General features: G+C 34.5%; 1 protein-coding gene across 1 annotated transcript; it reads left to right on the forward strand.

The window, feature by feature from the left end:
- The first annotated feature begins 1623 nt into the window (after positions 1 to 1623).
- On the forward strand, positions 1624 to 54156 carry LOC124368294 (protein sax-3-like). Its single transcript, XM_046825568.1, has 18 exons — positions 1624 to 1781; positions 9282 to 9412; positions 9687 to 9959; positions 13263 to 13468; positions 14443 to 14734; positions 18527 to 18777; positions 28538 to 28870; positions 30734 to 30959; positions 40574 to 40689; positions 43605 to 43795; positions 45284 to 45450; positions 49294 to 49550; positions 51180 to 51273; positions 53349 to 53443; positions 53489 to 53583; positions 53674 to 53798; positions 53909 to 54003; positions 54049 to 54156. Exons 1-18 carry the CDS (start codon positions 1765 to 1767, stop codon positions 54154 to 54156), a joined length of 3072 nt encoding a protein of 1023 aa, XP_046681524.1. The 5' UTR covers positions 1624 to 1764.
- The last annotated feature ends 2700 nt before the right edge of the window (positions 54157 to 56856 follow it).

Consider the following 56856-nt stretch of genomic DNA (forward strand, 5'->3'; position numbering starts at 1 on the left):
TCTATCCGGGCAGCCTAATCCTCTATGTGATAACACTTGAAACTTGGAATACTTGAAGCCCAAAGAAGAATACCATTGATTTTTGGGTAAAAACACAAAGGTCTGTCTGTCCGGGTACCCGTCTATGTGATAACACTTGAAACTTGATTAAATCATCCTCTCAGCTCAAAGAAGAATCCTATGGATTTGGGGTCAAAACATCTATCCGAGCAGCCTAATCCTCTATGTGATAACACTTGAAACTTGATATAAGAAGAATCAAAGAAGAATCCTATTAATTTTGAGTTAAAAAATCAAAGGTCTGTCTGTCCGTCTGATTGATGACCCATTTGATTTGGTCATATGTTCTATCTAGTCCTTCGATGTTTCTTTATATAGGTTTATTTCAGTAGACTTCGTACAAAAATATGAGTTAAAATGAGGAATTGGACGATGAAATGAAAAATGACATTTAAGAGAAAAATGCCTTTAGTGAAAGATGGAGTTACACAAGTACTACACTGCCTGATTCTGACCAAAGCTTTGATGTATTTCATTGTAGTAATATATTAAACATATGTATACATGTAATGGTCTCTTTCATAAACAAGAAAACACGTTGTAATGGAGAATTTTTATGTCTTCTGCCGCTCTTCACAGTACTCTGTTTAGAGCACCTGACGGATTATGCATTCAGATGAAAAACAGCGTAGCGCGTTTGGCCCGAGAAATCCAAAGCACTGGGAAGTAAAGAACATTTTCCTGTAAAATGTCCCCGATCATTTCTCATGTCGCACACAACGCCCTCTAGGGGTTTGTGCCGGGATTGTTTGAGGCGGTTACAAATTGTCGTCGTAAGCTTCATGCAACCAGTCTTTCTTCAGAGAGAGCCGCGCACCATTACTTTGACGTGGCTGTTTGTTTTTGTGGTTTGTAGATTGAAACGACAGATACAGAAATTTCAATCTCATAGAGTTTCTTTCATATCCTTCGATGTAAAATCTAGATTTTACACATCAAGGTCATCTCATTCCTTTATTTTATGTAATGATATCTTTTTTTAGAAGTTTCAAAATACATCTACATAATTGTGATTTCTTTGAACATAATTGGGGGAGTGCTGTCTGTGGTTATTATAACACTATACCTTTTGTTGGTCAGAACAAATACGAGCTCTATTTCACTTAACGATGAAATATATCTATAATAATCTCGTCAACCTTTAATATACTGTTAACTAGGCTATCAATCAAATGGAATCAAAAGGTACAATTTTTAAATGCTCAATTATCCGGCTACTCCAAGTTTGGTGGTTTTGAATTTACATATGCTTTTAACTAACTAAATCCTCATGTCGCAGACTCACACATGACAGACAACAAATACGTAAATGTAATTTGTTATCACTTAACAATTTTCAATGAAACTTATTATTAGTGTTGATATACTGATTTCGTGATCGTCTTCGTAAGTCTCTACCAATACATTGTCCGCCTCAAGGTTCCTAGCAAATCCACCAATATCAATCCCTTCGAACTGAATCAATGAACTAGACTGAGAACGTAGAAGCCATGTAGAGTTTACGTGGTCTACTAGGGAAGAATTGTCAGACAAAAAAATTATAACTGGTAATCCCCTGTTGTTTCAGTGTTGAGAGAAGAGTTCCGGACGGAGCCTAGCAGTGTGAGATTAGCTCAGGGGGAGACTGCTCTGCTGGAGTGTGGACCACCCAGGGGCCATCCTGAGCCCACGGTCTTCTGGAAGAAGAACGGCCAGGTGCTGGAGATGGACAATCCCAAGAGGTAAAATAATTCGATTTAAAATGGTTTTTGAAAGAACTGAAATCCTTTTTTATCCTCCCATATCTCTCAAGATTTCAAGATTGTGGTTCTTAAACATTCTAAAAACGGCCAAGTGCTGGAGAAGGACAATCCGTAGAGGTAAAATAATTCGATTTAAAATGGCTTTTGAAAGGACTGAAATCCTCTTTTATTCTCCCACACTTCTCAAGATTTCAAGATTGTCGCCCTTTCACATTTAAAAAAATAGTGAAACATCACCTAATAATTATTGCAGTGCAACATAAATTCCATATGATTTTGAATTCTCAATGTACTATATTTAAACAATATTTGCTCTTATGAGTTTTCCATATGTCATAAGGTTTTAAGATACGGCAGTTTAATTGATAACAGTTGTATCAGTGAACAAGATAATTGCAGTAGTTTTAACTGATATAGATCAAAACTGATACATAAATAACAATACATGCCTTGGATAATGTTGTTAGTCAAGTTATTTATATTTATAGTGTACAGTATTTGTTCAAAAACAAAATTGTGGTTTATTTCATGAGACAGACGAAAGGCACCAAACACTTACGTCTCACTAAGATTAGTATGTACCAAGACTAGTAAGCAGAATTCACTATTGATGCGCTATTTCCAAAGTTAGTCCCTAAAATCGGAGTTTTATAGCCCTATTTATTCGAGTAATATTGAATAAAATATGTATATTAGTTAGTTCGTAGTTCATTTCAATAATACGTAGTTGTTTTTACGTGGTAGAACACAAACACAAACCACAATGACAAACTTCGACATTTATGATATCAGTAAGAGTTTGAGGTTAGGTAACAGGTTTTCTAGCCGTCTCCTGTTCGCATCAGCGTTGACAGCATGGTGGATGGATCCACAAATTGAGTTGGCTCTATCACGACGAAGGACGCATCACGCACTTCTCCCCGCAGTGGACATTGATGAATCGTGGCTGCCCCAAATTGAATCCAAATGGTGAAGACGGATCGCCAGATCAGGGGTGGTGAGAGCTTTAGCCACCTGTGCGTAGGGAGGGGTGAATTGGAGGTAGAAACACAACCAGAGTCTTTGAGAATCCAGAAGATTTTGTTAGTAGGCGAGAATCGTGTTCCGATTGCTAATTTTGTTCTATCGCAGTTTCTTTTTTTGTTATTTTAAACTATTTATTTTTTCAATGCTACGCAATTTTATACTGTACACATTTGCGTCGTGATTGTACATTAAAATGAATTCCTCTGCCTCTAAAACCGGCTGAAATTAAAAAAATGTATTAATTGTCATAGTGCAATAGTAGTAAATTTACAGTCGAGTATAGGGTCGTAATCGAGAACTGTTAGTACGTCGAAGAAGGCAAACCTTAATTTCTCACACAAAAAGGACTTATGTCTAACCCAGAACGATATCAAGAGTAAGAAGCAAAAATATGATCAACACCGTTGACTTTATCTTTTTTGGAATAAAAACTAACGTATTACGTCAGATCCCTTCGACACTCAACTAACTATTGAGCAGATCTTAGTAACCTATGTTTGTAACCAAGTTCAAGCTCAAGTTCAAAACTCTTTAGTCAAGTCAACATTTCAGTACATAAATCTTACAGATTCCAATGCCCCTCACAGGGCAATAACAAAAATAATGAATGAAGAATTAATAATAAATTAATTATGTCGTTATTAATTCCTTCCAGGGTGCCAAGGAATAAATAATAAAAATGAAATATGTGGATTGTGGTCCTTACACTACTACAATGTTGTTGTGGGGTTTGTATTCATTCCACATTTGCCACTACTGCTGAAAGTTTCAAATGGCAACCCGACTATTGTAACCGATCAAATGAAAAAGCACAAACTAAATCCATTGCCATTTACGAGAAAACTCTAACGATCTCTATAGTGTTGGATTCCATAAAATTAAAAACACGGTAAACATTGTGCCGTGCTTTCAGTACGTCCTTGTACAGGTGTCTGAATGTAGTTATAGAACAAAGTTTTATTTGTAATTTTAGACTACACACAGTTGTAGTAACCTTGTAATGGATCGGCTTATAAAAATGAAACTTCACGCAGAAGTTGAAGTCTTATTGAGCGTTAATGCCATTAGCAATTCTGTACCTTTTGAGAAGAACTGCAATTTCAATGGTCGGCCCATGAGAAAATAACGAAATATACTAAATATAAGCACAGATCAAGCTGTATATTATTAAAAATATATTTATCTGAAAATAATGATATGTATTTATTACAATTTTAACTACTCCTCGCAAATATCAATTGTTACAGCTTTAGAAATTATTGAATATGGAATATTAAATACATTTTACTTTTATATATAGATTTTATCGAAAAAATTTTTAAGAGTAAAAATATTTAAACAATAAACTTTTAGCCTATGTTAAATTATGTTGCTCATGTCCTGTGACTTGCGTTTTCCAATCTTCAGAACCACTCTCTTACCTACTTATCTCCGTAAACACTTTTATAGGACACAACTTATGATACATAACTATTAATCCTCATCCATCCTAAACTGATTTTAGAATTAGTATTTTTATAAAGAGATACTTTCTGTCTAGTATCTCATACTCGAACATATATTGTTTCCGTCATATTGATGTTAACAATGGCACAAATTAGTTGGTTTTAAGCTCTCACCTACCTTTGCAAGGTTCTTTTCTGGCTTGTTATACTGCAAGAACCTATCTTGTCACTTACATCGAGATACCCCATGGATGTCTAGAAGCAATTCATCATCATCTGAAAATTTAGAGATATTGGGGTTAAAGGGATAACATACATAGTTTACTGTAAATGAGGATGTTTGGAGTGGGTGGGTTCCCCTAGTATTAAAGAGTTTAGTAAGCCTAACCATGGCCAAGAGGGTTTACTTTATACTATCCAGTTGCTGTACTGGGTATAGCAAAAACTGATGTATCACTTAAATTTGGGCAACCTCTATGGATGTCCAGGAAAGGCACATTACTAGCAAATGTCGAGATATTGGGGTGCAAAGGTAAATCGATAGGTATAGTCTACTGCGGGGAATGACTGTTGGAGTAGGTGGGGATGCCTGTTAGAGGCTGTTCCTAGCTTAGTCATAAAAGCGTGCCACATCTGCCCGCTTTGACTGGAGAGACTGCTACAGAACTGGCCTCCTCTTCTTCTAAATAGACATGATTGAGATTAATGCTTAAAATCTTTTTTCATGGACCTCGACAGGAGGCTGCTCCTACCACCAACCTTAACCTTATCCATCTAGAATATCACGTCAGTCCGGAAGCAGCGCAAAGATTTTGTTAAGGCCTAAGTACAATTTCTCAATTTCTTGTCTTAAGAGAACAAAAAAGCCATATGACGAGAATAGCCCTCATTGACCGATAGAGGATTGAACAGAACAGAAAAATCACCCTGTTTCCAATGCCCCATCCTTATCGATTCTGAATATTCTATCACTGCAAATTTCATACATAAGACCTTGTAGGTTTGTGCATTAGAGGTTTCCTCAGCTTCTCATCCTAAGGAGCAAACTCTATAAAATTATATTGAATCTCATGTTTATAAATTAAACAATGAAACAATTCATGCATTGTTACGGCATTCTTCAGCATATTTTAATGGATACTATATTACTGGATGCCTTGTAATAATTTCAATCAGTTTACATGTAACATAAGTGAAGGCACAAAGAATAAACCTGATAACCTATGTTATGGCAAACCCCTTCGAAAGTATTTTTTCCTTAACCTAAGTAACTGAGGTAGATAATTTGATTGCATAATCAATGGTTGTACTAGACACAGCCAACAGGTATTGCTGTTAAATTAGTTCCGTTAACTAGTTTCTCTAATATGATCCTTAGCTTGTCTATTAATAGTTAAAACAAGTTATATGTCTACAGTCTTATATGGAAAACATACATAACACAAAAGATCTATCCGGTTAAGTGCATGCTTAGAAGAATTAACTGACCCTCTCAGTAAATATTGTATGAGATAAATCTTGTCTGAAAGAGCATTCTAAATTAATGTACAAATACAACTTCTCTGTGTGGAAAAACAAATTACAGTTATGGAATGGCTTCGTTATGTTTATTTGAAGCCGTTTATTTTTGGCCGATTATAAAATTACGTGTTTGTTCATACTGAGGGACTGGAAATACAAGCCGGGACGAGATATTAAGTCGTATTCACACATACTAAAATGGAAATGAAGCTTGGCTTTAAAGTCTGTTTGAATAATCCCCTAATGAAAATGGATGGTAGGGGATTACCAAAACTTTTGGAGTGTTTATAAATTATTAATGTGTTTGCTGAAAGATTAATGGAGGACCATTTTACTTTACATTTTCATCGCTTTAAAATTGTTTGCATTCAGAAAAGTTCACAGGTCATGGGAACACTTTAGGAAGTGTAATTCGTGGTTATATTTTTATTTTAGATTAAATGCAGACATAGTCTTCACTTTTCTCGTGAAATTTTGTAATTCAATGTAAATTTTTCGTTGCAATAGTTATAGTCTGTTTTTCCTGGCGTTTTCATAATTTTAATTCATTAGTTTTTTATAGGACGTTTTCTTTCCTTTTGATGGTAAGGTTGTTTTTGCTGTCTTTATAATGTTTATGATACTCTGTAGTGTACACATAAATAGAGCTAAAGTAACGCCGGTAAACCTACATAAACATGAAATAATTTTTCATTCACAGACTCCAACACCTTGTCAATCCAGACTTGATGGCCTATTATTGTATGATCTATGGTGTTTTTTTTCTCGCAGAGCTGTTTTGTTTCTTGCGATTCATATATCGACAGTAATTTATCCTTGCGTTTTATTCTTGTATTGGTTTTTTTCAATTATTTGTTCTGAGCGGATCGGTATAAACAAATATTAAAATGTTTTTTCATTAAAAATGAAAATATTTAATTTCATCTGTCTGGTTGTAATAAAATAATCAGAAGAAAGTGGTGGCAATTTATTTTTAATTTAGCACGTACATTTGTGGTGCATCGATATTCAAAAATATTGTTCTTGTGCTGGTTTGGTTAAATGAGGAAGAAAAAGAAAAATAACAACTACAAAAGTTAAGTTTTTTATATCAAAAATAATTTTAATAGACGGTTAGAGAATTCTAGATTTTTTTACTCTTATGCTGCAAATTGTGTTAAAAATTACTTAAATGGTATCTGACCAATAGATAAATATTTATAAAATTTAATACAGACATGCATAGTAATGAAAATTTATAAAATTGTATTTTAACTGTTTGGGTTCTCCACTACAAAATGTAAAATGTTGAGAGATGTTAAACAAAAATGCCTTCTAGTTTGTTCTTAACCATTTTGCACAATAAAACACCATCATATTTAAAAATAAAAATTGTTCCTAGCAAAGAATTCCGAGTTAAATTTTAAATTTGCTAAACTAATTATTCTCTATCGAACATTATTTGTTATATTTGAAAGCTACAAATACACTGTTTACGGCAGACGCTTTACAGTGCAGTACTTGTTGTGTACGTGTTACGGGGAATCGGAATAAAAGACTGAATTAGTTTACATCATCGACTGTGCTCGGTTAAGGTTGGAGGGCAACTGAGAAAGAGACAAGGGCAGGACACTGGAAGTGGTAGTGGTGGTATGATCTGGTGGCGTGATGAGAACAGCCAATGGCATTTATTCAAACTGCTCACCCCATATGACGTCACAGCATCATACGATCATACAGTTGGTCTTTGGCTGTGGCTTTAACTTGCCAGTAACAATTTATAATATGTATAATAATTATTATTATAATTATTATTATAATTATTATTATAATTATTATTATAATTATTATTGTAATTCAATACATTACAGTACTCTTGCCACTAGTCAAGATAGCTCTAGTCAGTGATATGTGTTTATTTTGTATATGGAAAAATATTTTGCACAACTCTGAAAATTAAGTGCTATATACAATTTCAGTACACAGTTTACAATTACATACCTCTCTGTCAGCTCGCGGATCAGAAATAGCAAACACTGCAGATCGATCCGTCAGCACATTACATCGCAAACGACTGATTCGGGCTTTATGTTTCGTTTCAAAACCACTAGAAATAAACCTGCCATAATTCCTCAAAAAATAACTTTAATTTATTATATAAAACGAGCTACTTTGAAAGTTTAGTACAGACATTCTTGTAGGCAGTGATTAGTTTATAAAGTATATTTGTATCCTAATAATTTTGTTACTATGCTCGGACTTAAGACATTTAAGATTTGAGTCCATTGGCTTATGTTGTCTAGGGGTCCGACACATCTGTATCCAATGTACTCGGACGCTTCGCTCACCTTGAGCTTCATACCGCATTATTCTCAGTTGAAATACATTTGAAGATTCATAATTTTCACAGCGATTCCAGCATGAATGCCGCACAAGATTTACGTTTAACAAGACTCTAACGGAGGTTGTTGCATTTGGCTTGTAGAATTCAACATTTATATTAAGTGTAAAGATAGCGTGCTTCCCCCAAAAAAGAAAATGTCAATAGAATTACAGTGTGCTAAAAAAATTCTGCTACTTTCTGAAATACCCAAATACATGTTAATAACTGGTAAGAGTAGTTCCGCTAATAATCTAAAGACGTGCGCTTGTGTCTTGGTAGACACATATACAAAAAAAAGACAGATAGAGAGAAAATGTGGTGCACTGGCGAAGAAAATAATCTGGAAGGAATGCCTTTTGTGCAACAACCTGTGGTGTGATGGATATGAAGCCTAAATGTGTTTCAGAAGACCTGCACGTCTTGTAATTTTTGTGATTATCCTTGTCGGTAAAACTTGTTGATTGACGATAAAATGACATTCAACGATACAATATTATTCGAAAATGAACGCAGTTTATATGTATACAACTCTTAAAATTACCACTCATAATCATAAAAGCTTCGCGATAAAATATATATTAGTACTTACATACTGTACGTGGTTTTGATATTAACAACATTTTGTACTAAAATATCAACAAGTGTTTTTAATACACACATGAGAGATTCATGTTTAAACTATTGCCATCCATAAAATGTACCGTCAGAAGTTATGTAACCATATCTATCGGTATTGCATGTCTTTTTTGATTATTTACCATGCTATCAGTTAAGGCTGTGAAGCCCTCTTGTCACATACAGTTTGGAAAAAATAAAGGAAATTTAGGTCCAAACAACCTCCAAAATTTAGGTTGCAGGGTATCTTCTAAAGACAGACGAGAGGTATGTTAATTATTTCGAGGACTAGTTGTGCTTCTTTCTGTAGCTTGTAATTAGTTATGATAGTAGCGATTGGTTTCATTATTTACTTAACATTAGTTGTGGTTATTTTAATTCTTATGAACATTTCTCATAATTTGACAAAACTCAAAAGCTTTGAAACATTTGGATAGCGTCCTCCATTATTGACAGATTACTACAAATGTTTTAATATGTCACCACAAGAGAACAATTGTCCTGTTGCAGAATCCAGATAGTGGACGGTGGCAATCTAGCCATCCAGGACGTGCAGGAGCAGGATGAGGGGAGATACCAGTGCGTGGCCAAGAACACCGTGGGTCTTCGGGAGTCGGCGGCCGCTCAACTTAAAGTAGATGGTGAGATGGGCCTCATAAACATTTTATTTACTTGAATTGCAATAATTTAAGAGGTATTTACTAAGAAAGGCCACCGTTTACCCGTCTGAACAAAATAAAAGTATTCTTATTTGCGGGGTTATAACATTCGTTTAAAATCTCACCTTGTAAAGTCACACTTCCAAATTTGTCACTAAACGTTCTGGCTTTATTCTCCTCTTACATCGGTGGAACTCCCTTCTAGCCTTAATGAGGATTTGTGAATAACACTATATTTATGTGTGTTTTTTTCTAGTGAAACCATTCCTGGTGCAAGGGCCAGAGGATGTGATCGTCCAGGTAGGAGGCAGTGTCACCTTCAGCTGTGTAGTGGGTGGAGACCCACCCCCAGACGTGATGTGGAGGAGAACACCCGGGGGTGGCAACATGCCTCTAGGTCGCGTCACAGTGCTGCAAGATCGTAGTCTGCGACTGGAATCTGTCACCGTGGAGGACGAGGGAGAGTACACATGTGACGTAGATAACGCCGTCGGTAGCCTCATAGCGTCCGCTGTGCTCACAGTACATTGTAAGTACTTATTGCATAAATCACGTTATTGATGTGTGATCTTCAGTGATAGCCATCCTGCAAAAATCTTAAAACCATAAAAACCTTGACAGAGCTTATCCACTAATGAAGTTTTGATATAAACCCTAGTTTGCAGTTTTGGTGTTGGAATTCTTTTTCTTGCTAGTTACTTTAAAATGATCACATTAAAATTAATGCAATCCTCAAACAAGTATAATATCATACTATAAGATAGTGAAACCATATAATACACCAACACGACCAACACTAGGAACTCAACATTAACCCAGTGCTATCTGGCGTTCTGTATAAATAATTAGACCTACAAGTTTTAAAAAGAATGAAAGACAATATTCATGTTTTTCTCCGAGAGTATTAAGGTAAAAAAAAACAATTGTATTGCCGACTCACCAAATGTACCAAGGCTCACTAGACTGAGAAGAAACAGTGTGAATAAAAAGTTATTAGATTTATGGCCCCATGCGATTTTTAATGCAGGCTCTGTTTTAAAATAATAAACAGAATAAAAAGAGCTTACGGCATCCCGGTCATCTGAGCTGGCTTTGATTAGAATCCAAGTTCAATAAAAAATAATCAAAGTAAGAGACAGTGGGACAGCATGGTTAAAAACTAATGTCTACAGCTATGCAAAAAGAAGAAGACACTAGACAGCTGATATTTGATAAAGACTAGCCAAAATTGTTTGTTGTGCTGTTGTTGTTTATTCTAACCTATTCTGGCAACTGGCTGTTTGTTTTGTTTTAATTTTGTCTTTTAGTAACAATAAATGTATATATTATACTTTTTCGAACCCTTTCCCTTTAATCTTTGAAAATGTTGAGTAAGGAAGTTCTGGAGTTAAAATTTAAAAGGTAAAGTTACAGTAATTTGTTAGGTTAGTTCCAACTTTCGTTATAACATTGTGTTTTCTGCTTTTTAGCAACAACAGGTAGTACTAGTTTACAAGATGCACTTCACATATTTTGTTGATTTTTGATTAGAATGTTTCCTAGTGTCTTAGTTATTAATATCAAATAAAAAAAAGTGGGGAAAGGCCTAAAAACTAAAAATGTTTAATAAACAGTATAATAAGCGGCTACCGCCAGAATCTAAATCATGAATATCAAATCATTGATATTAATGAGTATGGAATCCTTGATATTCATGACTATCTGAAAATACGGTATCAATTTACAATAACGTGACCATGGAAAGGTATGTTCATTTTTTTTTCCTGAAAACAATAGTGAAGAAAAAATTCGTCGGAAACGAAAATCAAAGGAGTTGCGATTTTTTGAAATCCTCTGAAAACTCTGTTTTTGACAGTACATCTGGCAATTTTACTGAAATCTAGTACGTTAATCCTGTCAACGATGCCTGCCCGCTGCGCAGTGCTGCGCACACTGCTTGCTCTTTTAGAAAAAAAATTAACTCGAGCTTGCAAAAGTCGAATCCCAGATCACGTGATGCCCCTGATCCTTAACCCTCCAAGTGTTGTTCGACAAAATTTTGTCGGTTATTTTCCATCCTTAACGCAATAATGCCCGAAAGGCATCAATATAATACAATAATATACTTTCCCCCCAGTTTATATGCACCTGTGATAATAATACTTGGCTATAAATGCCCAACCCATGAAAAAAAGTCCATTTTTCATGGTCACGGTATTGTAAATAAATACCGAAAATACTGTTAACAAAATGTCAACCTAATTAGGCCTACTTAATAGGGATTTCACATAACAACATAGTTCTGCTGGTTTTAAATTTAAAAATTAATACATTAACAATAGAGAAAACAATATTTATGTTGTTTAGGATTGCAGTATTATAAGTGGCCACCACAACTTGATATTCATTAGTGTCGAATCCTTGATATTCATTAGTGTCGAATCCTTGATATTCATGACTGTCTAAAAATACTGAAAACAAAATGTCTCATTTATGAAATCTTACAAACAAAGCAATGCGACATTTACTTACTTTTTAATATTTTCAAGGATAAATTAATTTTGTATTTATTACTTTAGCCAGTTTGAAATGGTATTTTTGTAAATACTAATCGCATTAAAACTACATTCATTAATTAAAAAGTCAAAAAAGTAATTAATCAGTTTATTTGAATCCAACTAAAATAGCACATGATTTTAAATATATTCATAATACCAAATTCAGAAGGTCCAAAACGTCTTCGCATGTGCGTTTTTTGCAACGTCGTGTTTGTTCTGACTTTTCTTGCAGCAAAACATTATTTGATTTCCACCTTTAATTCTAGTTTTCTTCTCTCTACAAACTGGATAATTCCAATTTAAAGGAGCAAGGTCACTATCATTTAACCATTTAAAATGTTGTTAAATGTTCAAAAATTCATTTTGAGATAATAATAAGCTTTAGAAAATGTAATAACATTCCTAATTTGTTTTGTTTTATTGTTATGGTTTCTTTATTATTTAATTGACACTTGTCTCATTTCCTGTCATGATTATTTGTTACATGGTTCCCTTATTACTTATGAGATTGTCATTATATTATATTAAATGAATTCTTTCAATCTCAAACATAAATTTGTAAGTAGGATTTTATATATGTTGATATCGGTTGACAAATCTGTTATTCAATGCATATTTTATCTATTAAGTATTAATACTAAATGATATAAAAACCTGTCCATTTATCAACTTTACTCAGTTGAATCTAAGTCAGATTGATTATGTGTGATCACCCACACCACCATTCATTCACTTCAATTTCTCGTGTATTCGTTTTCTCTGTGTTAGTGCTTAATTTTATCTTAACATTGAGATATGTAAACTATAGCAGTATGGTTTATAAAACAACTAATTACAATACATATTGGACACATCCTATTTAATTGAAGCTTAGATCTACCATCAGGCACATCAAAATACTCCAAATACTACCAAATTCTCAGTAAATTGACCTTTGACTATGGACTGACACTTTAATAATTCACAGTAGACATTTTGAAGTTTTCCTTAGTATAAGAGGATTAGAAGTCCCTAAGCTATCATGTTTTGATTTTGATCCCAAAGATTTTGTACATCTTATAAAATCTAATTATTTCTATCATTTTGATACTCGCATGTTTGAAACACTTATCAATTGTTACATACAGTACTTGCTTTCAATACAGGTATATCTAAGTTATAGCTCAGTTGTAAATTTGTACATCCATAAAGTACACATAGCCAAGCAGGCAGTTTTTACGCTTAAAACTGGTGAGCACACTTCCGAATATATGAAGAGCCAATAATTTATAATATTTAATTTGTCTTTATAACAGCTCCACCAGTGATCCTCAGTCACCCTGTGGACCAAGAGGTGGAGGAGGGTGGGGAGGTGGTGTTTGTCTGTGGGGTGGAGGGCAAGCCGGAACCCACAGTATTCTGGAGTCTGGAGGGCAACCACAGTCTAGTGTTCCCGGGGGAGAGTTTGGGTAAACTGCGGGCTTCACTCAATCCCACCGGACATACAGTGTTGTCAATACAAGTGAGTAGAGTGCGATTCGTGTAATTCTGAATTAGTTACTATGAAAACTGTACTGCAGTCGGGGTAAATTAGGTTATACAAGAATATTGAATAACAATGCCACATGTACTGTAATTAGTAATATTCATAAAAAATGAAAAAAAGATGCCTAATAGAGACCTCATTGATTTATATCTGCTGGGTCACCTCACTGCATATCTTTTTTGGCCAACTGGAAGTAAAATTAATTGGAATGCTACAACAAATAATATTTTTGCAGGAGAGATTTTGTGGCTTCCAGGTCTTTAACAGAGTTTTTGTTCTGCAGAAAAGAGCCCTTCGGATCGTTTGGGGACTGTCCAGAAGGGAGAATTGTATGGAGCTTTTACATATGGTGGCCTGACTCTGCCTTCACTTTTAATTGTTCACACTCTGATTTGAATGTATTCAAAAACAAAATGTATTTTTTTACTCTTGATTATATTTATAATACAAAATAAGTTTTGTGAATAAAAGTTGAAGTAAATGTTGAAAGTAAATGTTTAAAAAAAAGTGCCTTTACTTTTATGGTTAAAAACTATTTAATTAGATTTATGATTAAGTATCAGACTGTAACACATTAACCTTTTTAAAAAACTGATTGAGACATCTGGTTGGGAAGGCCTACAATACTCTTAAAATAGGCTCTTTAGCTTTGAATGGTAGTCATATCACATCTTAACGAAAGTATAACACAATTATTGATTTATATATGAGTCTTTGTACTGCATTGACTTGTGAACACTACAAACCTAATTGATACTACTTGTAAATGTAAGCAAAATTAACTTACAATAAAATTTGTTATGTACTCAGAAATATATTAAGCTAGAAAACACACATTCGAACATTGTTTTAAAATTTTTTATTAAGGAGATTTCTTTAATATAAAATACAATTATGTATTTTAAAAATTATTGTGTATGTTTTTTCATTCTATTTACCCAACTTTACAGGGAGTGCGTAAGAACGATAGCGGGCTAACTGTCGTGTGTGCGGGGGTCAATGTAGCGGGTTCGGACAGTTGGCGAGCTCGTCTCACTGTAACATCACCTGAGGACTTACCACCACCAGTCATAGAGCTTGGACCTGCCAATCAGACCTTGCCATTACACACATTGGCAACACTGCACTGCTTGGCTAGTGGTAACCCTGCACCAGTCGTCACCTGGTACAAGGATGGTGTGCCTGTACTCCGTAGTGCTCCCAGAGTCAACATTTCTGAGACAGGGACGCTGCAGATAAATGGTGAGTCTCGCGTCATACCAAGACCTATTGTCATGGGTTAAATTTGTAAAAGCTATTAGTATTAAGTCTATGCATTATATATTTTAACGTTTTACTGTGTTGTTAGCAACACCCCTACTGTTGTTTAGTTGTTGTTTAGATAATTTTATTTTGTAAATGATACATTTTTATTTTATTATTGATTGAGTGCTATCTACTGAAAGTGAATAAACAGAAAGTGAATAAACATCTGGAGGGAAAGAACGATGTGGTGTAAAATAGCTCATATATATTTTCTTTTTCTGTTATTAACAACTGACCATACCCAGCAGGGATCACTTCTGGCTGGATTATACCTTCCAGTTAAACCCACCACTGAGCAAAGCAAAATCCGATGTGTCACTTAAATCTGGGCAACCCTGTGGATGTCTAGGAGCGGCACATCACTAACCCCAAATGTCGAGATTCTGGGGTGCAAGGGCAATTCAATAGGTCTAGTCTACTGCGGGAGATGACTGTTGGAGTTTGGTCGGGTTTTTTCCCCTAACTATCAGAGGTTCTTGCTAACCTCAACAAAGGTGTGCCACCCCCTGCCTGTTTTGACTGGAGAGGCTGATTCAGAACTGGCCTCCCCTTCTTCCGGGGGAAAATGACTTTGAGATTAGTGCCCTATTTCTTCCTTATGGATCTCAATAGGAGGCGGCCCCTACCCCCTAACCTTTCCCATCCTGAATATCCTGTCACTCTGGAAGCAGCAGAAAGGTTCTTACAGGACTAAGTGCAATTTATAAGCTTCTTGTCTTAAGAGAACAAAAAAACAAAACAAAAATCAAACAACTGACCATTTTGGATTTTCAAATAAAAGAATTTTTGTGTTCTCTTTGATTGTTATAAAATTAAGATTTTGTTTTGTCACAAATAAAGTATTGACTATTGATCGTAAAACACAGCACTGAATCATTAAAATCAAATATTATTTGCTTTTATAGTATGCAACATGATCTTTTTACAATTAAATGGCATATAAAATGTTTGTTTCACTCAAACATTAATTGTACAGGATAAAGACTAAAAAGTTTGCACTAGGTGTAAAGATGGAGTGAAAATTCATGCCAGCTAAAGGCTTAAATGGTTGCTACTTAAATATTACAAAAATTATCAAAATAAACTTTTTCCTTTATAAATGTATATCTTAGAAAATAATTTGTTCAAGCAAGTTTTAAAATTTATGCATGTCTATTTTGTTTTGTCATAGATTTTTTTTATGGATTGTCATTCATATATGTGAGCTGTAGCCAAACTGTTCTCGATATATCTTGTCAACAGACTTAAATTGGTAAAATAGTTTTTATAACTAAATTCAGTAAAATAAGAAATTGGATCTAGTTTCCTAAAATAATGTGTTCATTAACTTGACAACAGGTTTAATAAAAAGTGTTAAAGAAAAGGTTTACTAGATGTTATTTTCTACAGTAATGCATTTTATAAATTTTGCAACAGTTTCAATAAAACATTTTAAGAAATGAAGTAAGTTTGTGGTTAAAAATAAAATTACAAGTTACATTTCCTTTTATTTTACATTTTTATTTGTTAATATGGTTAGATATGTAAATAAAACACACTTGGTTGCCTCAACATCAATAACCTTTTTCACTCAAATATTTGTGAGCATGCTCTGGCAACATAGTACTTCATTACCTGTTTGACAATAATATGGTTTTATTATACGAGGCAAATCCAGAAAATAAGTGTACTGAGGCTCTTATGGCCGGGAAGATTTTTTCAATATGTTGGCTACACTGCCACTCTTAGTATTCATAAAGTACTCTTACTTGTCAATTTAGTTATCAAGCTGTGCCAGAGTTGTTTAAACTGTAATATTCGGAAAGGCAAAAAGGTAAAGAATACAAGGTGAATAAAAAGTCAGGACACCCCTTTATTTTTGTCTAAACTTTATAATAGAAATAGATATTTTTAGGTAGTGGTGTAATGCGGAAAAAAAGTTTTATTTAATGATTTTCAACATTTTTTTGTCCCCAAAATGCGGGATTTTAGAGGCAACTCAAAAATTTCAAATTTAAACTCCTCTCAAATGACCCCTCTCATTTTGAAGAGCATAAACAAACTTGTAGAATGGTGAAAACCAGAGATCACTATCTCTCTCCCATCCAAAATAAACTCTTCTTATACAAACTTAGAAAAAATAGAGGGGGGTCCTGAATTTTTATTCACACTGTATATACCAGGTGTCCCATGAAGAGGTTGAAATGTTTGATTTTATATTACTTGCCCATTTATGCACCGAACATTTTCAAACTGTACACAATTCATTAAATAGGGTTTAAAAATATTCTGTGAAAATTTCAGCTTTCTAGCAATTTTTGAAACAAAATGGTGGCATTTTGAAAAACTATCCATTAAAAACAGTATTTTTGGTTTTGTAAAATTATTTATTGTCATATTCCAGAAAAATAAAGCACTTCTATCAGAAAATTAGAACTTAGCCTATGAAAAAACCTGCAACTATAGTCTACAATTATTTGAACTGTAAACCATCCACAGCGACACACTGATAACAACGCTTAACAAATGAATTGTAAACTCTTACAAAGAATATCTGCAATATCTGGAGAGGTTCCTCAACAATTTATTGTTTTAATTCCTCATCATTATTGAAGCTACGAGTATAAACTTGTTCCTTTAAGCAACCCCATAGAAAGAAATTACATACAGTTAAGTCTGGGGATCGGTGTGGCCAATCAAATCAGGTAATTCAAAAAATGAATTTTTATTGGGAGGAAAATGGTCAAATTATCAATATGTCACCATTTTGTTTCTACAATATTGTTAGGGAGCTTTAATTTTCACAGAATATTTTTAAAAACCACTTTATTAATTGTGTAGAATTTGAAAATTTTTGTTGAATAAATGGGCAAGTAATATAAAATCAAACTTTTAAACCTCTTCATGGGATACTCTGTATATTCATTCATTTATTTATTTTCATCTATGAAGTTGCAAGAAAGTTTTATTACAGCATTGTGTAAGCAGCTAACGACACTGACGTAGTTTATTATTGTTCCGATTCTTAAATGCCTATTTTCTGTTAGTAATTTGTGTTAGCATTTTATTCCTTTTTAATCATTTTAATTCATTTCCAATTTAAAGTACATAAATTCGAGTACTAGAACTATTTTACTTTCAGGATAATAAATAAGTTGTATCTTGAAATTGCATTCCATACTCTTTTAATAAATGTAGGCAATCCTGAATAGGTTTATGGGCTATTAAGAAGTTTTGAAATAAATGAAGCCCAAGAAATGTTCAAAAATGTTAAAGTGTGTTTTTTAAATTATTTATATTTTTGTTAAAACCTCATATAATTAAAATTTCATGATTATTATTTACAATAACAGTATCTGTGTTTTGTCACACAAAAATAAAAATAACCCAATATGAATACTAAAAAAATATTCACATACTTTTTTTTTAGAAAATATTTATGTAGTCTGTAGCTTATTTACAATAAAAAATATAAACTTTTACTTTTAGTTTTTTTAACATGGTAGTTTGTGCTAAAAATAATACACAAGGAGAGTCTAGGCAAAGCAAAACATGTGTAGTAAATGGTCCAAATAACTTCATACCTATATTTCATATAAAGTCACGAATTTTCACTAAAAATTAAATGCAAGTACAAGTGCATTATAACAGGGGTCCAGAATATTTGAGGGGTAGATTTATAGTTGATTGAAATCTGGGAATGAGAATTCTTCATACTGCACAAAATCAAGTCAAGGTCTGTCTGTACAGACACTGTAGCGAGCGATGAGGGTACCTACACGTGCGTGGCATCGTCACGTAGCGGCAAGGCCACATGGAGTGCAGTGCTGCGGCTGGAGTCTCGCACAAATCCTAATGTCCACTTCTTCCGCAGTCCTGAGCCAACCACACTGCCTGGTCCTCCCAGCCGTCCCGTCGTCGTCAACTCTTCCCACAACACCATCACCATCTCCTGGACTCGGAACAACAAGATAGGCTCCTCTTCACTTCTAGGCTACCAGGTACAGTACCTACCTGCTTGTCATACCTGAAAATGATGAGTGTGGAATTTTGTTCCTCGAAATTCAGAGTTGGATTCCATATCTGTTTGAGGACTATACTTCCTGTTCATGTTTAAACTTTAAACATTGTCCAATCTATATGAATTACTTACGTGTAATATTAGAATAAATCAAGTTATAGCAGTAATGATGTTGGTCTACAATCTTAGTATTTTGAGTAGAGTGGATAGTTTAAATGTGCTATAGTTTGATTTAAAGAAAAAAATTCCTTTTATTTCAACAGTTCGGATTTTCTTAGCAAAAACAGACATTTCGTACTATAATAATTAAGGCTATCTATATACACTGTGTTTAATTTAGTTTATTTCAAATTTAGTAGTAGACTCTAACAGCTTTGGATAATGGATGAATGCAGCAAGAAATTTAATGTAGTTCCTCAAGTTAGTCACAGAAATGTAATGAATTGATTGTGTGAACGAGTGTTTTCTTTCGTACACTTGTTTTGTTCAGTGTCTCAAGTAAGAAGAGTTATTAAAACAATTTACTATTGGGAGATAAGCTGGCATTTAAAAGGCACATTTGTCATAAAAGTAATTAAATCCCTTTTGTGGTGGAGTTAAATTAATGACCTGAGTTATAATCTAAACCAGAAGACAAATGAGACTCTTCAAGTGATGTTTTGCCGGAGATTAAACAGGCAGAAACAGTGGGAGAGTAAGTCTGACAGGATTTGTCAGTTGTCTCTTGTAAAATTTTATTTAAAATGTGTGTCTCAGTGGAAAATGTGCCCACTGTGTTTTTTTTTCTCAGAATAGTTCCCAAGCTACCGGACAATTCAGATTTTTCCGGTTTTTTTAACAAGTCCGAAAATTATTTTTACTGTTACTGAATATGAGTAATAATAACAATCCTACATATCAGGTATAATTTATTTATCAAGTTATCACATCAAAATATAAAGAAATACACTGAAGAAAGACCACCAGTAAATTTAAATTAACATCATTAATTTAACTTTGCTTTAATTTTGTAATATTTATTTAATTTAAAGGTCAATTTTAATCTAAATTTTATGTCCCTCTCCTACTTTTTTCCACAGTTTTTCTGTTATTAATACCAAACTATTTTTGACCATTGGTAGTTATGATTACTGTTAACATTTACATAGTCAACATTCACTACCAAATCTTAAACGCACCACTTTGAAACTTTCCTATTCATGTTTTTGTTTTTGACTACCTACGTACATATTGCTGCAGTTTTTGTTTGTCTTTCTCCATTGTTGAGATCAAAGTTTAGTCATCTTTAAAATCATCTTTTTATGTATTATTACTTTTGAGGTACAATTGTTCATACATCTAAATCTAAATTTGAAAAACCTCTGTCATTTTAAATGCTGAATTGGATTCTTTTAAATGAAATCTGCCAAGCAGTGTGTCAAAAGTAGTCAAAAGGGCAATTCAAGCAGGTCTAACCCAATAGTCAGAATAAGCATCCGAACCTAATGAACCATTTAGAATCATCTACCTATCTCAGATACAAAGTACACATCACACCAAGCTTTCGTTTAGTTTAGTTAAGGGGGTAGGGACCCTGCTGTATGTTAATGTCAGCCTTTTTTTTTGGTACACATTACTTGTTTACTATTATTCATAGATCTTTGAAACAAAATTCAAATGAAAACACATAAGTATCTTAAAGTATATTATAGACACATTAGTTTTTAATTTAAGCTTCTTAAAATAATTTTAATATTTGGCTTATGTTTTATTTTTACCATGTGTTTATAAACATTTAAAACATTTTTTTTCTTTCAAACTTTTAGATAATTTATTATGTTGGCTACATTATCCTTTACTTATGTCAAACATTTAAGAGGTTTAGCTTCAAAATTGGCTGAGCAACATGTAACTAAAGTTAAAAATTAATAGTTTTCAGTAAATCGTGTTTGAAGTAAACTCATAGAGTACAAGGTACAAAACATGGTGTTCGCTGACATAAAACAGTATGGGTTGTTGTACTGATTTTCCTGTTCTTCCCTTTTGCTTTTCAGCTGTCTCTGTTTCATTCTGTCTACTTTTGTGATTTCAAGTACTGCTTTATCCGCTTTGCACATTCTTTCATGGTCATTCTTTCAGCTCTTCAATCGTGCTGGAGCTTAATGCACATTGTAAATACTTAAAAACTGAAGCTATATTTCTTTCATGTAATTTTAGAACCCCCCTACCCCTCATTTTAGGTTATTGATTTCTTCCGCTCTGTAGAATATGTGGTGAACAGGAGGAAACTGCTGAACACCAGCTCTTTGATTGTCCTGCAATAACAAGGGAGGGGTATGCCATCTTTGGTAGTTTGGACAAGGGTGGTGAATTTCCCCAGGAGAAAATGATAGGTTGTTTTAGGCGGTTTGTGGAACTGCTGAAACTGTAGACTGGTACGCCTCATGGTGTGCTTCTGGGGTGTACAAAAGGCCCTTGAGTCTTAAGTGCTTGGCAATAGGCCGCCCAATAAAAGGAGAAGAAGGCCCAATAATTCTGTCTTTTTAAGTATCTCTTCTGAAACAGGTGTATACAACGCCTACCTATTTTCAGGCACTCAGTTGTTGAAATATGTTAAATTTAACCATTTTAGGACCGAGTACCAGTTCCTTACAAATATCTTTTGTTAATACTTCAGATTTTTTTTCAATTGATATCCCTCTAATTGCTGATAATTTTTCCTAACTCTTTAGGTATGGTTTAAATGGTTTTTTAACTTTTTTAAAAGCTACTATTATTGTTATTATTTAATAATAAATTCCTTGCAAAACTTAACATAACACAATTGTAGTGATTTTATTTTTAATAGTATAGAAAAATTTTTCAATATGAGTATTTTGGCTATGGTACACTTATACAAGAATACACTGATCCTGTCAACTTCTACTTAAGCCTCCAAACTTTTAATGTGGTCCCTCCTGCCAGCATTAGCATAGATCAGTGACCCTCATGCAAGTGTACACTAGACCGCCAAAATTCTTAATGCCAGGCACAGGAATTGAACCTGCGACTCCAAGACCAAATCCCACCTCTGAGAGTAGTGCCTTAGACCATACAGCCATCTGAAAAAAATGTAATTTTGATTTCAAGAATAATTTTCTAAGAGATTTTAATTGTGTTAGATAAATGTAGTATACAAGGCGACAAATACACATAATAATCCTCTCTGAAATTAAAATGATCTGAGGATCAGTTTACATTTTCCGTGAGAAGTAAACAGCAGTTAAGAAGGTATGACTTAACAACTTGTCTACAACTCAAAAAGTTGTATCCCTTGTGGGACAGCAGAAAATGAAACTCATTCTCATTTTCAGTTACCCAGTTTTTGAAATAATTATAAAATTAACAATTGTAGGATCAAGTGTTGTTAGTTCATCACCATAATTGGTATTCCTTTTTATAGCATTGAAAAATTGCACACATGCATACACTTTACAAGCAGTCCAGTAAAATGTTAGTTCTTAAAATGGTCACTGTACCAGAATGTTTACAATAAATTGTTCTTTTATTAACAATGGTGTTACTTTATATTTTTCTGTGAAGGAAAATAAAAAATAATAAAACATTGTACAGTTGAAATGTACCACTTATGATAGTGCCTTTTGTTGGTTTTCATACTACCAATAGTATAAAATAATGCAAAAATTGGTTAAGTAGAGCAATAAGTTGGTTTCTGTACATCACCAATTTATTATTTCATTAATAAAGGTGATTTCGAAAAGTCTGATGCATATAGAATATCATATGGAATGATATTTTTCTGTTTACTATTCATAAAATGTTACATATCGAATTTTGATTCATTGTATGTGAGTAGAACATTTCTGCAGTAGTAAAATAGGTCTTGATTAGTATTCCTGCCAATAATACTAAGCTGCCACTTAGGTTTACTAAATTAAGACAAAATAAAATATTGCCAAATTATTTTAGATTTTTTTTATTATATAAATTTGATACTACGATTAATGAATGCGATCCTTTCCTTGCCCAGCATATAGGAAAGTATGGTAACAAAGGTCAAATACACACTTCATACATATCTTCTCAAACTTGCATTGAGTTTATTGAAATAATTATGGGAAACTGTGTGCTTAAAACCATAGTTAAAGAAGTGAAAGAAGCGAGATACTTCTCTCTGATTGTGGATTCCACTCCTTATAGTTCTCACTGTGACCAATTAGCTATTACTTTGTGATATGTATTCGTGACTGAACATAAGCCTGTATAGAGCGGCTTATCAAACTTATACCTGGAATATCACATGCAGCTGCAGGCATGGAAACAGTTGTAGTTGGATGTTTTGAAAGCTTTGATATAGATATCAAGAAGTGAAGGGGTCAAAGCCATGACAGTTCTTTTAATTCATTGGGGCCTTACTCAGGTCTTCTGACCAGAATAAAGCAGCACATTCCACTAGCTGAATATGTACCATGTGCTTCACATCCATTAAAACTTGTTGGCTCTGTTGCCATGGAGTACTGCACAGCTACCGTAGTACTATTTGGTTTTGTCCAGGAACTGTACTACTATTTTTCTGCATCAACTTACAGGTGGAGTATTTTTAAACTGTTTGGCAAAAACTCAGACGCCAGTGGTAAAGTCACTGACAGAAACTAAATGGTTAGCAAGAGCGAACGCTGTCTTAACTTTGGTAAAATGTTGTAAAGACCCCAGTGTAAAACCTACCTGTAGACTGGACGCACAAATCCTTGAGGCTAAGTTGCAGAATTTTGAAACCATTCTTCTTCTAGTTGTATGAAGTGGTGTTTTGGAGAGAGTAGACAAATAATCCAATAAACTTCAGAGGGAAAATCTCAATCTTGAGCTAGGAATAAAAAAGTTTAAAATTTTGAGAGGATTCTTCAGTGCCAAGAGGGATGAGTTTGATGTATACAAGAAAACCTCACTAAGACTAGCAGATTTGATGTTCTTAGCTGCTCAATAGTAAGAAAATTAAAAATATTTAAAGATAAAATGATTGGGATCAAAGGAGAACTGGATGAAAGAACAAGTTGGAAAAATAATGTATATTTTCAAATTATGGACTCAGTAATATCAAACCTAGCTAGAAGGAAGGTTAATATGGTGCAAACATTAATAGCATTTCACATCAAACTGTTTTTTTAGGGACTCCACTTGCCAACAAACAGACTAAATTGACAGACACCTCTCCATCACAACAAACAACCACCTCAAATTTCTCAATCAAAACAATTCAGTCCGACTGCTTCACCAAAACGCCCAATCAGCGAGAAACAAACTGGAGGAACTGCAACTCATTTGTGAGGACGAAAAAAACAGATATCCTAGTTGTGACCGGAAAAACAGTTTCAACGACAGGAACATTGCCCTCTGCAAAATTCCAAATTTCACTTTGGCCAACGCATTTTGTAGAACAACTCTCCAAAAAAAGGGGGTGTCGCCATTTTTATGAAGGAAAATTTTAAGTTCAACCTTTTTTCCAGTCAAGGAAACAATTAAAAAAGATTTTGAAGCAGTTGGAGTCAAAAATTTACACCAAAAAGTCAAAATTACTCGTCGTTGGCGTTTATAGGTCTCCCAACGGGAACGAAGATGTTTTCATGTCAAATTTGAAGCTTTGCTGACGGAATTGACTACCCAGCAACTGAACTTCGTTTCTGATGGGTGATTTTAACATCGATGCGATGAACCAAACTCATCCGTCGACTAAACGCTTTGTCGATATGCTACAATGTTTTGGCTTGGAGTTGCTGGTCAAAACTCCAACGAGAGTGACGCCGGCAACACAATCTGCTATCGACAATGTCATTTCAAATCTCCCAAATGTCGAAGTGTCCGTGATCAACACAGCAATCGCGGATCATTATGGCCAAGAGGCTATAATTACAGGACAAACAAATCGAGAGGGAGCCCAAAATTAATAAAAACAATAAGAGACATAGGGCCTAGCAACATTGCTCTCCTAAACGCCTCTCTTTTTAAAGAACAATGGCACTTTCTAAATTCAAGCCAAACAGTAGAACAGCAGTTCCAGGCATTCAATAATTGCCTAAAATTTTCATCTAAATCTATGCTGTCCTACAAAAAACAATTAAAAATATGCCAAAAAAAAGACAAGAAATACTTGGATCACGAAAGGAATATTGGTTTCAAGAGATAAACTAAAATTCATTTCCGAAATTTATAGATCAGATTCAAAATGAAAAATTTCAAAATTTATTACCGAAACTACAAAAGAATTTACCGAAAAGTGATCCAAGCCGCGAAATCATATGATGTCTCAAAAAAAATTCTTTCTTCTAAAAATTGTTTCTAAAACTGTTTGGGACATTATTAACAATAAAAATAAAGCTCACAAACAGATCCAAATTAAAATTGGAGATACCTTGGTGCAGGATGAAGCTGGGATCGCCCATGAGTTTTAATAGATTTTTTTGCGTCTGTTGCTTGTGGGCGAGGTCCTCTACCGTCAGAGCCCCAGGTTAATCACGCGCGAAGACGTTTATAGTCCAGTAGAATCAATGATACTGGCACCTGTACTTGAGGAAGAATTGGAAAAAATTATTCAGCAGCTCCCGGCCAAAAAATCAAACCGATCTAAATTTATTGTTCATGTGGATCTTGAAAAAATGTGCCAAGCATATTGTGAGCCCTCTGACTCAATTGGTAAATCTGTCTTTTCAAAACAGGAGTTTTCCCCTCCCTCCTGAAAAATGCTAAAGTACACCCCATTTTCAAAAAAGATGACCCATGCTCCCTTAACAATTATCGGCCTGTCTCTATAAGTGGTAGAGAGGACTTTTAAGTCCTAACTTCGCCTCTGTAAATAAAGGCATTTTCATTTCATTTCATTTCTATTTTTGCCAACTGTGAGCAAGATTTTTGAAAAACTATTTTTGACAAAGAATGCTTTGTTTTCTTAGCAAACACAACCAGCTCTCTGAAGACCAATTTTTGGCTTCAGAACGGGAAAATCGACGGTAGACGCTTGTGGTGAGTCTGGTCGAAATGGTTGTAGAGGGGTTAGAGTGTCGGAACCCACCATAAGTGTGTTTCTCGACTTATCCAAAGCATTCGACTGTGTTGACCATAATACCACTTCTTGACAAAACTTGAATCTCGTGGCATTCGAGGTGTGCCCCTGCTGTGGATTAAATCATTTCTAAGCCATAGAACACAGACTGTCCAAATTACAAATCACCTTTCAAGTCCATTGAATTTGAGATATGGAGTTCCCCAAGGCTCCATCCTCAGTCCAATTCCTTTTTCTGGTCTATGTCAATGACATCGAGTCATCACTTCTGTACGGGAATCTCGTGCAGTATTGCTGATGACACGAATCTCTGTTTTAACGATAAATCAAAAAGAAGTTTTGGAAACAAAAAGCTTTTGTTGACCTTAACAATTGCGTCCAACACTTTCATAGCCTCAATCTCACAACAAATTCCACAAAATCTAATTTTCTGAATTTCGCCCTGCGACCAATGGACGTTGGGTGTGGGCCTTCCGTCATGCTGGGAGACTCCACATTAGAAGAAGTTTACTCCTCCAAATTCCTTGGTATATACCTTGATCGAGGTTTGACATGGAATGTTCACATTGATTCAGTTTGTTCAAAATTAGCATCTGGCGTTTATGTTTTAAGATCTTTAGCCAAATACTGCCCAAGTCAGGTTCTGATGGCGGCGTATTACGGCCTGATTTACCCACATCTTTCCTACGGAGTGATTTTGTGGGGAGCTTGTTCAAACAATCAAATTTTGAGAGTTTTCAGGCTTCAAAAGAAAAGCGATTAGAACAATCGCCAACATGAACTTCAGAGAGTCGTGTAGACCAGCTTTCAAAAAATTGCAGCTGTTGACCCTGCCATGTCTCTACATCTTGGAGGCAGTTTTATTCTGTAAGTCAAAATGTGCCCTGACTAGGGGCCGTGACGTGCATGAAATATGAAACGAGAGGCAGAGACAACTACCGTACTGGGCGATACAGAACGGTGGTTTATGAACACCTGCCCTTGCAGGCAGGTGTCCGTTTCATCAACAGTTTGCCAGATTCCATGAAAAACGTACAAACGCCCAAGGCGTTTAAAAAACTCGTCTGAAGCGCTTTTTAGCGTCTAAAGCATTCTATAGCGTCGGACGAGTTTTTGAATTATAGTTGGGAGACCTCCAATCTAGAAGACTAACACTGGCGTTGGCAGTGGAGAGAATTGGCGGAGTAAGTGGTATGGATGAATGTAACGATTGTATGTCCTGAATGTGGGTATTGTGAACGAATGTAAAAATTATAGATTTATTCGGTATGACCTTTTGCCACATAATTGTAATATTATCAACGGCAATAAAAGACTTGACTTTGACTTTGATATGAGGTCATAGCTTCCAGATTCCAAGTGTTTCCTCTTCTACTCACCTACCCACAGGTGTCAACAGAAATGAAAGGAGTGGCTTCAAAACTATGTAAGATCTTTTTTGAAGACAGCAATGTAAATTTCTTAAACGAATGTGTTCACTTTCAGATGTTTTTCGAATTGTAAAGATTCAAAGACATCATTGTATACTTACATAAAAGAAATTACATCTATTGACTACTTTTCCAAATCTCGAAATTGTGATTAAAATATTTTCAATGCTACAGTGACAAACTGTACTGTAAAAAGAGAATTTTCAGTGCTGAACTGGGTAAAAATGCTAAAAGTGCAACTCTTCAGATTAAAAATTAAATTCGTTGGTACTTATGTGTACAGAAAACTATTTGAATTTAAAAACAGACTTTCCTAAAATTGTACAAAACTTTACTGAGAAAAAGTCATAAAAGAAATCTTTCATGTGACTTTATATAAGATTTTGATTGGAACTGTTAAGAATTCATAATCCATTTTTAGATCTGAAAAAGGTTATTTGTTTTACTTTTCTGAACTTCATCCAAGAATTGCAAGTGCAGGTTTCTTATTTTTATGTAACTTTAAGTTAAAGAATAGATTTTGTGAAATATACATTTAAATCCAATTTGTAATCAGTAATTTTACTCATTTCCTTTTGGATTTTAACCCTGAAATAATAATCTCTTATTAAGTTAATCTATTATTATATCTCTAGTATAAATTTGGTTTAGATTGTATTAAAAGTGTTAATAAAATATTTATAATAAATTACATGTACGCCGTAAGGCTTTTTCTTTTAAGTTTTACATACCAAAACCCAGATATTTTTAAACAATTAATTAGGCCTATTGTTGATTTTTAATTGTTTATGAGAAACAAAAAAATTTGTACACATAATGTAGCTATGGTAGGAGGGTTGATTTAATTTGAATATTGGATTTTGCTTCAGTTCACCTTCCTTTTTAGGGGCTTTCTACACATAACTGTTGTATGAAATAACTTTTGTAATACACAGTTCATTATTAAATAGTCCTTGGTTTAAAGATACAAAATATATACCAGATTATCTTGAAAGCAAAGTTTCATTAATCATGGTATAAGATAGACTAGTCAAACTGTGAAGAAGAGGCTATATACCTATATAAATAGGTATTGATTTGAACTGACTAATAATCTTATATAAATCACTTGTTTTTCTTCTTAAGAGACAAAAACTGGACGCCATTTCAACACATCTGTGTCTTAATTCTAAAATACCTATCAGTTTTGTTTATAATTACGTTGAGGAATTCGATCTATACTTTACTGATCTAGTAACAATTTTGGGTTGTCCCTCTCAGTGTATTGTGTTGTACAGGTAGAGCTGTTTAGTAGAGACCCAGCTGTGCCAAGGGGGGGAGGTAGCGGATGGGCTGTAGTTGCTAGGAGGGTTCCAGGACCTACTTATACGCAGCACCACCTGGGTCCCGCCTTGGTCTACACATTCCTGGTGCGAGCAGAGAATTCCCACGGGCTGTCGTCACCCAGTCCCTTGTCGCCCCCCACCCTACTGAGTCCCCAAGCCCCCGTGGGGTCGTCCACACACTCTCACCAGCTCAAGGAGGCACAGGCCAGCCTGTCAGCAGGACATGTGGTGGAGCTAACCACCATCCAGCCCACCAGTGCCACCTCCATCAAGCTAGGCTGGGAAGTAAGTGGTACTATTATATCACATTTATACAGATTTTTATAACTTTACAGAATATATATTTTAAAATACATTCACTTTTTTGTTGAGAAGATACTCTACAGGACAAAATTAGATTAACTTTTTTGGTACTAGCAGAGTGCTTAATCACAAAGGTCATGATTATGTCGGACAATAGATTGTGCCAGTAATTCTAATTAGTTTCTTTTTATATTGCTGTTGAAATCACCCCTAACATACGAGTAATGATGAAGTTTATAGCACAACCTTGTTCAACCCCTACACGAGAACTTCCGGTCAACACAGCATCTTCACTGTGCATATTCAGATGATGTGAAAACCTCAAAAATTTGTGAAAGATGTTTTTTTTTTTATTTGCACTAAATAGTAGCCATCAATATGCTTTATTATAAGCAGGGTGAACAGATGGATATTCCTAACAGGAGGACTTTTGGGGGTGAAAAAGGATGACACTGAAGTAAAAAGGAGGACATTAAAGTAAAAAGGAGGACAGTAATAAATAATCTTACAAACTTTGCAAAAACATACATTATACATGCATTTATACATTATCGAAAAAACCCACGTTATAAATTAATACTGTATTTAAGCATTATTATGTTTTATAATGCAAATAAAAAAACATTTAACACATTGGAGTCTGGCTCGCTATTTGCTGTTTTTATAACCCGGTCTGCATAAATTAATTGGTTTTCAGATTTTTTTTTTAGAAAACTGTTAAATATTATGTATAAGATATTATATTTTCTTGAAAGTTCTATCTTTCCTTTTTAAAATGATATGTTAAACTGTATTCCTATAAAATCTAATTAATTTTTAAAAAAATTTCAAAACTTACATTTTTTGATGAAAAATAAAAACTCCCGCATGTCTGGTGTTACTTGAAAACTAACTTTTGAATAAATAAAACAAGTAATTTCAATTTTTTTAAAGGCATTTACTATATACATATTTACAAATAATTATTTTAATTGCCAAAAAAAATTTCAAATGCTAAAAAAATTATTGTTGTCGTAGACAGACTGATGACGCGCCAGGTCACGTCAGTGGATAAACAAAAGCCTCAAGCGGGTATGACGTAGTAGCGCCTAGCGGAATTGTTCTGAACTAACCATTAACGCTGGCTTTCTAATGCAGCAGACGGCACTCGAATATCACTCGAGCAACTCCGTATATCAATCGGCAAAACTGTGCTCGAGTCACGCTCGAGCGCCGGCCGGGGGTTTAAACAATGGCGCTCGGGTCTGGCTCGAGCGTAGACTCGAATGTGTTAAATAAAAAAAATATAAATTTTTTAAATAATTTGAATCAATTAATTATATTGATTTATTACATTATTAGGAAGCTGTACTAACAGACATGTATCAGACATTATCACTATAACAGAAAAATATATAACATTATAACAAAATTAACCTATAATTCATAAAACATAATCGAGAGGTAGTAGCGCCAGTGCAGCTGAGCAGATAGAAACAACAGTGAGTCAGTGACACTATAGACAACACTGAACATACAACTGGATCTAACAGCAGTTCACATGCCATGGCATAATGTGTGCACTGCAATAACTTTTCACGGTCTATCTTCTGGACTTTGGAAATCTGAAGAATTTGGTATGTGATGCTACCATTTTTCAAACATTTAAGAGTTCCCCAAAAAGCTGGATATGTTACATAATTTTCAAAAGCCGGGAGGATAGGAGAACAAGCATTAAAAAGGAGGATGTGTCCTCCTAAAGCCAGACGTCTGTTCATCCTATTTATAAGAGCTCATAATATCAAATTTTTGTATACATCTTCTTTGGCTATTGTTTTACATGTGACGGCAAAATTGTTTGAACAGATAGTGAATGCAGACTTTGTAGAAGGCTTCTATATATACTCGCGTTCATTGGACACCAACACCAAGTCTACCAACATACTGACAGTACTCCATGCCGGAGAGGCTTCTGGATTCCTGGTCACCGGACTTCTGCCCTTCACCCGGTATCTCTTCTTCCTCATCCCTTTCTTCAAGTCAGTTGATGGCCGGCCTTCCAACTCCAGGACTGCTCGAACCATGGAAGACGGTAAGGGTCTGGTGATAGATTACTGTAGCATGTTAACATTCATTGATAAAAAGATTACAATTATTAAAATGTTATTATTATGTAAGAAAAAGCTTATTACTCACTGGACAAAAGAGACAGCTGATATTGTTTTACAATAAATACTTCTCATTAATCATTTTAAGTTAACAATTTGTATCAAACAAACCGTTTAAAATTGATTAAGTTATGATTTAAAGCACAACGTTGTCTATATCTATCGCTCAATTTGCAAGGTACTTCAGGGGTTTAAAAAGAAGTACCATTTTTGTTTATTAAAATTTCTTTGCTTTAAAGATATACTTTAGTTTAATGTATCGGTTGAAAATAGAGATATCAGGATTTAAGAAAAGGGCTGCATTACACAGAAACTTAAACCTTGTAAGATTTTATTTTAACATCCCCTTAATCCATCACCCCCTTCTCCCACCCTTTCCATTTTAAGATCCCCCGTAGGGACAATTGTAATAAAAATCCACTCTGCAACGACCACACCTCCAAACTTTCTAACACTTGTACATAGTTTTAGTACTTGTTATGAGTGACATGTGGATAGGGAGGGAGTTCAATACACAGCAGAGTTAAGTTGAGGTGAAACTCATATTTTACAAGGAGGGACTGAATTATTGACATTTTATACTATTTGTTAAAAATGCAGTAAATTCAGAAAATGTGGACAAAAAGTCTAAGAATAAGCAAAACAACTGTATTATCTACAGAAAACAAACCAGCTTCTTCAACCATTGTATGTACTTAACGTGACAATAAGTGCAAGAATCTATATCTCTAATTACTAAGTAGTGGGGACAAATGTTTACTAACAAACATACTTACCTCTCAAAATATTACAGGTAGTAGTATGCCACACCACATGTTGCATTAAAAACTTCACTCAAGTTACACGCAGAATTTCAGATATATAAAAAGGTTTTTACCAACTTATCCAGTTGATATATTTAAAAATAAAAAAAATATATAGGAGAGAATTGGCCAGCCAAATAGATAGAAGATAAATTTTGCCAGTTCATAAGTGATAGGCATTGCTGAAGCAATGTCAAATCCTAATGTAAAATCATCAAACTCCTTGTTGTCTATGTAAAAATAAAGTTTCATGCATAATTTCAAATCTGCAGCTCATCCCACTCTCGATATATCTTCCGGAATGCTGATCTTCACTGACACTCAGCCACATTCCATGAAGGCACATGCACTAACTCGATCTTGTCTATATAGTAATGAAGCTTCTTGCTAAATATAAGTTTTTTAGCTCATTTTGTTCTCGAGAAATTCTGTAGAAGACAGACTCATAGAATGATAATTTTTCCAGTCCACGAGTGGTAGCAAAATTACCAAAATCTTAAGTGTCTTACTCAATCCTTACTCAAGATATCCTGCATAATTGTTATCCTTCACTAATACCAAGAACAAATCCAGGAAACAATTTTGGGGGGTCAAGATAACTAATATTTTCCCAAACTGGACAGAAAGTTAAGCCTCATTACGTTCCTTAAAACGTTTTTGACCCGTATCTCTGTTGAGAACGATCTCTCAGCAGTACATGTCAGTAATACTGAATTATTTAATTAATAATAACCATTTTAACAGATAGGAAAGAAATAACAGAAGGGTGCCAATCAAGATGGCCGACCATCTACAGTCACAGTGAAATTAACTCTAAGAAAAGTGTGTATTTAAGTGGTAATAATCCAACAAAATATTATTTACTTGTGCACAATACTTACCTTGGATCACATGTAAGTTAATAGCTAACATTCCTTCATGAAGGCTTTAAAACACTATCAAGAAACTAAAGTTTAATATTGAACTCTAACAAAGCAAGTAAATGATTAAGATCAAGTCTTTAAAAATTCAATAACTTTACTCCACACAACTATATTAATCACTCTAATACTATTTATATAAAAAAAAATCCTCTCTGCAAAAAAAATATAAGTATGTTAAAAAGTATTTAATTGAAACAATTGTAGTGAAGAACAGCTCTATCATTGAGCGACCTACTTAGCAAGACAAACATCAATCACCCAACTCAGCAAACAACTGGCACTTCTGCAATGTCAACAACACTGACCTCAGGTAATGCTGACAGAAACACTCATGTAAACACTCTCAGTAGGGCACTGATCTAGCATCTGACAGACTACTGAAAACTCAGAATTTTTTTAAATACATCTGACATTGTTGTATATCATCATTAATATACAGCCAACCCAACAAACACTCATTGAAATTTAACAAGAGGAGACTGACAAACCTCTATATAAAAAAACAGTTCCCATTGCAATTTATGACTTAAAAAAAATAACAAATTTTAACACAGAGGAGCCTGCCAAACCTCGTAATAAAAAACAGTAAATTTCAAACCTCTGACACTAAAATACCATAACACAGAGGAGCCTGCCAAACCTCGTAATAAAAAACAGTCCATAACAACACAGAGAAGTCTGCTAAATTTCGCTATAAAAAAGTGTTTCTTTACCCTGGGCATACATACATTTTAAAAAACAAAAAAATCCTCAGATTTACTACACAGAAACCGGAACAAACTCAACAAAAATGTCAAAATATCCTTGCGGAATCTGTGATATTGGTGTTAAATACCAAGGCATTCAATGCACCAGAACCTGTGAAAGGTGGGTTTCATGCAAAGTGTCTTGCATGGGAGTTCTAAAAAGTTCAAAAACCTCACAGACAATTGACATAAACACCTGGTCTTGTGACAGCTGCAAACCAAATGACAATTGCTGTAAATATTGAAAACCTAAAATCAAAGATCCAAGATTTGTCATCAAGGGAGAATTTCGACCCAGATGAATCTCTGACTCTAGCTGCGCGGAATTTAGTAATGCGTTATTATCAGAAAATAATAACCTTAAACAACAAATTCATGAAATTAAACTTGAAAAATCCCCAACACGAACTTGCATTAGAAGACAAACTTAACCTGGCAGAAGAGATTATAAATGACCTCAAAGGTAAAAACCAAAATCTACACCATGAAATAAAATCTCTGCAGAACAAACTTGAAATTGAACGAGTACTGAGGGAAAGAATTCATTAAACAAGTAGAGACCGAAAGTAACAGCCAAACGAGACGGATAAAAGATATGTCATCCCTGAACACTGCCTTAAAAAACAAAATAAAAAATATAGAGGCAGTAAAAACTGCAATAAACACTGAATTAGACGACCTCAAGCTAAAAAAACACAGCCCAAAAAGAAAAAATTTGATCTCTTAAGCCACACCCTTGAAAGGGCAAAACAAGAAACCAATAACCTCAAGCATAAGCTGTTGGAATATGATGACACAATTAAACTGTACATAAAAAAAAGTTCTAGAGAACCTCGAACCTCATCCAGCTCCTGACTACCTACCATCGCCTAAACCGCAATTGCCTGGACCAACACCAACATCATGCACCTCAGAGAACCTGACAGAAACAACTAAGCAACACCATACACAGGAGAGCAAAATCAACCAGCCACTTAACAATCCCCAAGTTCACAAAACACCCGCAACTTATTTCACAGGAAATTCCACAGACCTCAAAACTTCAAAAAACCTCTTGTCCAGAGGGAGGAAACCTCCAGTTAGATGGCGAAAAAAACATCTTTTAAGTATCTCTCTCCAAGTTGCAAAGAACCAGAAGAACAAGGTTGCACATGCAGTAGGCAATGAACCACAGTCTGCCCCAGCAAAACCACACCATGAAAAAAAACATAAATCTTGATAAAAAAGAGCTCAACGGAATATTCAAGGTTGCGAAAACCCCCCCGCACACTGCCACAAAACTCGGACCATCCGAAACAATTCAAGAATTCTTTGATAAAAATGCTAGGCGCATAAACTCTACAACTTTAGAGGAAACCAAACTCATAAAAACTGCAGAGAACACCAAACACAAGACATTTTTTTAGAAATGAACTCAAAGGGAAGGGCCAAAGAAAAACAAACAAACAAACTCAAGCACAGATTAACAATACTTCACCAAAACGTCCAAGAAGTCTCTAATAAAAATTAACAGATTAATTCATTTTATAGAGTCTACAAACCCAAAACCAAATGTCGTAATCCTCAGTGAACATGGACTTAAACCACATCAAATTGAAAATGTTGAATTAATACCGGGATACTGCCTCAAAGCACATTATAGCAGGGAACATCACAGAAAAGGGAGGCGTGGCAATATTGGTGGAAGAACACCTAGTAAAGGATACAGAAAAGATAGAAACAACGTTGTATTGTCAAGAACTGCTCTGTGAAATGGCTATGATACAAATAACCCTAAAAAAAAAAACATGCCTTAACATCATGGGCATATACAGGCCACCTGATGCAGACGTTGCCGAGGCACTAAACAAACTCTCAATTGCCATTGAAGAAACCAAAATAGAGAACTCTCCCTTAATCATTATGGGAGACATAAACATAGATATCCTCAACCCAGACAGGAAAACCATTAAACTAAATGAAACACTTGCTTTGTACAACATCCGCAGATTAAATCTACCAGCTACAAGGATAACTCAACATTCAAGAACATCAATCGATTGTATTTGCACCAATATCCCTGATGATGAAACTACAAAAAGCATAGTAATAGAGGGAAGAATCTCTGATCACACCGCACAACTCCACACACTCTACACAGAAACACCAGCTCAAAAACCAACCATGGTGTGTAGAGCCCTCAGAGAAGAAAATTTAAACCAACTGAAACTCCTTCTTTCAAATGAATCATGGGAGAACCTGACTGAAGCCTCAACGGTCGAAGAGGCATACAACATTTTCAATAAAACCTTTAACACAGGCTCTAAAACCACTGGCATGCCTAAAAAGAAAATTAGACCTAAAAAAAAGTACAAGCCAAAGCACTTTATTGATGAAGAAGCAATCAGGCTCAAAAGAGACTATTTAACATCTCAAAGTCGATTTGAAGTGACAGGAAATCAAAATGATAAAGCAGAGGCAAAACTTAAAGAAAAAGAGCTACGATCAAAGATTGAAAATTCTTGAGACAGCAAGCAACCACCAACTATATAACCAGAGCTGAAAACAAGTCAAAGGCTGTATGGGAGGTGATAAAACAATGCTCGAAACAAAAAGAAAAGCCCATCAGAGCTCAAACTCCACATAAATGGTGAAATAATAACAAGTCCAAAAATAATAGCAAACCAATTTAACACATATTTTGTAAATGTAGCAGAGAGACTCTGGAAAAAAAATCCCAGCTTCCGAGAGGAAAACCAATACATCCCGCAACCCATGAACCGACTGAAAATCTCAATATCATTACAGACACAAGCACTAAAGAGTCAGGGCCACTATCACTGAAATGAAAACTAAGAATTCAGCCGGCATTGATGAGATATCCACAAAAATACTGAAGCACTGTGCAGATGAACTCACATCTCCCCTTACCGTTATTTTCAACAGATCATTCCGAGAAGGGAGGTTTCCCTCAGAACTAAAGGTCTCAAAAATCTACCCCAAAATTCAAAAATGGTGAAAAAACACAAATTAGCAATTACAGGCCCATTTCCCTTATCTCAACATTTTCAAAAGTGTGTGAAAAAATTGTCCTAAAGAGACTTCTAGACCACTGTGCTAGAAACAACTTGCTTACCGACAACCAGCATGGCTTCTCTACAGGAAAATCAACCACCACAGCAATAATAAAGCTAATTGAAACCGTAGTAGACAACTTAGAAGCAGGAAAAACTAACAACCGCTATAACTACTTGACTTGAGTAAGGCCTTCGACTGCCTCAGTCACAGTCTTATCATGAATAAATTAGGACACCTGGGAGTGAGTGACACTGCAAAAAAATGGTTTAAAAGCTACTTAGAGGGACGACAACAACTCGTTGAACTGAAACATACACACAGAGGAATCACAGAAGAAATAAGATCAACGCCTCTTCCAGTTTCAAAGAGGCGTGCCTCAAGGATCGGTTCTAGGACCAGCACTCTTCATCTTGTTTGTAAATGACTTGCCTCACTATGTGGGAGAATTTTGCCTACCTCTCATGTACGCGGATGATACAACCCTGCTACTTAAAGGACAAACCGCAGACGACCCTGGCAGTATCATCCTACGTTGCCCTCAACATGGCATACCAATATTGCAATGGGAATGATCTGGTAGCAAAACCCGACTAAAACCAGCCAGATAGCATTTGGAAGAAGAGCGACCGAAGTTCAAATCATCCCAGATGTACGCTTGGAGACACATGTTAAGTTCTTAGGCTTGACTATAGATGAAAACATATCTTGGACCCCACACATAGACAATCTGAGTAAAAGACTAAAATACTAGCCTATACATGATAAAACAAATAATATCTCTGAGCAACTTAGAAACAGCTAAAACAGCTTATTTTTCTCTATTTGAATCACACGTAAGATATGGTCTTTCTGTATGGGGTGGTACATCAAAACTCAACCTAAAAAGAATCCTGACACTCCAAAAGAAATGTATTAGGGCCCTTGCCGGCCTACACCACCTGGATAGCTGCAGAGATGCATTCAGAGCACAGAAAATCATGACTGTTGTCTCACTCTACATCCAAGAGGTAGTGATGTATGTAGATGGAAAAGATCTGCCGAGGAACAAGGACACTCACCATCACAAACACCAGAAACGGTGAGCTTTACATCCTGCCAGCACACACCACCTAAAGCTATTTGAAACTAAACCATCCTACATCGGCAGAAAACTTCACAATTCACTGCCTCAAGAAATGCACACCAAGAGAGGGAACTCGCTGAGGTCGGCACTAAAAGCATGGGCTCTTGGACCGACCATTTTTACAAACTCGAAGAATTCTACAGTGAAACTCTTATCTAAAACTGCTTGAAGACTCAAAACTCACATTATTGTAAAAGACACTATTTGTAATCTCAATGATTGTAAATAAAGATGATTCTGATTCTGATTCTGATTCTGAAATATTTCCAGCCCCTTCGAGCAATAGGCTTCTCTAACACTCAGCCAATTAGTGATAGTCTGTTATAAGAGTACTCCAGAACTGGGTTCTAGTTCTTATGAAATTCCAAAGTTCAACACAACCCAGTCATATCAACTAATCAGTTCATGAATAGTGCTAAATTCATATCTGTCTAATTTCATCTAGAGAATTATGTGGCATTGGGAATCATGTTTACAAAGAAATTGAGTTCTAATTGAATTAGAAAATGCAAGAGTCCTTGATATTACTGCACAGTTTGAGCTACCAAGTGTGAGCTCACCATGAAACATTAACGGCACCGCTGTGGCAGCCGGAGTTTAGTTTGGTCTTAGAATTATCAGAAGGAAGTAACTAATAGAAACTTATTATTTCTATATCAGTGTACAGACATTTAAAACTACAAATTTAAATAAATTTCAATTTTATTCTGTTGCCACAGTTGTCTAATAATACTGTCTTGAGGATTGTATTATTAAAAGCCAGCTATAATAGAATCATCTTGAGTTTTCCCCATAAGACCAATGTTAAACTTCATAAAGTTTCCCCATATTGTTTATCGTAGCATTATGGCAGATGTCCAATTTTAAAGACATAAATAATATAAATCCAAATGCTTTTTATTTATTTTTGTAACGTGTATACTTTTTGAATATTTCAATGATAAAGTACTACAATATTGTGTGTTTTTTTTTTAATAAGACATAAAAATATCTTAAAAACTAAAAATTGTTTTTGTACGGTATGAAATGGCTTAAGTTTAAAATTGTTCTTATGGGTAATAACTGAAGGTCATTTTACTACAGCTGGCTCTTAAGGCTCTTTTCTAAAATTGTGCGATGTCTGTCTCTCTGTCTGTGCGCTAACTCAAAAGTAGTGCTTATAATAACGATATCAACCCTCACTATAGATGTAATTTTAAGTTGAAATCTTAACACAACTTCATGTCTGGCTTCATCGTTCTAGGTCACATGGTTGTGTGTCTAATCCTGACTGGTCTGTCATCACTAAGTAGTCCATTCACTGCCTCATCATGACAACCCTGCGGTGCAGCTATACCATAACTCTCTCATAGTTACAAACCCTTCTTTACTGCCTCAAGACATTTGGTGAATCATGTTGCCCATATTTAGAAATGTATATACTTTTACATTGTTACTTAGCAAGTGAGTGTAATCTTGCTGACTGTACCTACCACGCTTGATGTACTCCCATCTCATTTTTTAAAACCTTTTCTCTAGTAGACCGGACCTGAGTAGTGGCTTTAGATGCTGTCTTCAAAGTAACCCTACTCTAGTTTTGCCCTTACTGGCCTCTCATCCCCGGAGGAAATGAAGCATACTCACCTCATGTTGTTCTGAATGGTTCTGCCCCTTCCCCTGAGTTAGACTCTTATCCAAGTTCTCAATCTTGGACAAAACACCAGCGCTTATGTGAGCACAAGTGCTCATGTGCGCTTGCACATGTGGTGCTTTGTGAACAGTTCTAGTGGTAAAAAGCGTTTTACTGACTCATTAACTCGTGAGGAGTTGCTGATACTGATTCAGGTCCAAAGTTTTTTTAGGACTGAAAAATGGTTTAGAGGTGATTTCCACACTAACGCCAACGGCCAGGTAAGTGGGCTGCTTGCAAAGACAGGATTGCTCAGCAATCATCCATTTTCGCAGATGCCATGCTCAATGTTCCTTTGTCATTTATCTGATGTTAACTATTGTATCCGCTAGACTGCACCATTGACCAAAATGGCAGTGGTTAAAATCAAAATTACTCCTTGAGTCTTCTATTTTTTCTGCTCTTGGAATCACCAAACCAATGAAGATAGTGGTCTCTTGGTCTTACAAAGATATACCAGTGGATCTATTTGTGGGTTTCATACAGAGGCCCAAATTTTCCTTTCCCATATTTATTCTCAATATGTATTGTAATGGATAATGATTTTTCAGGGGAATTTTGCGGACTATCACTCCAAATGGAGGTATTTGAGGAATCATTCTCAAAGGAAGAAAATGTATTACTTTGAGATGTGGAAATATTCAAAGTAGTTTTATACAATCTGTGTAAACTATTAGACAGAGCAGCGGATCATTTAAAAACTTGTATGTTGACCATACAAGTAAAATAAAAAACTAAGTATGTTAATAATTAAAGGAAGTATGATGTATAGTTGTCAGTTCCAAAGTCTGGGATGGTTTATTACATAAACTATTTATTTGTGAAAAATAATATATGGTGGTAATTATTTTTACAAGTAAGTATTTCACGTGAATAATAAATAAGTTATGTTTTTATGTGGGAGCCTTTTATGATTCCATAGATACCAGAGCTTTGATCTACCAATACTTAAAGTTAACCAAAGCAGTACAAAATTGTATAACACAATTCTCAAAAAGAGAGATGGAATAAAGACTTTTCAAAAACTTTCTATCATAGAAATTTATGAAAGGAGAAATGGAGAAATGTCTATTGTGGTGATTACTCTGGCAGTGATGAAAACAATACATTATTAATAGCACTGCCACAATTGCGTGGCATTTGCTTTATAATGCAAAACAATTTCAGTATCTAACAATAACAATAATTAAAACTTAAACAATGGGAAACATTTTCAGTGCCGACTGAACCACCAGTAGATATGGAAGCAGTCCTACTCAACGCCACAGCTGTCCAACTAAAATGGAAACCCCCGCCTCCTCAATCCTGCAATGGGATCCTTCGATCTTATCAGGTAATCTATCTTTACTGTTAAATCAAAAATAAAAATTCTTTATTACATGGACTTTGAGAACAGTAATAGTGTCAGTTAATACAAATACATACATACAATGACAGTACGTGTTTTCCCAATGGAAATCAGAATAAAAAGATATAGTCTTTATGGCAGTTTCCTTATAAACTCATCCACTGTGTAGACTGGATTCTCGGTCAACCAGGCATTAAGCTTGCGTGTTTCAAGGCATCACTTGTCACTCGTTTAAAGTCTGCAGGAAGAAGGTTGTACAGTTTGGCACCAATAGAAGTGGGTTTCTTGTCATGAAGGGCCGTCCGGTGTCTAGTGACTGGGATTCTTGACGCATGTCTGGTGTTGTAATGGTGTCTTCTGATGTTGTTGGGGAGACCAAGTCGGTCTACATGGAGGATGACTTCTTGAATGTAGATTGCTGTGGCAGTTTTAGTTTTTAATTCCTTAAAAGCATCTCTACTCTTAATGATGAAATTAAAAAATATAGGGGTAGACGGAAGTATGTTGATGTGTGGTGTCAGTCATATTTAAGCAACAGACATCATAGAACGTGTATTGGTTTAAATGGTGTGAAATACTTTTCTTCTTAGAGCAAAGTAAAATTTAGTGTTCCACAGGGTTCAACTTTGGGCCCATTCTTTTTATGATTTATATAAATGCCATACCATACCTTAACTATGGAAAGTTAGCTCTTTTTTCATATGATACTACTGCTTTAGTTACAATAAATAAGATGAGTTAAATAAGATTTACTGGGTCAAAGATTTTGTTTCATTTTAAATAAATTATTTGTTTGGAATAATTTAGTACGGAATTCCTCTATAACTGTTTGAATTCATTTTTGTTAAAAGCAATCTAAAAATGACTTAGTACATTTTTGTGTGTACTGGTAATGAAATTGACTTTGCTTAGTCTCATATTTCTTAGAGTTTTCATTGATCAAAACTGAAGATGGAAATTTTATATAGATTATGTTTTTAAACGGGTCTACTATTTTTGTTTTGCCCTGTCATTTTTATCACTTCATCTACTTCAACAAAGGTTTATAGAGCAGTATACAATGTACATAATCAATAAATTTTGTGTTATGAACTAAATTATGTGGGGAAGTGTGGTAGGGTGGGGTCAAGTACAAAAGAGATTTATTGGAATAATAACAACATCTTCTTTACGGGCATCTTGCAAACCTCCTTTTTCAACATTTTATTTTATTAATTCTATTTTTTTATTCATTTATTAAACACCAATTGGTATTTCAATAATAGACAGATTTGTATAATTTTGTTCGTATTTACATAGTTAAAATAGTAGAAAGAAAGAAACATTCCATGATCCTAGTTTTAGGCAAGTTCAAGCTATGTTTGGTCCACAAATGGTCCACTATTTGAGGACTGGGGCTTGATAATGTCTGTGATGTTGTCCCGAACACAAATTACTTTGACACTAGTGAATTCAAGATATTTCTGGAGATTTAAGTTGGTGAAGTATTCTCCCATTATCTGGATATCTACATGCCGTTGTTATTGATCAATATTGCTAAAACCACAGTAATCTGATCCGTCGAGGTTGACATGTAAGACTCAGCAATTTCCAAAATTGACTGTTGGGCTTATTGTTTAAATAATACAATAACATCACTACTATCAGAACTAAGTTATCAGAAGCCCTCATCTATAAATCCCTTTGAATATAAAAACACTTGGCAACTAACAGCCTTAAATGAGGATTAATTGATCTCACATAGTAACAAGACTATACAGTGTGAACACTTAAGCACAAATGGTTCCAATTAAGTTGTCTGAACATTGTCAAAATATCATTCCATTGAAATAAGAAGATATGATGGTACTTAATCCTTTGAATGCCAACATCCGATTTTACTGAATGTCAAAAGTTGGCAGAAAAGTGAGAGTGACCGATTTCACCGGACGTTCAGGGAAAAACATCACTAACAATAAAAAATGTTATATTTTTAAACTAATATCATATTGAATTGTTCGTAAATAACTGTTCTTTTCAAAATAAATTGTCATAGTACACTTCCATTCAATTGACTTTAACAAGAATCAATCTAGAATTCACATATAAACATTTTTGGTTGACATGGCTACTGGAAACAATGTGACTTAATTTCTTAAAAGTTAGGTATATAAAGACTCATTGTTGAAGATAATGATGTATATTTTTCAAGATTTATAGACAATTGAATACCCTTTCCAGTTATATGGACAAATAAAAGAATATACATTTTTTGGTAATGATAATTTGGTTGAAAAATTAAATTTAAATGAATATTGGAATTTTTTTAGGTAAGTCCATTTTTGGTATTCTTAAATTTCATTTTATGGTAAGTTTGTTATTTTATGTTAATTAGACGGAGTTTTTAGAGAAAAAATATAAAAAAATATGTTGATAGCTTATTAAATAATAAAACTGTGATTTTTTTTACTGAAACCTTGCAAAATGCCTTCAAAAGGGCTGGCACTTTTCAGTACACCCACTCAATAAATACCTTGGCACTCAAAGAGTTAAATCCTGTAATATTTAATATTTTGTTAAAATTTAACTTATGAGTACTATGCAATTATTTTAACTTTCTTTTCAAAAATATTGCTATAGTCCAAAAAAACTATATTTTTGGTTTAGTTAATTTAATGTTTTTTAGGGTCAAATAATTTAAATACATTTTTACATAGCTAATTTTGTTTACAGAATATGTAACTATTTGAATTAAAGAGACTGTACAAAGATGTTTTGCAAAACACCCCAATAAAAGTAAACAAACTATAAAATCATAAGTACAAGGAATTTGCCATTTTGTGACCATCTCTTCCCAGGTACGTGAGACCTTTTACTGATTAAGTTTATCACTTGTGACGAATGTAATCTCTCTGTTGAAGATTGTGGTGAGGGCAGGACCTTTAGTATTGAGCAACGTAAGTGTGGCAGCAGACAGTCCCTCCCTGCTACTGACCAATCTGACGGCAGGAGTGGTGTACGTGGTGGAGGCTGCAGCCGTCACTCGTGTGGGGGCAGGACCCTACAGTGCTCCTGCCACACTCCGCCTTGATCCTGCAACTCCATACACCAGGTCAGCATGAGTATTTCAGGATATGTATTGTGTCATTATTTTTTTAAACAGGAAATCTATTTTTCAAAAAAAGGGGGTTTTACTTTCCAGTAACACTTTCTTTTTTTGTGTGTAAAGTTTGCTATTGACAATGGAAAAGTGCAAAGCCAGAAAAATAATTTGGTGGTCCAGACAACTGATATTTTTCTGTAGTGGACAGAGAGTAAGGCTCCATTTTGTATCTTAAAAAGTTCTTCACCTGTTTCTTTGTTGACAACGATGTTTCATCAGTACATGTCAGTAATACTGAATTATTGAAATAATAATAATCGTTTACTAAAGAAGTAATTTAAAACAATGAAAACTTGGGAGGGTCCAGATCCCTTGTACACCCTTGGACCCCCTCGCTAGCTACGTCCTTGACAATGGATAATTTGAAGGGATAATGGTATTTTGAACATTATTCATCGTTATATATTACAAAAAGTATAACACTACATGTTAAGGATTTAAATTCACCCTTTTGTGAGGTGTCAAATAAGCACAATACACAAAAATACATACAAATTTTAAAATGCGGTACTGAACTTCCATTAAAACGTTTAAATAATACTTGACTGTGTTATACAAACAACATGAAGGTCATACTAATGAGGATGAACCAAAGCGATGATACTGCACAAGATCAAGAGCACAAAACTACACATCATACATACATACCGGTGAGGGTGGAATTTTGATGAGAAAATCTATGTATTGGCATTTCCTGAGTGTGATCTGAAACAAGGAGAATTAGTAGGCGATGGTTGGGAGGGGGAGGGGTAAAGGGAAGTCACTTCCGGCCTCAAGTTTTGATCTTGGTCGTCAGTGTTATGATGTGTGTATGATTTTGTATTATTCATATTTTATTCTACTATAGTATTACTTTAGTATTCTACTATTCATTGATATTGTTATTTATTATACAAGCTAGAGTCAATAGTTTACGAAATTGGTTTTTATATGTATAGGCTAATTATGAAAACAAACTTAAAATCTTACAAATCTATTTTCCCTCAAAATGATCTCCCTGTTAAATTTAACATGTAAGCACACAAAAATACTCTCCACAAGTAAACAATGGCAACTGAGTGATACCAACACTTCAGATATTCTCTCCCTAGGAGTAAGTACCAACTTCTGTAATAGAAATCTTTCACTGGTGAGCGTTCTGGGTGTATATTTAAATTGGTTTCGAGAACTTTTTGAATCTACCTCGTATTATTGATATTTTTAGTGGCATTTCAGTGCTACATTTTTTGTGTTTTGTAACATTAAATGTTTATATGTTTGTGGTCCTTGTTTATGTACTAGGGTTATTTGGCACCTAAAGACGAGGGTAGATTTAAATCCTCGAAATGCAGAGTTATAATTTTTTTAACACATAACAGTGGTAAATGTCTGAAATTCTATTATCCTTTCTCACAATGTTCTCATTCTTTTTAACAAGTTATTTTGTTTGGGTTGCAGACATCCAGTGGACCTGGAGACTCCAGTCAGTTCCAGTTCAGAGTTTGTGACGGAGACCTGGTTTGTGGCATTACTCGGCTCTCTGCTCACTGTCATGCTGCTCATGTTTGCCGCCATGCTCATTGTGCGCCGCAGACAGCTGCTCGCTAAGAAGTCCAACCTGCCAGGTAAAAATATAGATTCTGTACAATAAGTTTCAGGTAAGAAACACAATACTTTTCATTGTGATTGTGTGTCATAAACCAATTGTTATAAAATTATCATTAGCATATTACATAATCATTGTCCATGTCTTTTCAGAATTTACACTATGGTAAAGATTGACCACTGTGCGGCTTCTAAACTCAAAGCTAACTTTTCTTGCAGCTGATTTGATGGTAAAGTCATGTGACCGGCCTTTATCAATAGTTAACTGCATCGATATATGCCAGTGTACGGCTCACTTCAGTGATTTCCTTGTGTAGTAGAAAATTTTAAAAATTTGATACTTCATAAAACACGTTATATTTTTTCATATATTGCTATATTTCCAAGATGACACTGAACTCACAAATCATCAGAAAATAAATGTACAACATAAGACAAAATCTACATTTGCACATCATATGTAAAAAAATATGATGCAGATTAGCAGTTGTATCTGAGGTAAAATCTCTTTGTTTGGGATTTATTTATTTATTTATAATTTTATGGTCTACATTGGACCACTTTAGTCACTTTATATTTTCTAGTCTTTCTTCTTTTATCCACCCAATATTTCTTCATCCTTTCCGAGCGTAATTTCCTTTCCTCCTCCGGAACCACTCTTCCTATTCGTTGTTTGTTTCTTTTCAGCTGTAGTGTAGAGTGTTTGTCATTTAATATCTTTAATGTGTTTGTCTTGTGTTTTAAATCCTCTACTGTAATTTGTAACTCTCTCATATCTTCCCTTAATTCTGTGATCCATTTAATGTCACTTTTACTATACCACAGTTTTTCTACTATTTTCCTGCTAATTCTATTTTCAGGTGTTCTCAACAAATGCCCCAGGAATGATATTCGTTTCTTTTTAATTATGCTTGTAAAAGGTTCTATATTTTTGTAGACTGTTTCATTGGAAGCTAGTCTCCAAACTCCGTCTACTTGATAGTTTTTGTTTAAACAAGTTCTGACTATTCTTCTCTCCATCTTAAGAACCTTATCTATTGCAATAGTATTTGTTGTTTTAAATATTGTTTCACTTGCGTATGTAATTTGTGGCAGAGCAACTGTTTTGTAGTGTCTTAATTTTGTATTTATTGAAAGACATCTTTTATTATACGTATTCTTAGTAGCATGTTTAATCTTAGTTAGTTTGTCTATTTTACTTTGCCAAGATGGTTTTTCATTCAGGTTATGAGTGATTACTTCTCTTAAGTATTTAAATTTCTGCACAATTTTTATATTGTGGTTGTCCAACTTTATTTTATTTGCAAGTGGAGGCTGCGTTAATAAAACTTCTGTTTTTTCAAACGATATCTTTAAACCAATTTTCTGAGCTATATCTTGTAAAGATTTAATTTGCTGTTTTGTTTCCTGAATGTCATTGGCCAAAAGAGCTAAGTCATCAGCAAACCCCAAACAGTTCAGATTAATGTTGTCCCTTTGATATCCAATCTTTATGTTTTTTTGGTTATTTATTTCTCATTCCCTCATGACGTACTCTAATGCACAGTTAAAAAGAAGCGGTGATAATCCATCACCTTGTCTTAAGCCAGTCTTTATCTGAAATGGTTCTGAAAGTTCTCCTCTAAACTTTATTTTAGACTTTGTACTAGTTAATGTTAGTTCTATTAATTTAATTAATTTGGGGTGAAGTCCAAAATGTCTCAGTATTTTTAATAGTGATATTCTATGAATGGAATCATAGGCTTTCTTGAAATCAACAAATGTTATCGAGAGTTGTTTATTTCGTTTTTTATAATATGCCATAATTAACTTTAGTGTAATTATTTGCTCTGTACAACTTCTCCAAGGCCTGAATACTCCTTGGTATTCTCCAAGTTCGTGATCTAGTTGGTCCTTAATCCTGTTGTAGAGAATCTTTGAAAAAATCTTATAAGTACAATCGAGGAGTGATATACCTCTATAGTTATCCGGATTACATTTGTCACCTTTCTTGTGCAAAGGATGAATTATAGCTATAGTCCATTGATCGGGAAATTTCTCAGTAATCCAAATTTTCTGTAGTATCATATGAAGAGAGGTATGACTAGATACTCCAGCATACTTCCACACCTCTGCAAACATTTGGTCTTCACCACCTGCTTTGTAGTTCTTCAATTCTTTAAGTACTTTAATTCTTCAATTCTTTGTTTGGGATAATAGAGCAAAAGCTAATTATAACAATTCATCTTTTTGTGTAATTATTACCTGAAGGCTTACTGGATATTTTATCACTGTGAGAGCCTGTAGGGTGTTAACTTGAACAGCAGAAAGTAAGCCTATCCTAGCATTGTACTAGATGTTAGTGTAACCGACGAGACCGAGACGGGACTTTGGAAAATAAGAATCAGAAGACTAGTTGGCTGCAAAAATATAAACACTGTAGCACTTCACTGGACAGTAATAATATTGACCTCGCAGTGTCAATGAAATAAAGAAATAATGATTTTATTCCAGCATGTTTTTACAATAAACAGAACAAAAACTCTTTCTACGGAATAAGAACTGGCCACGTTTACAAGTATTGTGGCCAGATTAACAAAAAAATAAAACAAAAAAGCTAGAGTCCAGATTTTCAATAGAATGACACAGAGCCGCTCACTGTGACGTCTGTTCTTTGTATCACACTACAAACACATTAAACTATACAGCCACAATTACACTGTTACATTTAATAAAGCAATACAATTAATAATAAAAAAATATCAAAACTATTTTAACAATAATACACTTAGTTTATTGTTCTAAATTACAATGATTAAAAATAATTACAAATTACTCAAAAAAAAACCATCTTTTTATCTTACTGCTAAAGGTTCTTAGACCTACCGATTCTTTTATTGACAAGGGTAGCTTATTAAAAAATGTAGGGCCGCTATGACGAAATGAACATTTAAATGACGATTTATATACTTTTGGAGTTCTAAATATTCTACGATTTATATTACGCGTTAAGTATAAAAGATCAGTAGTTCCAGTATTGCCGCTTCTCTGGTAAAATAATCTAAGAACTTTATAGATATAAGTATGTTGAATGGGCAACATTTTTAACTCCATAAACAAAGGAAAAGAACTGTCACGGATTTTTTTTCTTAACATAATTCGTAAAAAGTTATTTTGAATGACACGCAATTTTTGAATTAGATATTTATATGCACCACCCCCAACAAACCACTCCATATTGTAATCTGGAATCAACTAAGGCAAAATACAACGTTCTTAATAAATGTGTAGAGCAGAAATTTCTTAGAAAGTAAAATTTTCTGACCGAAGATTTAAGTGTTTTATGTAAGGAATTTATATGTTTTTCCCAATTGAGTTTTTCATCTAAAAACTATCCCAAGATATTTGATTTCCTTCTCTATATTAATGTTCTCACAATTACAGCTAATCTCACAAGAACGACTGATATGATACTTTAAACTAGAAAAAAAATTGAAACCTTTAAAATCAAAATTTACATATTTTGTCTTGCTTACATTTATTTGCATTGAATTTAATTCACACCAATTTCTTAATTTATGCAGATCGTCATTTAGAATTTCACAAAGTGTTTCAATATTTTTATGACAGTAAAAAAGTGCAATGTCATCAGCAAAAGCATTTGGTTTTCCATTGAGGTTTAACTCCAGCAAATCATTAATAAAAACCAAAAAAAGAGTCGCTGAGATGACAGAACCCTGAGGAACACCTAGCTTGACCGGTAACGCTGAGCTGAGACACTCACCCACACGAACTTCAATGGTTAAGGGCTTTTCTAATGGGCCGTCACATTAGTTTAATGTACTTTTGTATTGTTTTAATATTGTATTTCTCCATCTCTCTAGGTTGCCAAAACGGTGGAGGAGTGACCCCCACCCCTGTAAGTCTCAAGACCAGCCTAAACCTCCCTCCATTGGCCACCCAGTCTGAGGCTTCTCTGTGGATTGAGCCCAAGACTTTAGCACAGCCCCACACCACACCAGACTACGCCGAAGTTCAGCAGAGAACAGTGTCATCCTTCCAGCCCCCCGGGGACAATGCACCAGCTGCCTACGCCACCACTACCCTTGTGCCCAGTCTTCACAGCTCTAGGGATAGAGGGGTCAGTAATCTTCTGCTAGAGAATGATATTTATAGGGATAAATTGTTAGAATCACTACGAATGAAGTTTCAACAGTTTAGTGCTTCAGGTAGATCCATTGACAAGTAATGTAGAGGTTTCATTCAGTGGAAGGAATCTTGGACTATTCAGAGGCTTCAGCATTATTTTTTTGGGGGAAGGTGTCCGGAGAACATTTTGTGCAACATAAATAAAAGCAAGTTTTGAGTTAAAAGGGCTGAAATCCAGGTATTGTTACTAATAGATAAAAAATCAACAGGCTTACCTTGGACTGGATTGCTCTGTATGGGTTGAGAAAGATTGCAGTGCAATTGAAAACTTCTAGTTATTACAAAAAGATTTGAGGTTACTTTTAAGTGTGCTTTCAATCAGTAGACTCTAGAAGGTAGTTTTCAAGATAAGCCTGCTGATGCTCATATAAACTAGTAACAATACATGCAAACAAATAAGAAAATAGATGGGAATTGGAGAGGAAGAACTCATAGGAAGAACACTCTGGGAAAACTTGTAGTGGTTTATTTAAGCAGCAGATACAAGAGACTCAAATTTATAAGAATTATGTGTGCCCAACGAAGAAAGTTAACTAACCACCTACATATCAATGATGAACAGTTCATTGTCTGTTTTAAAGTCCATGTTAGCCAGTGATGAGCAACTTTGCAGCCCAACCACTATAAGATAAATCTAAAGTCCCATCAACTACCATTAGTTTTATTGCAACCAAGTTCTACATGAGCAGCAACTTCTGGTGCTAGGCTAAAAATTGAATGAACTGAAATTGAACATAATCCAGATTCCAAAAGCAGTCGATCAATGCTGTGGAGGCAGTGAATTTGGACACTTCCAATGTTCAAAACAATCTTTCAAACTGTGAAGTGTTCTGGGCCACCATTTATCATAGTCACTTAATGAATAGTTGTCCACAGCGTTCCATTCTGACCCATAACAATTTCCTTCTCAGCCCAATTGAAACTGTAAGCTATCACAACTAGAGATGATAAATTATACAATCTTTGCTACTTCTTGAGAATAAAGTCGGGGATTCTATGTTTGTAGTTTGTTTATGGCGATGGAGGACTTGTAAAGGTGACAAGATGTTTTGTGTCACTTAGCAACAGGAAATGTCCAAAAACTCCTGTTACCTTCACAAACCAGGGATGATAAATGTCAGAGAGGGGAAACGTTTTTTTGTTCTCATAAGACAAGAAGCTTATAAATTGCACTTAGTCCTATAAGAACCTTAGCACTGCTTCCGGAGCGACAGGATATTCAGGATGGGTAAGGTTAGGGGCTAGGGGCCGCCTTCTATTGAGATCCATGAGGAAGAATTAGGGCACTAATCTCAAAGTCATGCCCTCGGAAGAAGGGGAGGCCAGCTCTGAACCAGCCTCTTCAGTCCAAGCAGCTAGCAACTAGAATGAAAGCATAAATAGCCTCCAAACATTAAAGTTTGGTTCAAAGTCAGACTTGACTCCTCTAAGATTTTGTCTTAGGTTGATTTAAAATTCAAAATCTTAAACTAGATGTTAATAAATGGGAAGGTAATAAACTTTTAGTTTATTAATACAGCTTATTTCATACGGTTAAATACATATATTTATTTGCCCTCAGTACTGTCTGGAATCAAGTCGTGAGCCTCTATACTCTCCGCCAAGCTACCATAGCCGACTCTATTCCGACACATACTGTCTTCATCACAATACAGGTAGGTGTTTCATCTCTCACTTCTTCTGTCAACATGTTTGTTGTCCGTGAATCAAGTTATGTGCAGTGTTTAATAATTCCTTTGGGCTATACAATAGACAAACTCAGTTCAGTAAATCAGCTCAGTAACTTTCAGAATGAAGTATTTTCTGTAACCTATTTTGGCCATTCAAGTAAACAGGAGATATTAAGCCTTCTCATAATATTTTTTAATACCATGATCCTGGGCTTGAAAAAGCACATGTCAAAATCTCCAGTAATTATTAAATTATGTATTTTTTTAAACATGAAATCTGCCAGAATACTAAAACTTTCAAGTATATTTCCATGTATATTTCATCCATTTTAATGTTTGTTAGAAGTAATTTAGATAGATTTAAAGAATTAGCTGCAGTTCATAATCATGACACAAGAAATAAGCATAGACTGCTTAATAGCAAATGTACCTTTGGTTTAACTCAGAAAAGTTTTCAATGCCAAGAGATTAAATTTTATAATGTACTGCCTAATTTAATTCAAACTATACCAATCAATTTGTTCAAGGAACACATAAAACAAATTTTTATAAAAAACTGTATCTACAATTTAGAATACTTTTTAGATAAACACAATGTTTTAAATCAAGAATGATGTATCTAGTGACGTTTTTTCTTATTTTTTTACCATTGTTATGGATTTTTATTAATGTTTTTGACTAATACAAATTGTCTATTGTCTAACTATGATACAAGTACATTAATGTAAACTGTAAACTTTGTTATTAAAATATTATTGTATCTGTTTTTAACATTTTTTGTATTTATAAATGTGTTTAAGTATGTGTATTTCTATTTTATAAATTGTGTGTATTTTATTTGATCACTTAAATTTTTAATACTTGAATAATGTTTATCTTCAAATCACAAATACATAAACCACTTAAAGGGAAATAATTTTATTGTAATATACTTTTTATTTATAGTACATGTTTACTATGGGAAATATTTACAAGATCTGTAAAAACATAGAAGATAAAATTATACTTCATAAAATATGTGCAAAGCATTATGAAAGTCAAATTACAAATCCTGTTGTAATTCTAAACATCCTGTAGGTAATTGTATTTGCTTACATTTAATGTTATTCCTACCAAGAATCATTACACCTCCTTTAGAAGTTGATTCTCAAGTAAAAATATTATTAATTACAAAATGTTCAACATTAACTCTACCAATTTCAGCTGATTTAATGTCTTGTTTATTCAGTATAAAAATATTCAGGTAAATTTCATCTAAAATTATTTGCAGTGATTATAATGTGCCAACCCAGGCACATTGAGCTCTGCTTGGATTACGATATGAGGATTTACATCCGACCAGTACACGCAGTTATGCCGATTAACACGTCCATATAGTTTGAAACATGCCTCATCACATTACGAAATCGATCACAAGAAATTTGGATTAGCCTCTGAGCGGATCACAGAATTCCAATCGCCTATCTGGAATCATCCTCGTGAAATGCTTGTAGTATAGTGGACGGTATGGCTTAAATTTTAATTGCTTTCACATTCTTTGCATGCTTCTTCTTGATATTTCTATGAAGGCAGATGCCTTACGAGTCGATTTGCCAGGACTGGCTAAAAAGCTAGAGCAACTGACTGCAGGTATTTTTGTTGCAAATTGATCATAGACGACCACACTTCGGGGCATTTGAAACGCTTCCTGTGTTTTCAAATTTCTTATTTAACTTCTAAATATACTGTTGAATGGGTATCGTGACACCTGGATATTTACCATTAAATTCTTCAATTATAGCAGTATTTTTATTATGCTTCCACCACAACTCAAGGATGCAAACTCGTTGTTGGGTTGTAAACATTTTTAAAACACACATAAACAAATAACAGATGCAAAGAGCGTCACTTTACAATACACTGGAACAGACAACAATGAACTTACTCTGTGTTGCTGCCAACTTAACATTATTACCAACCTGTAAAAATAAAATATCCCAATTTATGGGGAAACTGACATATGCGCCACACTGTATATCCATTGAGTAATAGTGTTATTAACAGTTCTTTATTGACTACAGGGAGCCAGAGTATGGGTGAAGACAGTAACGGTATGTTACACACAGCAACTCTTCGGAGACCTCCACACCACAGTCCAAACCCTCACAGGCCCCAGGTTTGTTGTGTAATAGTGTTACTAACAGTTCTTTATTGACTACAGGGAGCCAGAGTATGGGTGAAGACAGTAACGGTATGTTACACACAGCAACTCTTCGGAGACCTCCACACCACAGTCCAAACCCTCACAGGCCCCAGGTTTGTTGTGTAATAGTGTTATTAACAGTTCTTTATTGACTACAGGGAGCCAGAGTATGGGTGAAGACAGTAACGGTATGTTACACACAGCAACTCTTCGGAGACCTCCACACCACAGTCCAAACCCTCACAGGCCCCAGGTTTGTTGTGTAATAGTGTTATTAACAGTTCTTTATTGACTACAGGGAGCCAGAGTATGGGTGAAGACAGTAACGGTATGTTACACACAGCAACTCTTCGGAGACCTCCACACCACAGTCCAAACCCTCACAGGCCCCAGGTTTGTTGTGTAATAGTGTTACTAACAGTTCTTTATTGACTACAGGGAGCCAGAGTATGGGTGAAGACAGTAACGGTATGTTACACACAGCAACTCTTCGGAGACCTCCACACCACAGTCCAAACCCTCACAGGCCCCAGGTTTGTTGTGTAATAGTGTTATTAACAGTTCTTTATTGACTACAGGGAGCCAGAGTATGGGTGAAGACAGTAACGGTATGTTACACACAGCAACTCTTCGGAGACCTCCACACCACAGTCCAAACCCTCACAGGCCCCAGGTTTGTTGTGTAATAGTGTTATTAACAGTTCTTTATTGACTACAGGGAGCCAGAGTATGGGTGAAGACAGTAACGGTATGTTACACACAGCAACTCTTCGGAGACCTCCACACCACAGTCCAAACCCTCACAGGCCCCAGGTTTGTTGTGTAATAGATGTTAGATAATTAGTCCATATCAAGAGCAAAAATTGTATCTACTGTTTTGGATGTACATATTATGTTGTCTGGTCAAATTGTCTTGTTAATTTATTCTTGGAAAGTGACTTCAAATGTAGCCTACATATCTAAAAAACAGATTTTTAATTCTCTCATGTGTTAGCCAATGTGTCCACAGTGATATCCATTTCCAGCAACAACTAGACAAACAATGAATTCAATATTCCAGGAAAACGATTTAATTCTCTTAGGACTATAAAAATCCTAAGATTATTTTTTTTTCACAGCACCTATGGAAACAAAAGAATTTGAATAGGATAATCAGTCCCATTCTCTGTATTTTACCACCCACAAGAGTAAAACAGTGTTTTGTCTTTAAGGGAAAGTCATTATTAATTAAATGTTTTCTTTTTGTATGATTTTACATGTTAGAAACATGATCAGATGAAAGTGAAATAATTTAACTCAGCTTGTTTGAAGTTTCTGTTATGTTGCTTGACCTATAGGCTTGTAATTGTTTCATTAAGCTTTATTTCTATATAAGCAACATTGAATTCTATGATGGTTCATGGCACTCCATGGGATCTGGAGCATCAGTGAACACTTTACATTGTTTTATGTATAATCATGATGGCAACAATAAAATTTCAAAATAAATAAATTGTAAACAAACTGAGTACAATCATATGACATCATAAATGGTATAGTAAAACATATAACCTAATGAAATGAGGCTATAGGCTTGAAGTTTTAGAATGCCACTTCAGGGAAGCATGTTGTGTGCCACATCCGTGGTACTTCTAACTTTTAATAGACAATTAAACTGATTAAAGTATACTATATTTCAACCGTAAAATTCCTTTATTCTTTTGAACTGCTTACTATAACAATGAAGCAAATCAATGTAATAAATTTACATCCATAATTATCAGCTAGGATATGACGTTTTGTACTACCTTGTCCATGCAGTAGTTTAGGCGCAGGAGTCCTAATATTATGCACTCACCTCAATCATTCAATATCTCGATAATACACTATTTCTTTAGCTGAGTAAATTGTTGGTGTATTTCTTGATGATTTTTAAATGTTTTTGAATAGATTAGTAAGCATCTTAACTAAAATTATGCACCTTGATGAGGAAATCTGATTCATCTCAGTTCTCAATTTAACCCTTTTAGTGCCAACACCCTATTTTAATGTGTGAGCCGTCACCACCAGTGCTTGTGGGACCGGTACTACCTTAAACTGCCAAGGTTATTTTTGTACGATTTTACAATTCGTTATGTTAAGGTCTGTTCTGCTCTTAGTTTTTTATTGAAATTGAGCAATTATTTTTTTGCAGCTTTTTAGATTGGCTATTGATTATCATTTAAGTTAAAAGTCCATTATGTACTTTTTTTATAGTGAAGTGGCTATGAAAAATAATTTACATAAAATAACCTCTTTAGATAAAAAAATGTGTACAAATATTTTGTCCATTGCAAGTATATTTAATTGATAAAGTGGTCACATCTTATATTCATTATAGAATATTGTTTTGGAAACCAGATTGACAAAAGATTTAATATGTATGAACATTACACAAACATGTATTATTACCAGCATTATTTTACAATATTATATCAGTTTGAAAATACCTACATAGAGTAGTAGTAATAATTGTTTACCACAACCATATTTACTTCAAAACAAACTTTAAAACTTGTACATAAAGTTAAAAATAATTTTTGCCTAAACTGCCGATCAATTAGATATTAGTGGTTTTTATATAAACTTCGGCGATCTAATTAATGTCATAACACGTTGACTGTTCAAACTGTTGATATTATTAGTTAACTGACAAGTATTTAGTTTAACTGCATAAATAAATGAATTAAATTAAGTTTGATAAGCTATCCGTAAAGTAACTCAAAGTAATTATTACTAAAATGACAAATAATAATAATTACATTAAATAAGCCATATTCATATGAGTGTGGTTTAATATGTCCATGCAAAGTAATAGATGTGAGGACTTGTGTCTACCAGGGTTATTCTAATTTATTAGCTTCTTTGGAGGAACTAACATCTACTTTCATCCATTTTGGATTATTACTCTGTGATAAAACAAATCAAAATAGTTTACAAAACAACTCACATTTTTACAAACTACAAAATATCCATTTGTTCCCGCAACTCACATTGTTCGAAAAGATTTCTGTGTGGCCACCTACTTATTCTGTTTTAAAGCATACATTGGAAATATGACACTAAATTTATAGAGTGATGAATATTTTTTATAGTGTCATAACACTCTCTCCAAAGTGTGTGGTCACAATTTCAGAGAATGGTTGGTCTGTTTTTTGTTATTGTAGGAGTTTTTGTTTGATCGATTGAGAGCATTTGCATTCTAACAATAGGAGAAACTGTTCCTTATGACCTCTGAACTGAAGAAGAAACACTTTACATACTTAAGATAATGTATTTCAATTATATATTAAAAGCAATATTTTATTGTATATTTACTTTCTTGTTGTTTACGGTTGAAAAATAAATAGTAAGTAAATTGATAGGGT

The sequence above is a fragment of the Homalodisca vitripennis genome, chromosome 8, assembly GCF_021130785.1.
Source record: "Homalodisca vitripennis isolate AUS2020 chromosome 8, UT_GWSS_2.1, whole genome shotgun sequence".
Taxonomy (NCBI): Eukaryota; Metazoa; Arthropoda; class Insecta; order Hemiptera; family Cicadellidae; genus Homalodisca; species Homalodisca vitripennis.

Excerpts from the sequence above, each read along its gene's own strand:
- LOC124368294 (XM_046825568.1), top strand. Across the intron at positions 45,451-49,293 it reads TAAGAAGTCCAACCTGCCAG|GTTGCCAAAACGGTGGAGGA; the intron begins GTAAAAATATAG and ends CCATCTCTCTAG. Across the intron at positions 53,444-53,488 it reads CAAACCCTCACAGGCCCCAG|GGAGCCAGAGTATGGGTGAA; the intron begins GTTTGTTGTGTA and ends TATTGACTACAG.